Here is a 72,089-nt window from a genome sequence, read left to right on the forward strand (position 1 = left end):
ATATATAAACCAAGAACAATTGCAGACAAGAGGGGTTTTTTTTCTGGTCTCCAAATTCTGAACCGAGTCCATGAATGTTCAAGAAAAAAAATCAAATTCGTTTCCAAGGCTATAGATCAATTCAGACAATTTGAAGCATCCAAATACATTCTCTGGTGTTCACTGGACCTTTGTGGATAATCATCAAGTCGCTACACATTCAGAACCGTCGCACATACCCCACGGTTTGTCAAGGAAAAACTTAATTCGATTACGCCAAGTTACACGTTTTAAATGATTTTTGATTGCGCTTTTGAGTTTGTATAATTGTATGGAATGTTTCTGGATTGGAAATTTTGAGTTTCTTCGCAGATTGAGGAATCCACCATTGTTAGGGTTCCAAGCTTTGAATTGGAGTTTTCTATATTAAATGGAATTAGACCAAACTAGAGATGATGTCATGTTCGGGATTGGATTTCGAATTGATCCGTACCATTATATCTCGTTTATCTATCGTATTTCATGAGACAGATTTCTACAGGGAGGAGGGAGAACCGGACGTGCACGAGGAAGAAGAAGCAAGCTGGGCGCGCAAAGCTTCATTTAAAATGTTAAAACTAATATATTTTTCTTTGCGTTCCTATTATTGTCATCACGTGAAAGCTGGCCTAGTGGAGAGAGGCTTCTTCACGTTTGTGTCTGCAGAATCGTGGGTTCGAGCCCCACCGCTAGTAATATTTTATCAAATTTTCTTAATGAATGTTGGCCATAGATCCCATGCGCCTCACTCATGGAGTCTGCCATGCGCCTTCGATCCAACACCATCCGATCAAGCTATCGTAAGATCCAATGACCCAGGAGTTGCAAGCCCATGGTGGACACTCAGAGGCCAGTAACACAGGATTAAAACCAGGTTTCATCATATTTTTTATTATTGTTTAATGATTTAGATTAGATATAAATTATTTATGTTTAATTTGATTAAGTTATTTTAAGTAGGGTTAGGTTATGTAATTAGGATTAGGTTTATAATTATTTAGGGTTTTCCCGATTATTTTCCTGAGTCATTCGATTTAATTAATTTTAATCAACTTTAATTATAAATCACAAAAAACCTAGAACGGTTATCTAAAATATTAGGAGTTAATTTATTATTCGTTTCGACTAAATCTATTGGTCGCGATGGGTAATAATTAATTATTTAATTCTTTAATCAAATATAGTTCAAATAACATTTATTTGGCTAAAGGGTTTCAACCATCTTATTGGTTGCGAGGATTAGCCTATTTTTCTCTAAAAAATCATTATTATTTGTAATCGAATCTATCGATTACGAGGGATAATGATAAAATTTTAAATAATTAATTCTATAAAACATATTCATTTGTTATTAGTGATAATTGAACCTATCAATTAGAACTGGTAACAATACCCTTCAATCTATTAATTATGGTGATCAAATCTATCGATCATCGCGATTAATAGTACAAATTAAATCAGGGTTGTACGCCCAAACACCTAAAACACACTAAACCACGACACTACGGATTTTCATCCTTTCCAATCAGGCAACTCAAAATGCCTTTCAAATTACAACTCAAAACTACGATAGGCCATTCAAAAAGCCTTCAAACCATTCAAACCTAATTCTAAGGCGTACAATCCTGTGCCCGAACTACGTTGACTCTGATTCTCCCTAAGGAGATACGTAGGCACTTGGATAACCAAGGCGAGTCCCCCACCCTAAAACCTCAAATCACTTTCAAATCTCAATTTTAGCCCTATTCAATTCCTTAGCTATTGAATCTAATTTTTAGCCATAAAACCTTTGCCTTAACATAAAACCTTAGGAAAGGGTTGAGGGTGCCTAACACCTTCCCTCAACCTGATTGTAATAACTTACCCCGATCTCTAAACTGCGTAGGGTTTCCTATTCTCCCTTCAGAATAGGTGGCGGCTCTAAGTCTTAATTTTTAGGGCAGGTTGCTACAGATCCCTCTAGACTATTGACTCTGAGGGGGGACTTCTGGACTACTTAGACATTGTCTAATTGCCTTTCCTGTATTTTACAAACATACAGATATTTTGCGAATGAAAAGATAAATGTCAATCATGTTCATATGCATATGTTCATTCAAGATTATCATTGGACGTTTGCACATTCGAAAATAAGAAAAACTAGGGAGAGTAGAAAAGGAAAATGACTTGTATTAAGAAAGAGCCATGAATAGGAAAAATAATAGGAGCACATTTGTGTATTTTTTTTTAAAAGATACAAAGAAAAACAAAAGAAAAATAGCTATGTGGAAACAATCCTATTGAGTTTCAACTCTGCTATTGCCATTATGTCTTCGAGCATTTCATCCCTCGCTTGTTGGAGAAAGATGATTGAACCGGTCTGTGCCCTTTGACCTCGACATTGCTAATATAACTAAGTGATCTGAACGAGACATAGTCGTACGCTTTAATCCTTAACTTTTGCCTAGGCCGCCTTTTCAGGTTTTCAGCCTACCAGGATACCCTTTTTTTCCCAAGTCGCCCTTTCGGGTTTTCAACTTGCCGGGTGTACATTTATATATATATATATATATATATATCCCTAATTTTTGCCCGAACCCTTTTGGTTCGCCGGGATGCCCTTACTTTTGCCTAGGTACGTCGACCTAGCGGGTCTTATTTATGCGTAGTATTTTTTGACTATGTCTGCATTCACAGGGCGTGGAAAGTATTCCCCGTCCATAGTAGTGAGTATCATAGCTCCTCCAGAGAATATTTTCTTGATTACAAACGGTCCCTCATATGTGGGAGTCCACTTGCCCCTAGGATCACCTTGTGGTAGGATGATTCGCTTTATTACCAAGTCACCAGTCTGGTACGCTTGTTGCTTGACCCTTTTGTTGAATGCCTTGATCATACGCTTCTGATACAACTACTCATGGCAAACGGCCTCAAGCCTTTTCTCATCAATTAGGTTTATCTGGTCTAGTCGAGTCTGGATCCATTCATCTTCCTCTAACTCTGCATCCTTCATGATTCTTAGAGATGGAATCTGAACTTCAATCGGTAACACTGCTTCCATGCCATAGACTAGTGAAAATGGGGTTGCCCCAGTTGAGGTACGTGCTGAAGTGCGGTAACCATGAAGAGCAAACAGTAACATCTCATGCCAATCCTTATAAGTCACCGTCATCTTTTGTATAATCTTCTTTATGTTCTTGTTGGCGGCCTCCGCTACGACATTCATCTTTGGTCTATAGGGAGAAAAGTTATGGTGTTTGATATTGAATTGCGTGCAAAGTTCAATAATCATTTTGTTGTTCAGGTTGGTACCATTGTCTGTGATAATCCTTTCGGGGATGCCATACCGTCAGATGAGGTTATGCTTAATGAATCGGGCCACCACGTTCTTGGTAATGGAAGCAAATGAAGCAGCTTCTACCCATTTGGTGAGGTAATTAATGGCCACAAGGATGAATCGATGTCAACTGGAAGCATTAGGTTTGATTTCCCCGATCATATCGATGCCCCACATTGCAAAAGGCCAAGGAGCAGTCAGAACATTCAGTGGAACTGGAGGTACGTGTACTTTGTCAGCATATATCTGACACTTGTGACAAGTTCTAGAATGCTGTTGGCAGTCAGTCACCATAGTGGACCAGTAGTAACACGCTCTCAGGATCTTTTTAGCCATAGTGTGCCCACTAGAATGATTTCCAAAGATACCGTCGTGCATGTCTTCCATAATCTCTTCTGCTTCCTTCTTATTCACACAACGAAGCAGCGTTGAATCATGATTGCGCTTGTATAAGGTTCCTTTGCTTAGAAAGAACTTGGAAGCAAATCTTCTTAAGAACTTCTTGTCATTGATAGATGCCCCTTCAGGGTATTCCTGAGCTTTGAGATATCTTTTTACTTCATAAAACCATGGTTTTTTTCAACGTCGTTAGTAGCTATCTCGTAACAGTATGCCGGTTCATCATGTCTTTCAATAATAACTATGGGAGCCTCATTGTCCCATCTGACTTTGAACATGGATGACATAGTAGCTAATGCGTCTGCAAATTGATTTTCCTCTCGGGGAATGTGTTCAAAAAAACCTCTTTGAAATAAGGAGTCAGAGATAACACCAAATCCTTGTAAGGCATGAGATTAGGATGCTTCGTGTCCGATTCTCCTTTAATCTGGCTAGTCACTAGGGCAGAATCACCATATACTTCCAAGAACTTGATTCTTAAGTCAATAGCAGCTCTGAGGCCTAAGATACATGCTTCATACTCAGCCATATTGTTGGTACAATTGAAACACAGTCTTGCTGTAAACGGAGTGTGTCCGCCCTCTGGAGAGATAATCACCGCGCCAATACCATTGCCAAGTGCATTCGAAGCTCCGTCAAAAACCATGGTCCATCGGGATCCTGGTTCAGGTCCTTCATCCGGACCAGGTTGTTCGTAATCAGTAACAAGCATGACATCCTCATTTGGGACTTCAAAACTCATAGATTGATAATCGTCTACAGCTTGTTGGGCCAATTGGTCTGCCAACACACTTCCCTTGATTGCTTTCTGTGTCGTGTACTGAATGTCATATTCTGTTAGTATCATTTGCCATCTTGCTATTCGTCCGGAGAGAGCGGGTTTCTCGAACACATACTTGATAGGATCCATTCTAGAGATCAATAAAGTGGTATGGTTTAACGTATACTATCTCAGTCGGCGAGCAGCCCATGCCAAAACACATCAAGTTTTCTCGAGCAGTGAGTATCTTGTTTCACAGTCGGTAAACTTTTTGCTAAGGTAGTATATTGCATGCTCTTTTCGACCAGACTCGTCATGTTGTCCCAGTACACACCCCATTGAGTTCTCTAACACTGTTAAGTACATAATTAGAGGTCTTCCTTCAACGGGTGATATCATTTTTGGAGGTTCTTGAAGATACTTCTTGATCTTGTCAAAAGCTTCTTGGAATTGGTTATTCCATTTCACTTCTTGATCTTTCCTCAGTAACTTGAAGATCGGCTCACAAGTAGCGGTCAGATGGGAAATAAACCTGGCAATGTAATTCAAACGTCCCAAGAATCCTCTAACTTCTTTCTCATTCCGTGGAATCGGCATTTCTTGTATGGCTTTTACTTTCGCAGGGTCGACTTCAATACCTTTACTGCTAACAACAAACCCTAGTGGCTTACCAGACCTTACCCCGAAAGTACATTTGTTTGGATTCAGTCTCAACTTGTATTTCTTCAACCTATCAAACAATTTTTGCAGGTGGACCAAATGTTCTTCTTCAGTGTTGGACTTTGCAATCATATCATCGACATATACCTCTATCTCTTTGTGAATCATATCATGGAACAGAGCTACCATTACGCGCTGATACGTTGCCCCTGCGTTCTTCAACCCAAACGGCATGACTTTGTAACAGAAGGTGCCCCAAGGAGTAGTGAAAGTTGTTTTTTCCATATCTTCGGGTGCCATCTTAATCTGGTTATAAACTGAGAAACCATCCATGAAGGAAAACACTTTACATTGTGCAGTACTATAAACTAGGATGTCAATGTGTGGTAGGGGAAAATCGTCCTTGGGACTTGCTCGATTCAAATCTCTATAGTCTACACACATTCTGACATTTCCGTCCTTCTTAGGTACCGGGACTATATTAGCGGTCCATGGTGGATACCTCACAACCTTCAGGAAACTGGCATTGAACTGTTTCTCAACCTCTTCTTTAATCTTCTGAGCCATGTCAGGCCTGCTTCTTCGTAACTTCTGCTTAACCGGAGGTCTGTTTTCTTTGATAGGTAGACGGTGCACCACAATATCAGTATCGAGCCCAGGCATGTCTTCGTAAGAACAAGCGAATATCTTAACATTGTCTCGTAGCATCTGGATCAATCTCTGTTTGACACCATCCTCTAGCTCAGCCCCTATCTTGATTTCTTTCTTTTCTTCGTCAGTACCTATGTTCACAATCTCGATTGGCTCTTCATGCGGCTGTATAGTCTTTTCTTCTTGCCCTAGCAATCTGGCAAGTTCTCTAGGCACTTCACAATCTTCCTCACCTTCATCCTTAGCTTGGTAGATCGGATTTTCAAAGTCATATTTAGCAATAGCAGAGTCGTTATCAATGGGATCCAGAGTGGATATGGATCTGCAGTGCATTATGTGGGTGTGTGTAAGAACGCATAGCTACAAAAGAGTAAAGAAGAATAAAAGCGAACACACAATTTGAATACGAAACGTCCAATGCTTTTATTTAATGAAAATATGCTTATGAAATGACAAGCCCTAACAAATGGACCGTTGTGCCCCCGGCAAGACACACGGCTTTAAAGTTTATTGTTTATTGAAGTACAAAAAATAAAACTGGGAAACATAAAAGCAAAACAAAACTAGAAATGGCAATTACTCCTGACTATAGGAGATAGAGACAATGTCTTCAGTCTTCCAGTTGTCCATCCCTTTGTCAGGTGTAGGAAAGATCCACTTGTCCAGGTTGGAATCATCTTCATCTTCTCCTATGGCGTTGACCCCTTTGCTAATGAAACGATACTTCAAACCTTCTGGGCGAGAGTGTTGTTCTCCATTCTGATCTTTAGCAGTACAGCCTAAACCCCATTTGTTGGACTTGTAAGGAATATTAAGGAGTTGCCCCCAGATAGTACAACCACCTTCTTCAACCACATCCCTAGCGTCTTTCAGAGAAGCCATTTTAGGAGGAATTCTGGTGACTTTAGGAGCAGTGTAGGCATGCTTAGCCTCAGGAGCCACTTGAGGGACCAATTCGAACGCCTGTCGGGGAGATTCGAAGGCTTCCCTAGTAAACTCAACATGCTTGGTCTCATCTATAAAGCTTACCACGTATTTTTCTTCACCATACACAGTGACAATCTTGCCTTTTGTCATGTATTTCAGTTTTTGATGCAGAGTCGAAGTCACAGCATTTGCCCCATGTATCCAAGGGCATCCCAGTAGACAGGAATAAGCGGGATGAATGTCCATCACATAGAACACAGTGTTGAAAGTCTGAGAACCTACTCTGATTGGGAGCTCCACTTCACCATATACCGTACTCATTGAGCCGTCGAAAGCTTTCACTATCACATAACTGGATTTCAGCACGATTCCTTCAGGGTTGAGTTTGTCCAATACCATCTTGGGTAGCACATTCAGAGATGAACCATTGTCAACTAATACGTGGGCCAAGGTGGTGCCCCCACATTCAATGGAGATGTGCAGCGCCTTGTTGTGATTCTTTCCACTGGGACTCAGATCAGCATCAGAAAACCCAAGGTAATTGTCTGTCGTCAGATTTGCGATACAATTCTCGAGTTGGGTGACAGAAATCTCTTGTGGCACATGGGAAGCCTCTAGAAACTTCATCATAGCTTTAACGTGTGTCTTTGAACAACTTAGGAGTGACAGCATAGAGATCTTGGAAGGAGTATGCCCCATGTGTTCAACAATGTCATAATCACTCTTGCGGATGATCTTCAAGAACTCATTGGCTTCTTCAGGAGATGGATTTTCAGTCACAGTCTCAACTGGTGTCTGGATGGGTTCATGCAACGGTCCTTTACCTCGGGTATCAACATTCTGATTAGGAATAGGGGTACCAGCAGGTGCAGCAGTGTTTGGAGATATTTCTGGAGAAAACACTCTTTCGCTTCTCGTTACTTTACTAGTTCCAGTAATGTTACCCACATCAGGATTAACGTCTTCAACAGCCTTGTCGGCTACAAGTTCTTGTTTAACTCCTTGGATATAGACCTCGGCACCATAGTTCCAAGGGATAGCCTTATCTGAAGAATATGGAATTGGACCAGGCTTAGTGATGATCATAGGAGCCACACGGGGTTCAACAGAAATCTTGAATGGAGCCTTAGTTGGGATCTTCAGTGGAACTTTGGAAATTACCGATACGTCTTCAATCTTCAAGCCACGGGAGAAACCTTCGCACAAATTCTCTATAGAAGGAATCTTTTCAAACCAGATAGTGCGAAGATCCATTCAGCCTTGAATACCTCTTTTCAGGTTCTCACAACCATTGGGTTGGGATGCACAATAATAACAACCTGGGTCGCACCCCGGAAATAAACCGGCTTGCAAAAGCTTTCTCTTGATATCCGGGAGAGGAGTTGACAGATCTCTTACATCATAGACATGGACCGTGTCCATGATAGCATTAACGGTTTTGTCATGTTTTGGCATAGGGGCAGTAATAACATTCGGAGTTTCCGGAGGTTCAAACTCGATTTCACCAACATCTATCATGTTTTGAATCTTATTTTTCAGTGCCCAGCAGTTATCAACATGGTGTTCAAGACTATTGGAGTGGTACACACATTTTTCATTAGGATCATAGTTTGGAGATGTAGGAGTGACATTATTCGGAGGATCTCTTAAAGTGATCAAGTTGGCCTTTAACAGATGTTGTAGAGCTTGAGATAAAGGCATGTTGATCTTAGTGAATTGCCTTCTAGGTGCATCTGACCTACGCCGATACCCTTGTCTGGGGGTTTGCTGAGGTGTTGGTGTAGATATTAGAAAGGCCCCAACAGACTGGTTCTGATCATTCTTATTACAACTTCTCTGACTATGAACAACATTAGACTCATTCCTTCCATGGTATGGCTTCTTTGTAGTACCAGAGGTGGCGCCTACTTGAATCTTCCCACTGCGAATACCACTCTCAACACGTTCTCCGGTCAATATGAGGTCAGTGAACCCAAATGAAGAACTACCCAACAGGTGACTATAGAATGGCCCAGTTAGCGTACCCATGAACATGTCCACCAATTCTCTATCAGTGAAAGAAGTTTGAACTCTTCCAGCTAGATCTCTCCACTTTTGAGCATACTCCTTGAAACTTTCCTTAGGTCCCATAGACATGCTTTGCAATTGCATGCGAGTTGGTGCAAGGTCAACATTATATTGATATTGCTTGTAGAAAGCAGCAGCCATGTCCTCCCAGGTGCGAATGCTGGCATTCTCCAGCTGATAATACCATTCTAGTTGAGTCCCAGACAGACTCTCTTGGAAGAAATGAATCCACAATCTCTTGTCTTCAGTGTGAGGTTGGATCTTCCTCACATACGATCTCAAATGCATCTTGGGGAAAGATACTCCATCATATTTAGCAAAGGTTGGAGTCTTGAACTTTGGAGGAACGATGACTCCAGGAATGAGCCCCAGCTCCTCAAAATCCAGCCTAGGTACCTTCTGAATTTCCATATTTCTCAAACGTTCCTCTAGTAGTCTGTACTTCTCATCAGGATAGTCTTCTTCATGGTAATAGTATTTTTCATTATCATCTTGATTACCAGAGCCTACGTTACTTCCGGCGTTGGTCTTGACACTAGCATCATCATCTTCTTCTTCGTCGTCCTTGGGAATTTCAGCTTCTTCAGCCTTTTTGGGAGGGCCTCTGAGTCTTCTTCCTAGGTTGAGTACACCTACCAATTTCTTGGTCTTCTTCTTCTTCTTCTTCTCCTTCTTCTTAGTTAGAAGAGTTTTCAGTTCATCTTGTCCCTTGGACAAATTCAGGATCAAAGCTTGGAACTCGACATTCTGAGCATGGAGATTCTTGACAGATTGTTCAAGATCCATTTCTTTACTGAAATAAACAGCGGAAAGATGAGAGACCTGCTTATAAAATCCTGTGATGTAATGTTTATGAATGATATGCGTATGAGTATGCAATGTTTTCGAGGGCCTTGGAATTCAAATTTAGTTAAACCAAACAAGAAAGAAATTTTATTAATAATACTTAAAGAATAAACTGTAAATTGTTTTATTATTCTCTTTTACAAAAGTGAAAGCATAAAAATAGGAATAAAAATAAAATGATAAAGATAAAAACAAGGTCTTCAGGTCTCCCATGGACGCTTCCTCTTTGAACCAATGTAAGCGTTGACCTTCTGTTCGTCTTGAAGTTGCCTTGTAAGCTCCAACACTTTCTTCTCTTTAGCGCGGAATTGAGCTTCAAAAGTATCTCTTTCTTCTTTTAGTTGGATCCAAGATCTCTTTAATTCCTCGATACCAGTTGGCATATCTGGATGAGAAATAACTTGAGGAACCTTTTCTTCGCACTCGGGTTCCACAATCACAGGTCGAACATATGGATAAGGCATGGTGAAGCTTTGAGCAAGAGTGCGCACCCATCTGAGGTAAGGCCCTAAAGGAATGGAGTTCCTTTGCCCCAAGCACTTGCTATCAATTCTGTTTACCATATCCCATGCTCGTATAAAGTTTCGACGGTGACCTTGAGCATCATCTTCATAATCAAACACAACCCCTTGTATAAGCATCTGATGAGGACCATCTCTTCGAGCGTAACAAAATTGACGTAGGGCCAAGCAAGGATTATAAGTAATACCCCCTCTTATGCCAAGTAAAGGCACATTAGGATATTGTCCACAGCGGTCGATGACAGTAACATTTTCCTTGGATAAGTAAAGCCAACGGATATCAGAATGAAAAAGTGACATTACCCTCTTATGCCATTTCAGCCCTTGGTCATTCCTCATTACTGAGCGAGGAAAGTGCGAAATAAACCACTTAGATTGCAAAGGTATGCAACACATAAGAGTCCCTCGTTTCTTCATAGTACGAGTGTGAAGAGAGTGTAGGATGTCTCCAAGTAAAGTAGACACTAGGTTACGTGTCAGAAATATCTTTATGGCATGCACATCTATAAACTGATCAGGATTAGGAAATAGCACTAAACCATAAATGAGTAAAGCTAATATGTCTTCGAAAGCTTGATAGCTCATGGTCTTCAAAAACATACGAGCTTTTCCGAATAAGAACTTAGCGAGGAAACCCTTGACTCCACTTCCCGTTTCCCAATGACCTTCAATTTCAGATTTCTTAAGATGTAGAGCAGCGGCAATGACTTCCATTTTCGGGGTTTCTTCCAAGCCAGTGAACAGAATTTGATCTCGAATAGGGAGGCCAAGCATGTCAGAAAACAATGGTGCTCTGGGTGAAAGAATTGGAACAGTACACTCATCATCTCTTCTTCGAAACCTGATGTAACCAAACTGGGCAAGAGACCATGTCTTTCAGTGAAGCGGGAACCTCTAGGAATCTCTAATACCAACTCTTTCAGCTCGGAAGGTATCTTCACAAAGTTAACTCGAATAGTGTTTCTAGTCTCCATGACCTACAAAGTAGAACAACGATGAATTCCTTGGTCCTCGAAATGGTTAGTAGAATGATATGTCATGATGTCATGATGCTTATGATGTTATGATGTTAGGTATATAACAAACTCAAACAAGTCACACAATTGCCTTAGGGTTAGGCTTGCATGTAGTCCAGAGGTGCATACCCTCCCACTGAAGTTTAGTTGGTTCAACGTGTCCTATATAAAGATCGGGTTCTAGGGAGCTCATATCATCGACCTTTCTCGAAGGCACTTATCTCAGTTTGGTAATCGAATCACCGATCGAAAATGTCCTGAAAGTCCAGTCCATTTGAGTGTAGCTTCGAGTATCAACCAACTTCAGTCGGAACCAAAGCCAGCCATCTCGCTACTTTCTAATAGGCCAAAGTCAAGTTCAACTAAGGTTCTAAGGGCAAATTAGTGCTTAATGACACCACGCGATAGCCAAGCATTTCCTCAAGTCGGATCCCAAGGAACACCAGGACAAACCAATGTGTCACACTAACGATGGCCATCATATCAACCACATCAGTATACGCTGTGCAGTCTCCTTGATCTCATGCCATTTACCTAAGGTACTCAGATCCGGGTTTGGATCTTTCACACAAGTAAACCCAAACGGACCCACAAATATAAAGTAAACAATACAAACAATTGAAAACATTTAAAGTGAATCCTAAACTTTAAGGTAACCCCTCTTTTATTCGAAATTCCCCAGCAGAGTCGCCAGTTCTGTAATACGGTGAACTGACTTTAAAGAAAATGTCGCGGTAAGCAAGAGTCGCCCCCGACTTTTATTTTATCCAATTTAAAGAAAGGCTAAAAGAACAGAAAAAACCTTTAAAAGAAATTTTGAGTTCGGGTGGTAATTTATACAAAGGGAAGGTGTAAGGAACCCTTTGCATCCATGGTTTTCTATGGGCTCTTAATTGCTTAGCACACTTTGAAATGTTTGAAAATGTTTGCAGTGAATAAAGAAAAAGATTTGAATAAGGACTTTAGCTTGTAAATAAGCGTAGCCTTTTTGATGGTTTTCTGAAAAAGGGTAAAAAATAAATTTAAACCAGAGCAAGCAATTAGGAGATAATTACCCCTATTAAAAAGGTTCTTTTAGCCTTTCAGTGCTATCCATACCATAAGAGGGTAGGAAGTCCTTTTATTGGAGGTTGAAGGGTCATCGAAGTTATCGTTCGCCATAAGGCTGTCCCTGCCATAAAGAGGTCAGGTAGTCTAAGGGAAGGATATAATAGTCATTTGATTTTCTTAGGCATCATGCGAGAATACCTTAGCAATGGGGATAAATCATCACTTACCGAGGCAACATCGAGGGATAAACTTGATGATGAATGAACTGAGGCAACATTTGCTTTAGGTATCCTCGGAATCGAGGGACATGACTATTTTCACAAATGAAGGCAACAGTTTTAAGGCAACAAGGCAACAATATAAGGCAACAGGAAACAAGGGGGGTTACCCAAAAGTGTGTGTGTGTGGCACAATCAGGTGGTTCAATTCAGATAATTTATCTTATAATTAGTGAGCTACGTTAATTCAAGGCTTGCACTCCCTAAGATTACTAACCACGCAGTTATAATGTAAAGCATAACAGTTTAAGTGCCTTCAAGGCCAAACAATACAAACCAGAAGCAGTTACAAAAATTAACCATGGGGAGGGGGAAATAACAGTGATAAAAAAATGGGTTAGCCACAAGTAATAATATTGGGTTAGAAAGAACAATAATTAAATGAGAATGAGTTTAGGGTTACCACAAGGTTTGAGCTTTACTTGGTTGGTTAACCCTGAAAATTAACGAAAGAAAAATAATAAGGGTTAGTGTATTACAGATTCATCGACTATTGGTACAAACCCTATTTAAATCCAAAAGGCAAAATAAAAAATTAAAATGATGTTAAATTAGAAAAACTTAGCTTTTCGATCTAGTATGGCGCGTGGTTGAAGGATTTTGGTTAACTCTGAAAATTGGGCACAAAGAAGAGAAACGTTAGTGCATTAACTGATCTACAACCCTGATTTACCGGGGTAAATTAGGGTTAGAAACCATTAAATAAAAAAAATTATTTAAATAATACCAAAAATTAAAGAAGAGTCGAAAGTTCGATTTAATATATCAATTAAATAATTATTGGATCAAATCCTAATTATTTAATTGACAAAAAATTTATTTGAAAATAAAATTGAAATTTAAATAAAAAAGCAACAATTATTAATATAATTGAAAAAAATCGAACATTCCATAAAAAATGAACAATTTTAAAACTATTAAAAAACTAAATTATTGAATAAATAAAAATAAACAAATAACTAAAATAATAAAAAAGGGTAAGAAAGAAAATAGATAAAAAAACCATATATGTAATTAAAATAAAATAAAAATTAAAGAAAACTTAACGTTTGATCCTGTGTGGCATGCTGGTGAAGGTCTTTGGTACACCTGCGCTCCCTGGTGCGTTTGATTTGATCTGGGGATGATCCAACGAATGCGCGCTGAGGGACCACAGTACCTCCATGCGTCTTAATGTACCGGATCCATGAGTTCCCCCCATCCTTGCACGCCTATTCTTGGTTTGAATGGGCCAATGGCGTGGTGACACGCCTTCATCTTATTCCTCTATCTGTTGCCAAAAGTCCCCACTTTTACCTACGGACGTTCCTTCCGTCGCCATAGACCTGTAAAATAACGAACACGTCCAAACACAACAAAAAATGCTTCGCGACCACACCATTGTGATCGTCTCAGCCTCACGAACCTATTGGTACCTGCAATTGGGTCTGATTTTTCCTAAAACGAAAAAGCCCTAATGGAAACCCTAACAAATCATCCATGGTGAACCATGGCTACCACGCCCAGAAATCCAATTAAAGCTCCAGAAACATTCGTGACAATACCACAATCAAGAATATGCAAAAAAAATTCATAAAAAATGCGTGAATCATGAGATGCGATTTATAGTTTGAAAGCTACTTACCGTGACTTAGAGGAGAGTATTCTAGGAGTGTTGATGTCGTGAAATTGTCCAAACACCTTCAGTGATCCACAGGGAGTGTGTAGCAATACTCAGAACTGGTTGAATTGCTCTCAATCCTCAAAATCGAAATTGCTTATTCTTGAAGCTTCTTTGAATGGCACTAGGGTTCTTGAGGTAGAGAATTTGTATCCTTTGCATCTGAATAGGTTATGTACTTATAGTGAAAGGTTTTAGGTCAACAATTGTGGAATGAATCTCTTTGAATCCTTGATTGGAAATTTGGCAAAAATTTAATTTGAAATTCTTACTAAATTTGTCCAATATTTGGTTCAATCACTTTTAATTCTGATTTGTACGAATTTAAAGTGATTATGAGGTATAATATTTGATTGGGATTAGATTAAAAACAATTTCTTTCATAAATCTTTGATTTTTCTTAATTTTATTGATTTTTAAATGAATAAAAATTCTCATAAAATTAGTTAAATCAAATATTTTCGTGGCCAAGGGATTTTGGACTCTCAATACCATGAGGAAGGAGATTGGATCTTAAAAACATGGGCCTATTTGCAAAGAAACTTATTTTGAGGCCTTTTATTTCACATTTTTCCCTTTGAAATTGTCCGATTTTGACAAGGCATATCTCCCTCAATTTTTAAGATATGGAGGAGTTCTAGGACTTTTTGGAAACCTCAAGATGACCTATACAAGCCATTTTGGAAGCTTTTTTCCATTTGAAGAATTTATCTCGATGATATGGGCTTTGACAAAAAACTGCTTTTGGTTGACTTTCAAAAAGGATCTATAGTGTTTTGATCCATATCTCTCAAATGAAGCATTCTTAGACTTGGCATGTGAGCGACAAAGTTGTAGAGAATTCAATTTCCTTCAAATTGAGCTTTGGATGGAAAATTTCTGATGTTCCAAGTGAAAGTTATGTCTGGTCAAAGTTCAGTTGACTTTTAGTCCAAAACCCTAATTTAGAAACTACAGGTTTTGTTGATTTCTGAACTTTCCTTGATGAATCATCATCAATCCTTAATCCAATAATGAATGATACTTAAAAATAAGGATGTTGACAAAATATCAGGAGTTTTGACTGTACTTTGACCACAATTGACTTTTAGGTCAAACTAGTCGACTGTTGACTTTCTGATCATTTGATTGAGCAATCCTTAGAATTGAAGCTTGTACTTTTCCATAGAGATAGTTTGAAGCATCATAGGACATATGAATTCCATTGGAGACTTTGGTTCATTGATTTTATTCAGAGAAATCAAAACCCTAGTTCATTGAGCCATTGTTTAGGAGAATGTGTCTTTGAGTCTTGAGCTTTAGTATGAGCTTGAAAGGTGAAATGGGATGGGCAAATTTTGGGGTATGACACACTCATAATGGCATGGTTTATTAGAGTTGTTGAATATCAACTGATCAATGATATTCATAATCATCTGCAAGTGTGAACCTTGAATAATTTCAAGGCTGAAGTGTTCCTAGAAGGAGGAACAGATGTCCTACCGGATGTTAGGAAATTAAGTACTGGTATGCAGCTACCAGCTGAAGAACAGATGTTCTGGTGCTAAACTAATGTAGTGTGAGAACATTGGTTTAGAACCTACCCCTGGTCTTGAAGAGGAGACGTCTGTCATACCCCAAATTTGTCCTACCCTTTACTTCTAACTGGCTTAGGTTTTGCATTCATGTACATACATCATCTAGGTCATAATCCACATGCATGCATCCATACCATGGGTACTATTCAAAGGCTAGCAAGAAAAAGCTCTAGTGCAGAGAAGTTTGATCAAGAGAATAAGGAAACTAAGATAATCATGTGGCTCTATGTTCATTGAAGTCCTCCTGGATTGGGGTGTCTCTCTGCTTCAAATCAGGGCATTGGTTAGAGGGTACAAGCTTGCAAATCATCTGGTTCTTTAAATCAGAGTTTCTTTGACCAAAGTCAACCAGTTGACTTTCTGGTTAACGTTTAATCAGAAGTGGCTTCTATGTGTGGAAAACTTCTCATACTGACTGTGTGGACGTGTTTGTTTGACTAGATGTGAGTGGAAGAGATTTAATCGGGAATTTCATCAATAGCCGGAAAAATCGGGACGGTTGACTTTTGGGTCAAAATCGGAAAATTATTCAAATATCGACTTTTGGTGGAGAATTAATCAAGAAAAATCGAAGAAGGGATAAAATCGGGAGTTCGACAAAAAGTTGCCAAAAATAGCAAAAGAGACAAAAAAGGAAAGTTTTCATACTTAGAAATTTTTTTGAGGTTTTAAATCTTGATGGACAGTCCACTTCAGCCCTGATTTACACGTGGCAAATGACATTTTTTGGAGAAATTTCCAACATCAAAGTTGTTCCTCTCATGGAGGAGAACAACTTTGTAGTTGGACACTTTTTCATTTGAAGCTCGGTTAGAGAGTTATTGAGGTTTGGAGTTGCTGAAGATCCATTCAATCTAAGTCACAATCCAAGTCACAAGCCAGGTCATGGCCAGACATTTCATCAAGCACGTGGCATGCCAAATCTCAAGCCAATTTTAGAGCTCTACAAAAATGCCATGGAAGCAAACTTGGTATCATTCTAATCTTTTCCATGTGCTCTATCCAACAAAACAAGAATCATGGCAATTGAACAAGTATTGAATGAATGGCAAGCCCTCGAAGTCATGCCCTCACCCTGACCAAGTCAAGCATCTGGCCAAGGCAGCAACCCAGGTCACGCGCATGCATATCATCAAACACATGGTGGGCTAGATTCAGATCCAAATTTCTTCCTCCACAAGTCTCCATGTTGGGCAAGCTTGGTCTCAAACTACTCTCCTCCATGCCCTCTATCCATTAGTCAAATTATCATGAAAGTTGGACGTGGGATGAACAAGTTACAAGACCCCAAAGTAGTGCTCTGGCCAAGTCACATTTTTGCCAAAGATAGGAGCCATGGTCAGGGTCACGCGCATAGGCCATATGCAGCAACAACATACCATGTTCCAGCTCATTTTTCTACATGTCCAAGCATCATTTCAAGAAATCTTCAACACCAAATTTACTCTATGCCATGAGCCCTTGAAGTTGGCTCCAAGTTCGAGTAAGATAGTGAGCCATGGCCATAGTTTTACATGAGCAAAGATGGTGTCTTAGAATAATGTTGTATGATCATATTACTAGCAATCCAGCATCATTCATTACCACAAGAGCCCATGCAAGAAAGCTGATACGTAAAAGCCAAAGAAAGACTTTCTCTATTTACAACAACTTGTTCATTAAGATTGGAAAAGATAAGCTACTACACAACACACCTTAACCTCCATGTACCCTACACTATATAAATGGAAATCCTTCACAAACCACCACACACACTCATTTTTTTCACGCTCTCACACTCACACTCTTTCTCATTTCGCAAACAACAAACCTCTCGCTCTCTCTTCTTCCCTCACTCTCTCTTCTTCCCTCACTCTCTCTTCTTCTCACAAAAGTTTGTTACACTTTGTAACAAACTCACCAAAACCCCAACCACCCTCAAACACCGCAACAACCACCTTCTTCCGCCATCTCTAACCACTCTCCTCCACCATCACCGTCAACAAAAAACCTTCAAACTCCAACAAACTCTGAGCAACCATCATAACCTCCACTCTTCCTCCTACCGATCTTCATCGTGACCTTCAACAACCATCCACGGATTCAAAGCAAGCCTCGCACTCTCCCCACCGATTCAACCCCTATTATGAAGCATCATCACCTCCTCAATCAAGTCTGAACAAGTGCTGGAATTAACGTCATCTTCACTATCAAGATACGGATTCGCCAAGCTAAAGGTTAAAATCTTCCAAAGATTCGCTCAAGGTTCACTCTAGGTACGTTTCCTTTTGCGTAATACACAGAAGCATACGCTAGATTCGACGTTTTCATGACTGCAAGAAATATGATGCGCTTGTGTGGCAGCCTTTGAATTCTTGATGTGTGTTTGTTTCCATGGAGTAACGACCGCCTCATTGTTTGAATCACGTTCTTGAGATCTATGGTTGATTGAGGTTAGATTGATATGGTAGTTGTAGTGCTGTTGAGATCTTGTTCAAGTTTTGGTTCAGTGTTAGGCCGTCGGTTAGTATAATGAAGGTCCCTAATGAAGGAACAAACACCATAATCGGGCTCAGCATGACATTCCGAGTAGGGGCGCACGATTTCGTGGATTTCTGGGCGTTTTTCTTTCCGGCGAAGTCACGCTATCGGAGAAGGCGATCGGAGCTTAGCTCCGGCGTCTGTAGTATGCCTCATGCATTTTATCCGACGTGGCAAGCGCTTATTGGCTTGTTTTTATGACCGTTATCCTTTGCCATCATTGGTTTGTGAGGTGGCGTTGTGTGATTGGCCTGAGATATTTGTTTTTGTCTTATTACACTTAAGTTCATACTTGACCAATTGATATCCTTTATCATGTCACACTAGTAACCACATGCTGATATAATAATAAAATGAAACAAATAAAATGCAATAATATGTGACATGGGTTAGGCCTGCGAATTTGTTGCTTTCTGCACACCCCTAGCTTGGGCCCAAACGCCTTTATAACTGGTTTTAGTTCTCCAATGTTTTTACTACTACACCCCTCCTGTTAGGCAGATTTTAGCTTTTGTTTTCAATTTGTTTCTCATCTAACTTTTAACTCATAATTCAGTTTTAATTGAAATAAAAAATGAATAAAAATATTTTTTAGGTAGCTTAATGTGTGTACATAATTGTGATATTTTTTGTAGATTTTTAGAAGCTAGTTTGCTATTTTAAATAAGTCATTTACTTTGGTATGTTCATGTTCCTTTCGGTTTTGATAGATTTCGCAAAGTGATTTCGTTTAACACCTTAGGATAAGAATTTAATCGCCAATCTTTGTATAGTTGCTGTAGACTAACCCATGATGGTGTGTAAGAAAAAATGAACTCCTAATTCTTTGTTTTGATTGGTATTTGCTTAGCTTTGTTTAACTCGATTAACATGCGTTTCCATTAGACAATTGTGACGTTTGTGCTCTCAAATTGAAATGCATTTATGCAATAATGTTGGTTCCTTTTTGTACATATAATTAGGGATGTGTAGAGGTCCTAAAACCTGGAATTGAAAATTTTAGATCATGATTTCCCATTTTACTCGATTTTTCTTTATCACATGTAAATAACGTGCTTTTGGTTGACGATTGCACCGTAACTTGTACAAATGACCCGTAATTTTGTGTGAAACTCCTTGGCATGATTTTGTGATTGTTTAGGCATCTAGTAGAGGCTATTTGCTACTGACTTGTACCGTTTGATTGCATGTTTCTAACTTCATTCACAATTTGAAACCGTTTAGCTAGTATTAACCTAGTGTTGTCTAGTTTTGGTTAGAGTTTTGTATTGCTTCATGCTAATTGACTAATATAGATTAACATAGGATATTGGAACTAAATGAATGAGTTTGCTACTGACTTCAAGCTTAGACCATGTGTTCACTTGCTTTTGTTATGATTAATTGATGTTTGCCCGCTAATTGGTAAGTAACGATGCATGCGATGCTTTGACGACTTCTTGTGGATGTTTTTGTAGGGTACCGTGATGCTTTTGCATTTGATTTGGGACATTCAATCCCTTGTTTTGCTACTGACTTGGAGCTTCTTTCTATTGTTTCCATGCTTAGCCTCTCATTTCTTACTTTGATTTTGATTACATCTTGTTACTGCTTGCCATGTTCCCTTAGACTCTTCCTCCTTTGTTAAGAGGAATCGAGATAGGTTAGTTATCCTCGACCTTAGGACCATTTGTAGATTAGAATAACATAGATTAGAATGTTAGATCTAGTTCCCTATTGCATTCTTTTTCTTTTCAACTCTTTAAAACATTAATAAACGGAAGATGCGAATCACATTAAGCAAGTGATAGAGAAATGAGTGGGATTCATTCCCTAATCTATTTCTCAATCACTTAGTGGCATAGAAACGAGTGGGATTCATTCCCTAATCTGTTTCTCGATCACTACTTAATGGGAGAGAAACGAGTGGGATTCATTCCCTATTCTGTTTCTCAAACATTAATTAATGGGAGAGAAATGAGTGAGATTCATTCTCTAATCTGTTTCTCAAACATTACATAATGGGATGGAAGTGAGTGGGATTCATTCCCTAATCTGCTTCTCGATCATTATACATTTATGTGATTCGAATCGTGAAGTAAATTCCCTTAAAAAATACACAATCAAAAACACTTTAAAACACCTAACAATGGTTCAGACTAAAGCAAAGTAGAGAAAGTGGTGAGTGGCCCGGTATTGGGAACTGTTCACCACTCATCTATCCTAAGAAGACACAAACCAATCATTTCTTTTTCTTTTGCCTCGTTGGCACCTAAGGGGACCGTTATCTCCGCTCCATTGCATCCTAGGCTGTCCCCTTATGCAAGAGCGCGAGCGTTAACGCCGCCCAATTAAAAAACACAAAAACAAATGGAAAATCTTTAGCCGAGCTACGGTAACTCTAATTCCTGAAAAGGATACGTAGGCAGCGGGGTAGGGCCCGTGCGAGTACAATTCTTTATTTTCCCTACATTTTGCATTCATTTCGCATTTAGACATGGCATAGTACACACCCTTTAGATAGAAACAAACATAGGTGGATACCATCGAGTACGATGGGCGTGAGGGGTGCTAATACCTTCCCCTCGCGTAACCGACTCCCGTACCTTGATTCTCTGGTCGCAAGACCCTGTTCCTTCCTTTGTTAGGTTTTCTGATATTCCTTTCCCTTATGGGATAAATATATTGGTGGCGACTCTGTTCATTTTTCGCGAGCGTGCGACAGCTGGCGACTCTGCTGGGGATGTTGCTAGACCTGTTGCTGGTCCATCCTTAGTGAGTCGATCCTAGCCTGCGTTTGTTTGTTTATTTACTGGGTGTTTATTTGTTTTTATGTCTATACCTTGTATATATGTTTGCATGTTTACTTTCCTGCTTGCATATCATGTTTATTTCTGTTTGCACATCATGCATATGGATTATATTCTGTGTTCCTTGGGGTCTTCTGTTCTGTTTTGCAGGTTGGGTGGGATGTTTTATGAGGTAAAAGGCCCAATACCCAGGCCAGAGTGACACATAGGATACCTAGGATAGAGTGGATAGTCATGACGCCAACAGAATGTCAGGTTCTGTTGATTGCGATCATGAGACCCACGACCAGTCGAGGTTCAAATGAGATACCGTTGTTGGCATGTATTTGCGACAATGATGGTGTTTCAGGAGAACTGATAACGCTGGAAGCCATTGACCTACCCTGACCTAGACTACACCTGTGAGTGGGGTGGGATATACATGACAGGTACCGTTGGTGACCGTTCTGTTGGTGACTTGTGTTCTTATGGTTTCACTGTGCCTATGTCGGACCTTTGATCCTGCAACATCCGATCTCATCCAGAGGCCACACACACTTCTCCTATGTGGGGAAACCTCCATTGCATCATTTACATCATGGCATGTTTACCTTTCAAAAAAAAAAAAAAGGAAAAGAAAAGAAAAAAGAAAAGAAAAGATATGTAAAAAAAAAAAAGAAAGAAAAAAAAGAAGTATTATTATTTCTCATGTGCATGCCATTTTTTTCAGGGTATCCAAGGTTATTATCTTCTTCACTTGAAATGGCTAACAACGTGACAGTTACCAAAGAGGTTACTAGGCGCACCTTCACCTGCAGTTTCTTCCGTGAGGATATAACGCCTCTGATTCGTTTGAGCACTTCAGTTACTGGGCAAAACTTGGATGAGTTCAGGAAAACATATGGTCATATCCTACACATGTTAACTTCTCGGGTTGATGAATGGGCTCTATACACACTTCTCCAGTTCTACGATCCTGAGTTACGGTGTTTCACCTTTCCTGATTACCAACTGGCACCAACCCTTGAAGAATATGCTGATATCCTCAAGATTAAGGTTCAACACAGGATTCCTTTTGTATGTGTACCTGAGAAACCGAAAATGGACCGAATTGCTGGTGCTCTTTATTTGAGCATGAAAGATGTTACAGATAACTGGAAGCCTAATGGTGGAACCCACGGATTCTATGTTAAATTTCTGATGAGAAAAGCTGATGCCCTGGCTATTGAGAAGAAATGGAAAGAATTCAATGCTCTCTTAGCTTTTATGATCTACGGTTTGGTGTTGTTCCCGAATATCCCGAATTTCGTCGACCTCACTGCCATTTGCCTCTTTATGGATCAAAACCCCGTGCCTACTCTCTTGGCAGATACTTATTATGCTGTTCATTCCAGGTATGGGACGAAGGGAGCCGTTGGAGGCTGTTTGCCGTTGTTATACGAGTGGTTCACTTCACACTTGCCTAAAAGTGGACCGTTTGTCACAACAAGAGACTCACAGAAATGGCCTCAAAGGATCATGGGGCTTACGGCGAATGACATCGTTTGGTATCACCTTGGGAAAGGGATAGAGGAAGTTATTACTAGATGTGGTAGTTTTGACAACGTCCCCCTCATAGGAACGAAGGGAGTTATCAATTACAATTCGAGGCTAGCGCTGCGTCAGTTGGGTTTTGCACTAAAGGACAAGCCGTTAGACAAGGAAATATTTGAATCTGTTTGCTTTAAGAAAGGGGCTGATCCAGAGGGTCTAGAAAAAGTGAGGAGCGCCTGGAATAGTATTCATACAGATGACCGAACTTCCTTGGGAGGGAAGAATGCCATTGCTAAACAAGCCTACACTGATTGGGTAAAAGATAGAGTCAAGGAGCGCCTATTGCCTTTCCCGAAGGTTAAACCATTGTATGAACAACCACCTGAAGTTTTGACTGCCACTGTGCCAGCTGAAGACTATACCCAGGTACATGTGGAAAACATCAGGTTGCGTGAGAAGGGGGAAGATGCTAAGATAGAGTACTTCTTGGTGAATCAGAAAAGGGCTGAATTAGCACATGAGGTTAAAATGTTGAAAGGAGTATCTTCCAGAGTTCAAAAGAGGACTAGAACTGAAAGGGGTGACAAAGCTACCACTATCATTGTCGAGGATAACGAGAAGATCATAAAAAAGGCCATAAAAGAGGCAGAAGAGAAGCTCAAGCAAAAGTACAGAGAAGACTTGAAGGCCTGCAAGCTCCAGTTAGAAAAAGAGAATAAATATCAGCTGAGGACTATGAAAAAGAAACTGGAAGATGAGATTACTCAGAGAATAGCAGTCGAGACACAGCTGAAGGGAAGTCACCTCCGCTCCGCTCGACTAACAGAAGAGAATGTCAAGCTCAGAGATCAAATGGCAAGTATGGAGAATGCACCTGAGAAAGATTATCTCCCAGAATGTAAAGGATGTGACGAACTTAGGGAGTGCTGCAAGAAGTTGGATGGGCATTTGTTTCGCAAAGATGAGGTGATTCAAAGCCTTCTTAAAGGAAGAGATCGAGAAGCAACCAAGAAACTGTTTGATGAAACTAAGAAGTGGAGTGACGAGCACTTCAGACAAGGAGGACCTCTGTTCTATGTTCAGATGGATTGATGTTTGAGTTTGTATGTCTCGACCACCACCAGACTTGTTGGATGGGGTCTTTTATTTCCTTTGTTGAACTATCTTGTTGATGTATGGCTTGCCCAAGTTTAAATTTCTGTTATGAATGAAAAAGAACTAGTTTCTCTTGATACTTACCTTTTGTCACGTCGTTAGCTATTCTGGACCAATATTAAATCTTGGATACTCTGAAAATGGCACATCACGTCATATGCACACATGCACTCATACATTCACATTATCACATTGCATTTTTCAGGTTATTGTACAAGAAACTAATTGGGGTCCTTTTCAGCAACAGATTTCTTTCCCGACGACGAAGCTGACTTTCTTACATCCTTACCGCACCAGGAGTAACGAGAGAATCATGGAACAATTTGAACAGAATCAAGCTGCCCTCCGTAGGGATATGGATGTTATGGGGGAAAGAATGGCCCAACTTATGGAGACTCTCCATGCCGTCGTTCAAGGACAGGATGAACTCAGAAAGAGCGTCGCTAGTTTGGTCAAAGATACTCCCACCAATTCTGCTGACGGAGGGGTGAAAACTAAAGAGACTCCTATTAATGAGACACTGAAAGTAGTGGACGACCACCATGAGGTTATTGATCTGGAACATGATCTTACTGCTGAGTTGACTGAGACTGCTAAGATGTACCAAGCTCTCGAAGAACGCCTTAAGGCTGTTGAGGTTGCTAAAACTTCGAGTTTCGACACTGCTGCTATGTGCTTGGTACCTGGGATTGTTATTCCCCCGAAGTTCAAAGTGCCAGATTTTGATAAATACAAGGGAGTCACCTGCCCAGAGACTCACATTCGTTCCTACTGCCATAAGATGGCTGCTCATGCTGAGAACGAGCCTCTGCTGATGCATTTCTTTCAGGATAGTCTCACTGGAGCCCCGTTGGAATGGTACATGAAACTTGAGAGGTCTAATGTCAGTACTTGGGGACAACTTGTCGACGCCTTCTTGAAACAATACCACTACAATACTGCTATGGCTCCCAGCCGTGCCCAGCTACAAAATATGTCACAGAAATCTGAGGAGTCTTTTAAAGAATACGCCCAGAGGTGGCGTGAACTTGCGTCCCGTGTCCAACCTCCTCTTTTGGACCGCGAGTTGATTGATCTGTTTATGGGGACTCTGAAAGGGCCGTATCTTCAGCACATGGTTAGTAATACTTCTCCTTCCTTTTCGGATGTGGTCATCATTGGTGAGAGGGTTGAGAACTGTGTCAAAGCTGGTACCATTCAAGGTGTTACTAATCCTAGCAACTCAAGTGGTAATGGTAAGAAGCCGTATTCTGGGTTTGTGAAGAAGAAGGAAGGTGAGACTAGCACTGCCTCTGTTGACCAAGGTCGAGCTCCTGCATATTCTGCTGTTCCACCTCCTTATTATCCGATGCCTTATGCTGTTCCAGGTCCGTATGTCCCTCAAGCATATGCTGCTGCTCTTCCACAACCATGGATGGCACCCCAACAGCCTTTCGTACCACAACAACAAGCTGCTGTTTCTCAGAATCGCCAACAGAATCCTAGGCCTCAAGGTCAAAGAGGTCCACAGAGGCAAAGATACCCTGACAGGCGTATAGATCCGGTTCCAATGCCGTATGCTCAGCTTCTTCCCCAATTACTTGCTGGTCAATTAGTGCAACTCCGCGAAATGGGTCCTCCACCTGACCCTCTTCCTCCTGGGTATGATGCGAATGCTCATTGTGAATTTCATTCTGGGGCTCCCGGCCACACAATTGAGAAATGCAGGGCATTCAAGTGGAAAGTCCAGGATCTTCTCGATGACAAGCTCATCTCGTTCACTCCTACTGGTCCTAATGTGCAGAATAATCCTATGCCTCCTCATGCCGGTGCGACCCATGCTATTGAGTTATGTGATGATCAGATCCTAGTGAGTGATGTTAATGAGGTAAGGATGCCGCTAGCAGTTGTTAGAGAATATCTTATGCAACAAAAGGTTTTGTGTGAACTACATGATTACTGCTTGCAATGTTCTTCTAACCCTGAGGAATGCACTAGGTTGAAAGAAGAAATTCAGAAACTAATGGATGAAGGTGTTCTTAGAGTGGAAAGGGTCGTTCCTGTCAAAGATGTGGCTACTCTAGAGATACCTTACCATCCTGCTGAGGTGTCAAAGAATCAGAGTACTCCTTTGGTCATTCGTGCTCTGAGTACTCCCTTGGTCATTCAGGCTCCGAGGACTCCTTTGGTTATTCAGGTTCCAAATGCTCCTTCGACCCCTCCAACCTCGTCTCTCGTTCCTTCTCCTGTGAACGATTCTAAGGCTGTCCCTTGGAGTTATAATGCCGTGTATATTCGAGGGAAGAAATATGATTGTCCTCCAGTGGGTAATTCAAGCATCACCAATATTACTGGCACTAGTGGCATTACCCGTAGTGGTCGGATCTTTGCTGCCCCTCCCCCACTTCCTAAAGAGACCAATAAAGAGGCTAGTACACAAGCAAAAGGAAAGCAAGTTGTTGTTGACCCTCCTGTGACACGTAATGCACAAGATGCCGAGCAACTCTTGAAAATCATTAAGAAAAGTGATTACAAAGTGATTGACCAACTTGATCAGACCCAAGCCAAGATCTCCATCTTGTCTCTCTTGGTGCATTCTGAAGCTCATCGTGATGCTCTGATGAAAGTTCTGGCTTCCGCTCACGTAACTCAAGACATTACCGTGCCTCAGTTTGAAGGGGTTGTGACCAACATTGCTGCTGGTAATTGTTTGGGTTTTTCTGATGATGAACTTCCACCTGAGGGTAGAGCACACAACAAAGCGTTGCATATCTCCGTCAAGTGTCTGGATGCTGTGTTGTCTCGAGTTCTGATTGATACCGGTTCTTCTCTTAATGTGATGCCCAAGACTACTTTGTTTAAGCTGAGTATGGATGGGATTATGATGAGACCATGCACTATGAGTGTCAGAGCGTTTGATGGCTCCAGAAGGTCCGTAGAAGGGGAAATTGATTTGCCTGTTTTGATTGGCCCTCACATGTTCTATATTGCCTTCTATGTCATGGATATAAGTCCTTCATACACTTGCCTCTTGGGTCGTCCTTGGATCCATGCTGCTGGGGCTGTGACATCTACCCTCCATCAGTGTTTGAAATTTGTTGTGAATGACAAGATTGTTGTGATCACTGGTGAAGAGGATTTGATCGTCAATAATCTGGCGTCATACCGTTATGTTGAAGTGGAGGGAGAGATACAAGAGACACCTTTTCAGGCCTTAGAGATTGTGTCGGTTGATAAACTCCCCGTGGTTGAAAATAAGAAAGAACTCGGAGCACCCCTCTCGTCTCTGAATGATGATAAGGCCTTCTTAGAAGCTGGTACTCCCCATAGTGCCTGGGGCAAGCTGATTGATGTTCATGAGAAGCGAGACAAGTATGGCCTTGGGTATCAACCATCTTCCTCTACTCAGCTCAGCATAATTCCTGGAAAGAAGGTGATTCCCCCCATTTCTCAAGTGTTCGTCAGTGCAAGCACCAGTTCTGGAAGTCAGGTTCTCGCCGTGGATGATGATGATGAAGAAGATCTCTCCAGATTCATTTGCCATGCTGCGCCTGGACAGGAGCTCAACAATTGGACTATCTTGGACGTCCCCAGAGTCGCTTTTATGGAGATGTAATTTTCTTGTTTCGATAAGTCATATGCTTCGCCCTAAGCATTTTGATCGCTTGTATAAAGAAGGGCCCCCATGTTGTTTCAATTTGTTTAATATTGAATGAAAATCATATCTTCGCATGCAATTACTGTTCCATTTCTTTCATTTTTGTTTTTTTACTTTAAAAACTTTTTCAAAAATGGCAAAGCTTTTCTTTTCCCTTTTCTTTTTATGTGTTGCATTCTAAGGCATAAATCATCCATCGTGCAGATCTGGTTCGAATTCCATCAAAAATGATAATGTTACAGTTCCACGTCTTAATATCCTTGAGAATCCAATTGACCAAGCTGATGAGGATAGTGGGGAAGACTGTGAAGTCCCCGAGGAATTGGCAAGACTTTTGAGACAAGAAGAGAAATCTATTCAGCCACATCAGGAAGCCATAGAAATCATCAACCTCGGTACAGAAGAAGCGAAGAGAGAAGTCAAGATAGGTGCCGCTTTGGAAAGTGATGTAAAAAGAAGGTTGATTGAGTTGCTTCGAGAATATGTTGATATCTTCGCCTGGTCATATGAAGACATGCCTGGCTTAGACACGGATATAGTTATGCACAGGCTACCTCTCAAACCAGAATGTCCGCCGGTAAAACAAAAACCACGAAGAACTCGACCTGATATGGCTTTGAAAATCAAGGAAGAAGTTGAAAAACAGTTGAAGGCTGGTTTCTTATCTGTGTGTGAGTATCCTCCTTGGATTGCAAACATAGTACCCGTTCCTAAGAAGGACGGAAAGGTACGCATGTGTGTCGACTACCGAGATTTGAATAGGGCAAGTCCGAAAGATGATTTCCCTCTGCCTCATATTGATGTGCTAGTCGACAACACTGCTCAGTATTCGGTATTCTCCTTCATGGATGGTTTTTCTGGCTATAATCAAATAAAAATGGCTCCTGAAGATATGACCAAGACTACTTTTACCACTCCGTGGGGTACGTATTGTTATAAGGTGATGCCTTTTGGTCTTAAGAATGCTGGTGCAACATTTCAACGAGCTATGGTGACCCTTTTCCATGATATGATCCATAAGGAGATTGAGGTGTACGTCGATGATATGATTGCAAAATCCCAAACTGAGGAGGAACATTTGATATATCTTGAGAAACTGTTTGCTCGTTTGCGTAAATTCAAGTTGAGGCTTAATCCAAACAAGTGCACTTTTGGAGTGCGATCTGGAAAATTACTTGGATTCATTGTGAGCCAACGAGGGATTGAGGTCGACCCTGACAAAGTAAGAGCAATACAGAATATGCCGGCACCAAAGAATGAAAAAGAGGTCCGGGGGTTCCTTGGGAGATTGAATTACATAGCCAGGTTCATTTCTCATCTCACTGACACCTGTGAACCCATCTTCAAACTGCTGCGCAAGAATCAAGATATCCGTTGGGATGATCATTGTCAAGAAGCTTTTGAGAAGATTAAACAGTATCTCCAAGACCCACCAATCCTTATGCCTCCGGTTCCTGGGAGGCCGCTTCTTATGTACTTAACTGTGTTTGAAGGATCTATGGGGTGTGTGCTGGGCCAACATGACGAGTCTGGTCGAAAAGAGTGCGCCATTTATTACCTGAGCAAAAAGTTTACCGATTGTGAATCCCGCTACTCACTACTCGAGAAAACTTGCTGTGCTTTGGTATGGGCTGCTCGCCGACTGAGACAGTATATGTTGACTCACACTACTCTATTGATCTCCAAAATGGACCCGATAAAGTACATCTTTGAAAAACCGGCTCTTACAGGAAGGCTAGCTCGATGGCAAATGCTTTTATCAGAATACGACATCCAGTATGTCACACAGAAGGCCATCAAAGGAAGTGTCGTTGCGGATCATCTTGCCCATCAGCCGTTAGAAGAGTATCAGTCAATGAAGTTTGACTTTCCTGATGAATATATCATGAAACTGGATGATAATGAAGGACCCGAACCAGGAGAGCGATGGACTCTCACATTCGACGGTGCATCAAATGCCATGGGCCATGGTATTGGGGCAGTTTTGACTTCTCCTCGTCAAACTCACATCCCTTTCACAGCTAGAATATGCTTTGATTGCACGAACAATGTGGCAGAATACGAAGCTTGCATAATGGGTCTCGAAGCAGCCATCGATATGAGAATCAAGATCCTTGAGGTTTATGGGGATTCCGCCTTGGTTATACATCAAGTGAGAGGTGATTGGGAGACACGACACCCCAATTTAGTCCCCTATAAGGACTATATCTTGGAGTTGCTGCCTGCTTTCGAGGAGATCACTTTCAATCACATCCCCCGAGAGGAAAATCAATTGGCAGATGCTTTGGCTACTTTGGCGGCTATGTTCAGAGTTAGCTCCCCTAAAGAAGTACCAGACATAACGATCCTCCGTTACAAGGAACCTGCCCATGTATTCCCTGCTCATTGTCTCACTACTGAAGATGTGTATGATGAAAAGCCATGGTATTACGACATCAAGAGGTATGTTGAGAAGCAAGAGTATCCCGAAGATGCTACGATTGGTGATAAGCGAACGCTTCGAAGGTTAGCATCCAAATTCTTCTTGTCAGGAGACGTCCTGTACAAAAGAAACTATGATTCAGTTTTGCTCAGATGCGTGGATAGACACGAAGCAGAATTGATCATGCGGGAAATTCATGAAGGATCTTTTGGAACTCATTCCAGTGGGCATTCTATGGCCAAAAAGATCTTGCGAGCAGGATATTACTGGATGACGATTGAAAGTGATTGTTATGTGTACGTGAAGAAATGTCACAAATGTCAAGTGTATGCTGACAGAATTCATGTTCCTCCGACTCCTCTGAATGTCCTGACATCGCCTTGGCCCTTTGCTATGTGGGGCATAGACATGATCGGACGGATAGAGCCACAAGCCTCAAATGGACACAGATTTATTCTTGTTGCTATCGACTACTTCACCAAATGGGTTGAAGCTGCTTCTTACAAGAACGTGACCAAGCAAGTCGTTACTCGCTTCGTCAAGAAAGAGATCATATGCCGATATGGGATTCCAAACAAGATCATCACTGATAATGGGTCCAATCTTAATAACAAAATGATGGCAGAGTTGTGTGAAGAATTCAAGATTGAACATCACAATTCATCACCCTATCGGCCAAAGATGAATGGCGCCGTCGAAGCTGCTAACAAGAATATAAAGAAGATTGTCCAGAAGATGGTTAGAACGTATAAAGATTGGCATGAGATGTTGCCATTTGCTTTGCATGGCTATAGAACTTCTGTTCGTACTTCAACTGGGGCAACTCCCTTCTCTCTTGTCTACGGCATGGAGGCCGTACTACCTGTCGAAGTGGAAATTCCTTCGTTGAGAGTCTTGATGGACGCCAAACTCGATGAAACAGAATGGGTTCAAACGAGGCTTGATCATCTCAATCTAATTGAGGAAAAACGCTTATCTGCTATCTGCCATGGCCAGTTGTACCAAAAGAGGATCAAGAAAGCGTATGACAAGAAGATTCGGCCTCGAGAATTCCACACGGGTGACCTAGTCGTAAGGAAGATCTTGCCAATTCACACCGATCCAAGGGGCAAATGGACTCCCAACTATGAGGGACCATACATTGTGAAGAAAGCATTTTCAGGTGGTGCTTTAATCCTGACAAAGATGGATGGGGAAGACGTTCCGCTTCCAGTCAATTCAGACTCAGTCAAAAAATACTACGCATAAAAGACCCGCTAGGTCGACGTACCTAGGCAAAAATAAGGGCATCCCGGCAAACCAAAAGGGTTTGGGCAAAAATTAGGGATAAAACAAAAAAGAATAACCCGCTAAGTTGAAAACCCGAAAGGGCGACTTAGGCAAAAAGGGGTATCCCGCTGGATTGAAAACCCGAAAGGGCGATCCAGGCAAAAGTTAGGGATCAAAAGCGAGAGGCTGCAGTCTGAATATCCTTCACAAAGACCACTATACGCCCTTGGCAGAACGGACAGATCAATCCAACCACTACCCTTCTGAAGCAAAGCATTGAGAGGATCGAGGATATGGGAACTGTAGCAATATCAGTTTTAGTGGAAATCCGAGCATTTCTCTTTGCCATTTCGCTCTTTGCGTTTGTATTTTCTTTTTCGCAACTACCTCATTTAGGAGTTGCTTCCTTGTACAGAAGCCTGTTCACAGGCATTCCATCAATGAAATAATCTTTTTGATGCAAAAGCTTTCTTTCTTTCTTTTCATTTTACGCATGCGAGGTGTGATTTAATTCGTTATTAAACATTGCATTGAGAACATGGGGGGCAATAATCACAAAATCAAAACGAAACATGATGTTACGTAAACATAAAAGTGCTCGAAGGGGCACCATTTGCATCCAAACGTTGTTTTCTGTGCAGGTTGCAGGTTCTAGCCATCATCTTGACTCATGACGTGTCACAAAGGTCATCATCATCCCGCATGAAAGTTCCAGAATATAATTCATCAGTACTGGTAAGCATGGAGCACATGAAAAGGTCCATATCCCCCTTCCATATGGCAGACGAAGAATGGTCTCTCAAAAACTCGTGATTCCCCGAGCAGTATAGGATGTAAAGAAAGTCGAGCAAAGTCACTTCCTCCCCAATAGAGTTATGTTCTAATCCTCCACACAGTTGCCAATAATCTTTGGCACTATGAAGCTTCCAACGCCCACCCACAATGGCGTCTCAAGATCACAGGCAACGGACCCCAATGATCCTACTCTTCTGTTCCACCAGTGCCTTCATTTGGCACTCTTTGCATATAGAATCCATTGCATATAGCATTTGCATCCTCAAAAGCGTAACATATCCGTCAAAAGCGGAACATTATGCCATAGAAAAAGTCAAACATGCATACAAAGCATAAGCCAGATAATACAAATCAGTGCTAAATCAAGCCAATGGCGCCTCTCCACATAAAGTGTTGTCCATATAAATTCCAATTGATATCTGCTACTACATCGCAAATCTCCTCCGCCCACAGTGCCGATACTTGGTTTTCACCAATCCCCAATCCCCAGTAAGCCCATCTACCAAGCTTCTCAAACGCTCGTCTGTGTCATTCCTCCGATGCTCGTCTGTATCTCTCTTTGTGCTCGTCTGTATCCCTTTTGATGCTCGTCTGTATCTCCCTTTGATGCTCGTCTGCATCTCTTTTGATGCTCGTCTGTGTCTCTTTTGTACTCGTCTGTATCTCCTTTGATGCTCGTCTGTATCTCTCTTTGTGCTCGTCTGTATCCCTTTTGATGCTCGTCTGTATCTCCCTTTGATGCTCGTCTGCATCTCTTTTGATGCTCGTCTGTGTCTCTTTTGTACTCGTCTATATCTCCTTTGATGCTCGTCTGTATCTCCTTTGATGCTCGTCTGTATCTCTTTTGATGCTCGTCTGTATCTCCTTCGATGCTCGTCTGTATCTCTTTTGATGCTCGTTTGTATCTCTTTTGATGCTCGCATGTGTCATTCTTTTGTACTCGTCTGTACCTTCTTTTGATGCTCGTATGTGTCATCCTTTCAATACTCGTCTGTACCTCCTTTTGATGCTCGTCTGTATCTCCCTCAAAACAATTGTCTATGTCACCTTATCTTTCTGTCAAACCTGCTTCTCTCCCAATCATTCCATGTAAATACCACCTTTTTCGAGAACCTTGTATCGGCACCATTACCACATCACCGGATACCACCATTCGAACCCATTACCCATTGTAAATTCTTCCACCAGAAAAACAAAAAAAACAAAAATCCTCTTTCCCCAGCAGACATCAAAACAAAAATAGAATAACGACTCCCACCGTTCCAGGACAAATTTTTGATACTTTGGTATTTAATCATCTTTTACCTCGAATGTTCGAAAGGCTAGCGCCAATCTGACCTTCAGGTCTAAGACGATTAAATAGGGGCAGCTGTCATACCCCAAATTTGTCCTACCCTTTACTTCTAACTGGCTTAGGTTTTGCATTCATGTACATACATCATCTAGGTCATAATCCACATGCATGCATCCATACCATGGGTACTATTCAAAGGCTAGCAAGAAAAAGCTCTAGTGCAGAGAAGTTTGATCAAGAGAATAAGGAAACTAAGATAATCATGTGGCTCTATGTTCATTGAAGTCCTCCTGGATTGGGGTGTCTCTCTGCTTCAAATCAGGGCATTGGTTAGAGGGTACAAGCTTGCAAATCATCTGGTTCTTTAAATCAGAGTTTCTTTGACCAAAGTCAACCAGTTGACTTTCTGGTTAACGTTTAATCAGAAGTGGCTTCTATGTGTGGAAAACTTCTCATACTGACTGTGTGGACGTGTTTGTTTGACTAGATGTGAGTGGAAGAGATTTAATCGGGAATTTCATCAATAGCCGGAAAAATCGGGACGGTTGACTTTTGGGTCAAAATCGGAAAATTATTCAAATATCGACTTTTGGTGGAGAATTAATCAAGAAAAATCGAAGAAGGGATAAAATCGGGAGTTCGACAAAAAGTTGCCAAAAATAGCAAAAGAGACAAAAAAGGAAAGTTTTCATACTTAGAAATTTTTTTGAGGTTTTAAATCTTGATGGACAGTCCACTTCAGCCCTGATTTACACGTGGCAAATGACATTTTTTGGAGAAATTTCCAACATCAAAGTTGTTCCTCTCATGGAGGAGAACAACTTTGTAGTTGGACACTTTTTCATTTGAAGCTCGGTTAGAGAGTTATTGAGGTTTGGAGTTGCTGAAGATCCATTCAATCTAAGTCACAATCCAAGTCACAAGCCAGGTCATGGCCAGACATTTCATCAAGCACGTGGCATGCCAAATCTCAAGCCAATTTTAGAGCTCTACAAAAATGCCATGGAAGCAAACTTGGTATCATTCTAATCTTTTCCATGTGCTCTATCCAACAAAACAAGAATCATGGCAATTGAACAAGTATTGAATGAATGGCAAGCCCTCGAAGTCATGCCCTCACACTGACCAAGTCAAGCATCTGGCCAAGGCAGCAACCCAGGTCACGCGCATGCATATCATCAAACACATGGTGGGCTAGATTCAGATCCAAATTTCTTCCTCCACAAGTCTCCATGTTGGGCAAGCATGGTCTCAAACTACTCTCCTCCATGCCCTCTATCCATTAGTCAAATTATCATGAAAGTTGGACGTGGGATGAACAAGTTACAAGACCCCAAAGTAGTGCTCTGGCCAAGTCACATTTTTGCCAAAGATAGGAGCCATGGTCAGGGTCACGCGCATAGGCCATATGCAGCAACAACATACCATGTTCCAGCTCATTTTTCTACATGTCCAAGCATCATTTCAAGAAATCTTCAACACCAAATTTACTCTATGCCATGAGCCCTTGAAGTTGGCTCCAAGTTCGAGTAAGATAGTGAGCCATGGCCATAGTTTTACATGAGCAAAGATGGTGTCTTAGAATAATGTTGTATGATCATATTACTAGCAATCCAGCATCATTCATTACCACAAGAGCCCATGCAAGAAAGCTGATACGTAAAAGCCAAAGAAAGACTTTCTCTATTTACAACAACTTGTTCATTAAGATTGGAAAAGATAAGCTACTACACAACACACCATAACCTCCATGTACCCTACACTATATAAATGGAAATCCTTCACAAACCACCACACACACTCATTTTTTTCACGCTCTCACACTCACACTCTTTCTCATTTCGCAAACAACAAACCTCTCGCTCTCTCTTCTTCCCTCACTCTCTCTTCTTCCCTCACTCTCTCTTCTTCTCACAAAAGTTTGTTACACTTTGTAACAAACTCACCAAAACCCCAACCACCCTCAAACACCGCAACAACCACCTTCTTCCGCCATCTCTAACCACTCTCCTCCACCATCACCGTCAACAAAAAACCTTCAAACTCCAACAAACTCTGAGCAACCATCATAACCTCCACTCTTCCTCCTACCGATCTTCATCGTGACCTTCAACAACCATCCACGGATTCAAAGCAAGCCTCGCACTCTCCCCACCGATTCAACCCCTATTATGAAGCATCATCACCTCCTCAATCAAGTCTGAACAAGTGCTGGAATTAACGTCATCTTCACTATCAAGATACGGATTCGCCAAGCTAAAGGTTAAAATCTTCCAAAGATTCGCTCAAGGTTCACTCTAGGTACGTTTCCTTTTGCGTAATACACAGAAGCATACGCTAGATTCGACGTTTTCATGACTGCAAGAAATATGATGCGCTTGTGTGGCAGCCTTTGAATTCTTGATGTGTGTTTGTTTCCATGGAGTAACGACCGCCTCATTGTTTGAATCACGTTCTTGAGATCTATGGTTGATTGAGGTTAGATTGATATGGTAGTTGTAGTGCTGTTGAGATCTTGTTCAAGTTTTGGTTCAGTGTTAGGCCGTCGGTTAGTATAATGAAGGTCCCTAATGAAGGAACAAACACCATAATCGGGCTCAGCATGACATTCCGAGTAGGGGCGCACGATTTCGTGGATTTCTGGGCGTTTTTCTTTCCGGCGAAGTCACGCTATCGGAGAAGGCGATCGGAGCTTAGCTCCGGCGTCTGTAGTATGCCTCATGCATTTTATCCGACGTGGCAAGCGCTTATTGGCTTGTTTTTATGACCGTTATCCTTTGCCATCATTGGTTTGTGAGGTGGCGTTGTGTGATTGGCTTGAGATATTTGTTTTTGTCTTATTACACTTAAGTTCATACTTGACCAATTGATATCCTTTATCATGTCACACTAGTAACCACATGCTGATATAATAATAAAATGAAACAAATAAAATGCAATAATATGTGACATGGGTTAGGCCTGCGAATTTGTTGCTTTCTGCACACCCCTAGCTTGGGCCCAAACGCCTTTATAACTGGTTTTAGTTCTCCAATGTTTTTACTACTACACCCCTCCTGTTAGGCAGATTTTAGCTTTTGTTTTCAATTTGTTTCTCATCTAACTTTTAACTCATAATTCAGTTTTAATTGAAATAAAAAATGAATAAAAGTATGTTTTAGATAGCTTAATGTGTGTACATAATTGTGATATTTTTTGTAGATTTTTAGAAGCTAGTTTGCTATTTTAAATAAGTCATTTACTTTGGTATGTTCATGTTCCTTTCGGTTTTGATAGATTTCGCAAAGTGATTTCGTTTAACACCTTAGGATAAGAATTTAATCGCCAATCTTTGTATGGTTGCTGTAGACTAACCCATGATGGTGTGTAAGAAAAAATGAACTCCTAATTCTTTGTTTTGATTGGTATTTGCTTAGCTTTGTTTAACTCGATTAACATGCGTTTCCATTAGACAATTGTGACGTTTGTGCTCTCAAATTGAAATGCATTTATGCAATAATGTTGGTTCCTTTTTGTACATATAATTAGGGATGTGTAGAGGTCCTAAAACCTGGAATTGAAAATTTTAGATCATGATTTCCCATTTTACTCGATTTTTCTTTATCACATGTAAATAACGTGCTTTTGGTTGACGATTGCACCGTAACTTGTACAAATGACCCGTAATTTTGTGTGAAACTCCTTGGCATGATTTTGTGATTGTTTAGGCATCTAGTAGAGGCTATTTGCTACTGACTTGTACCGTTTGATTGCATGTTTCTAACTTCATTCACAATTTGAAACCGTTTAGCTAGTATTAACCTAGTGTTGTCTAGTTTTGGTTAGAGTTTTGTATTGCTTCATGCTAATTGACTAATATAGATTAACATAGGATATTGGAACTAAATGAATGAGTTTGCTACTGACTTCAAGCTTAGACCATGTGTTCACTTGCTTTTGTTATGATTAATTGATGTTTGCCCGCTAATTGGTAAGTAACGATGCATGCGATGCTTTGACGACTTCTTGTGGATGTTTTTGTAGGGTACCGTGATGCTTTTGCATTTGATTTGGGACATTCAATCCCTTGTTTTGCTACTGACTTGGAGCTTCTTTCTATTGTTTCCATGCTTAGCCTCTCATTTCTTACTTTGATTTTGATTACATCTTGTTACTGCTTGCCATGTTCCCTTAGACTCTTCCTCCTTTGTTAAGAGGAATCGAGATAGGTTAGTTATCCTCGACCTTAGGACCATTTGTAGATTAGAATAACATAGATTAGAATGTTAGATCTAGTTCCCTATTGCATTCTTTTTCTTTTCAACTCTTTAAAACATTAATAAACGGAAGATGCGAATCACATTAAGCAAGTGATAGAGAAATGAGTGGGATTCATTCCCTAATCTATTTCTCAATCACTTAGTGGCATAGAAACGAGTGGGATTCATTCCCTAATCTGTTTCTCGGTCACTACTTAATGGGAGAGAAACGAGTGGGATTCATTCCCTAATCTGTTTCTCAAACCTTAATTAATGGGAGAGAAATGAGTGAGATTCATTCTCTAATCTGTTTCTCAAACATTACATAATGGGATGGAAGTGAGTGGGATTCATTCCCTAATCTGCTTCTCGATCATTATACATTTATGTGATTCGAATCGTGAAGTAAATTCCCTTAAAAAATACACAATCAAAAACACTTTAAAACACCTAACAATGGTTCAGACTAAAGCAAAGTAGAGAAAGTGGTGAGTGGCCCGGTATTGGGAACTGTTCACCACTCATCTATCCTAAGAAGACACAAACCAATCATTTCTTTTTCTTTTGCCTCGTTGGCACCTAAGGGCACCGTTATCTCCGCTCCATTGCATCCTAGGCTGTCCCCTTATGCAAGAGCGCGAGCGTTAACGCCGCCCAATTAAAAAACACAAAAACAAATGGAAAATCTTTAGCCGAGCTACGGTAACTCTGATTCCTGAAAAGGATACGTAGGCAGCGGGGTAGGGCCCGTGCGAGTACAATTCTTTATTTTCCCTACATTTTGCATTCATTTCGCATTTAGACATGGCATAGTACACACCCTTTAGATAGAAACAAACATAGGTGGATACCATCGAGTACGATGGGCGTGAGGGGTGCTAATACCTTCCCCTCGCGTAACCGACTCCCGTACCTTGATTCTCTGGTCGCAAGACCCTGTTCCTTCCTTTGTTAGGTTTTCTGATATTCCTTTCCCTTATGGGATAAATATATTGGTGGCGACTCTGTTCATTTTTCGCGAGCGTGCGACAACGTATGATTATAAGTTTATCAGGACATGGTCAATGTGTTCTTCTACTCCAAATCCTAGTTTATGGGAGTTATAAGTAAAAGCTCAGTGCCAAAGAAAACTCATGAAGGTATTCCTTTCTGATCCTTTATGTTTAAATCAAGATGAGCTTACATCTGGTATTTTCTTCTGATCAATGGAACCAAATATGTGTATTTTCATTCATAACCATAGAGTAGTTGTTGGCGCTGATTACTGTGTCTCAACCACAGTAAAATATGGTCAAGAATATTTGATGCCCTAGTTGTCATCCAAAAAGGGTAGTGTTGTTTGGAATCAAGGAAGTCAGATGGCTTAGAAGAATCTGATTAATTCAGTGTTATGCTATAACTAAGTCTGTTCCAGAAACCTAAATGAGGGAATCTTCTCTATAGGTACAGACTATGGCATCCATCATCTCGAAATCAGAATGAAAGTCTGAAGAAGGGAGCTTCAAGGACGAATCTTCTCTATAGGTACAGACTATGGCATCCATCATCTCGAAATCTTGTGTAGCAAGTAAACTGAGGTTTCTAAACTTGGAAACTATGGCAAATTCCAAATGAAGGGAGCTTCAAGGACGAACTTCAAAGATGTCCTAAATTTATATATCTCAGGGGGAGTAAGAAAGTACAAAGATCAGCAAATACAATGTTATTTTGCTTCTAATCAAATGGAAAGTCTTTCAAAGCTTAATCTTTAAGCCAGAAAAACAGTGTCACACAAGATGTCATAACATAACTCAAGTCATGCGTATTCTTAAAAGACCAACAAGGATTATTCTTTGTATTATCTAAAAACATGTATTGATGGTGTGTATCACTTGTTCTGACTTAGAGCATGTTCCAACCTATGCACAAGTCCACCTGATGCAGTTCTTTTTCAAATAACATCTCTTGATCAAGAATTTTGTAAAAGTCCAGGTATGCTGTTTAATTTGTTCAGGTTTCTAGAGTCTTTTCCGTTTTGTTTGAGTCTTGTTTGAGTCTCTCATGTTCTTCTTTCGGGTATGAGGTAAGTATAGTGTCTAGGTTATGGTTGTCAAACTGTGACAATCATAGGGTTTAAGCGTAGTGTTCAGACATTGTTAAGTTTGAGGTCATTCTTTACAGTTGTTTTGTAAAGAGTAGAGTCTTGTTTAGTGTCGTGAACAGAAATTGTTTATTGTGTTCCAAGTCATTCTATAGAGACGTGTTATCTCTATGGATAATTAGAGTTTGTTTGAGTTTGGGTGTCGGACAAACTTATGTCTTGGGTGATGTCAACATCATAATGTGCTATTTTTCTAGAAGAATGTCTAGGTATATGCATGCGAACTTTGAAAAAGCGACATTATTGTCTAAAGTGGCAGTTCAGACATAATGTGGATTAGAATGGGCAGGTTCTTATCTTGATGTTAGTAATGTGTTCTGGAAATACATAATTACTTTCATAATGAATACTTCACTTCGTGAATATGACTATGAAGACAAAAGTTCTATGATCTGATCAACACAGCTGAAGATAAGGAGGATCCTTCCGGTTCAAGATAAAGAGCATGTTAATCATTGTGTGATATTGAGAAAAATTATATCAAGAAGGATTTCAAATTTTTGTAAGCAGACCATGATCTCATACAAACATGGTAAGGTTATGCTCAACAAAGTGCAAGAAGTTCCAGTTCTTTGTGTTGAGATTGTGGCAGCCTCTCTGTGTGTGCATCTTGTGTCTAGAGGTCATCAGTTGATCATTTCTGGTGGAGATAACTTGGTAGACAAGGGTTTGTTGTAGAAAGAGATATGAACCTTGTGGAATATACTGGGAGTACTAATGTCAGACACAATGTTATAACATCTGATTTCTGGTGTGAGTATTTAATGTAAAGGAGCAACATTGCCATAGTGAGTGTGTTCACCATGATAGTTGAACAGAGGCTGCTCTCTTGAAGATATAAAGATGCGTCTTATATTTTTCATTCATCATTACAAGTTTTTCCTTGAAGAAGCATAGACTGTCTCAGATAGGGGGTGACTTCTTATGTCAAGAAAAGTGTCTTGGTCAAAAATACTTTTACATTATAAAGAAAATGTGACATTATTGTCAGTTATATGTAAATGGTTGAATCAAACCATGTGCAACTGGAATTCATAGTTCTTTCTCTGATCTAATGAGATGACTGTGTGTCAACAAGTGTTAGGAGATTCTTCACGGTTGCATTAAACAGTCTCAACGTGTTCAGAACAGCAGAAGTCTATGTCTATGACTAGTAAGTCAGAAGAGTGAGTGAGAGGTCTATTACTTGGTCCATAAGATGCCTTGTCTTAATCTTCTGAAGAATCTTGAGCTTTGTGCTTAAGAGGTGGAAAAGTAACAATGTCTGACAGGATGTCATGACATGTTTAAAGACATTGAATCTTCTAAGTCAAACAAGGAAGTCTGGCTTGAGTTTATCTGTTCATCAGTGGTCGGTGTAAAGTTCATTCAGTGACTATGCATGTGCTGGCCTTAAAGATAACTCCTATCAGAAGAAAACAGTCAAAAAATGCTTTGGAAATAGTAATTGCTTTTGGAACTGATTCCTAATTAACCGTTTGAACATTGAAAAAGACCAAAGACCATCGTTATTTCCTATAATCTCAAATGGCTATATAATGGCGTCTCCACATATTACATAATCAAACTCTCTCAAAATGTCATTCGTGTTTTTCCTTATAAGTCGTGTCTAGGTTGAAGGATAGAAAAACACTTAGAAAAGGGGGGTTTTGAATAAGTGTAGCTTTAAAACTTGTAAGATAAAAACAATTTGCACAATGGTTTTTATCCAGGTTCGTTGTTAACTAAACTACTCCAGTCCACCCCTTGGAGTGATTTAACTCACCTGAGGATTTAATCCACTAATCACACAAGATTACAATGGTTTTCCACTTAGATTACCTCTAAGTCTTCTAGAGTATTCTGATCACAACCTGATCACTCTAGGAACACACTGCTTAGATACCCTCTAAGACTTTCTAGAGAATCCGATCACAACTTGATCTCCTCTAGTTCTTACAAATTAATGTAAAACAAATTCTTATAAGAGTTACAATGCTTCTTAATAAGCTATTATCACAACTGTGATTTTTCTCTTAAGTTTAAGCTTAATCTCACTAAGATATTACAACAACAATGTAGTGAGGTTGAAGATGAAGTTTGAGAGCTTTTGAATTTGACAACGTTTCTGTAAGTTTGCGCAAAAGTGTTGTATTCAGCTTCTCCTCAGAACTTCTATTTATAGACGTTTGAGAAGATGACCGTTGGGAGCATTTAATGCGTTGCGTGATCCGTACAGCATTGCATTTAGTGTTTCACTCCTTTGTCAACTACCTCGAGCCTTGCTTTCGCTATGTCTAGTGACGTTGCCTTTAATAGCTTCTAACGTTCCTTTTGTCAGGCAGCGTAGCCTGCCATCTTGTACTTGCTTCTAATCTGATGTTTGTGTAAACAACGTTTGAATATCATCAGAGTCAAACAGCTTGGTGCAGAGCATCTTCTTGTCTTCTGACTTTGAAGTGCCTCTTAGCGTGATACCATAAGAACTTCAGTGCTTCTGCTTCTGATCTCAAGTTCTTCTGATGCTTCCATAGACCATGTTCTGATTCTGCTAGACCATCTTCTGATGTCTTGCCAGAGCATGTTCTGATGTTGCATGTTGAACCTTCTGAGTCAGTGCTTCTTGCGCTGATTTTGTGCATACTCTTTATGTGATTCGTGAAATGGAAATTGCATAGTATTAGAGTACCACATTATCTCATACAAAATTCATATACATTGTTATCATCAAAACTAAGAATATTGATCAGAGCAAATCTTATTCTAACATGGGTTTGGTATTGTAATGGGTTACTTTGCCAAAACCTGTCCAGAAAAATAAAAACACGGGCTAGGGATGTTGTTTGTCTCTACCATGGGTTTTTCTACAATAACAACAAAGATGTTCCAACATATACAACCTTCAGTATATGAACTATTTTTGTTGTGATTTGTGATCTGAGTTATGAACCCAATTGTGATTTGTGTTCTGAGTTACTAGGACTGGTGGACAGTTTTCACTCAAGTTCTCTCTTAGGCTCTAAGCTAGGATTTGGTTTCTAGTTAAAGACTGAGAAAGGTTTCTCTTATTCCACCATTTTGTCCTCCAAGACAAAGGCTTTCTCCCATCTTCTTCCTCATGTACATCAGTGTTGCATGAAGGTGTCCCACGACATATTATGACATCGGTCCAATCTTTGTCATATTATGGCTAAAAAGGGGGAGAGAAATATCATCTTCTAATTTTTCTACTGTAAAAAGAAAATGTAAAGACAATCCAGACTGAAGATGTTATGATGTGGTCCAAGACCTGAAAAACAGAAGATATTGAAGCCCAATTCTGAGAATGTAAAAATCTGTTCTTCCTTGTTGTCTTGAAAGTTGAAGCTTTTATGTTTTGCTTCATTTTAAATGTATGTGTCATACCCCAAAATTTTCCCACTATATTTCAAGCTTTGATTCACAAAACAACTCAAGTGCTCAACAGTTGACTAATTTGACCTAAAAGTCAAATGTGGTCAAAGTACAGTCAAAATTCATGATTTTTGGTCAACATCCTCATTTTGAAGTATTATTCATCTTTTGATCAAGGATTGATCACAATTCATCAAGGAAAGTTCAAGAATAAACAAAACTCAAAGTTTCTAAATTATGTTTTTTTTACCTAAAATCAACTGAACTTTGACCAGCCATAACTTGCACATGGAACATCAGAAATTTTCCATCCAAAGCTCAATTTGAAGGAAATTGGATTCTCTATAACTTTGTCTCTCACATGCCAAGGATAGAAATGCTTCATTTGAGAGATATGGACTAAAACATTACAAGTCCTTTTTGAAAGTCAACCAAAAGCAATTTTTTGTCAAAGCCTATATTATCAAGATAAAATCTTCAAATTAAAAAAACCTTCCAAAGTGGCTTGTAGATGACATCTTGAGGTTTCCAAAAAGTGCTAGAACTCCTCCATATCTTAAAAATTGAGGGAGATATGCCTTGGCAAAGTTGGACAATTTTAAATGGGAAAATGTGAAAGAAAAGGCCTCAAAATGAATTTCTTTGCAAATAGGCCCATATTCTTAGGATCCAATATCCATCCTCATGATATTTAGAGCCCAAAGTCTAATTGCCACGAATTTATTTGATTTATTATGGATTTTTATTCATTTAAAAAGTGATTAAATTCAAATAAATCAAGGGAAAAATCAAAGATTTAATTTGGCTCATAATTCTAATCAAATCCAATCAACATTAACTACAAAAATCAATCAAATTCCGTGCACCAATTCATTGGAAGAATATTAGATCAAATTGGCCAAATTTAGAAGCTTTTAAAATCATATTTTCAATCAAAATTTTCAAATTGGCAATCATGGATTCAACGGGATTTGCTTGACTTTTATTGACCTAAATCCTTCACCTATAAGAGGGCAATCATTCCAGACCCCTAATTCACGTTGCTGCAGCCTCAAGAACCCTAAATCAATTCTTAAAAATCCAAAGGAAAAATCAAATTCTATCTTCACGTTGCAGCTTGATTAAAGCCATTAAAGTATTCCAACACATTCTCTGAAGGTTCCTGAAGCTCTACTAATCCATACATCCAATCAACAAGCCAAGAATCACGCCGTAGAACTCACAGTTTGCATACTCAAACTCAAACTTATTTTTCCTTTGATTCATGATCCACAAACATGTTTTAAATGCATACATGTGTTTGTTATAATGCTCTGAATCTTTCTGGTTGATTAATTTAAGGTTTACGTGTTCATGATGTGATACGCCATACGACGGCCAGAGGTTAGGGATGATGGTGTGTCGTCCTGCCAGTGGTCAATTCAAACCGCGCGCATTTTTCTTTTCCAGTTATTATTGTAATTTTATATAAAACTTATTTGAAGTGTATGGTAAACAAAGGCGTTGTGTGGTTGGAATGGTAAGAGCAAAGGTTGAGTTGGGGGGGCGCAGGTTCGATCCCCCACTCCATAATTTTTTTAATAAGAAGCAAAGCTTCTTGATCCAGTACGTGGTGCCCATGGAACCTCACGATGCAACCGCAAGTCAGCGCTATAGGATATCATCCTTCCCGGATCCAACGCACAAGGAAGCGCAGGTCTACCATAGATCTCTCAAATGCGCCACACCTAATCACAGAGCTAAGTTCCTTTAATTTTTTTTAGTTTCAATTACATAAATCTTTTTATTTATTTCTTTTGCTTATTTTTATTTAACTTATTTCATTTAAACCTTTTTTGATTATTATAATAATTCCATTTAATCGAAGATTTGATTTCTTCTCACAACATTAAAAGTAATTGTTTTTATAACAAAGAAGGATTTTTTTTTTATGTGTGTGTTTTGTAAATTGAGTAATTAGTTAGAATTAATACAATAACTATTTAAAACCATGTAAATATCATATTTAATCACATATTCGATTTCCTTAATTTCTAAACAATTATGAAAAATGTTAAATTAATTGTTTTGCCTATTTTGGTTTAAATTAGGGTTTGTCAAATAACCAATAGATCTTTAATGCACTAACCTTTCTTTTCTTCCTTCTTGATTTTTTAGGGTTTATCAAGGATCGATGAAGGCTCCAGCCGTTTACCCTAAACTAATTATTTTCCTTTTTCCTTTTTATTTCCCCTTTCCTCGCAAGTGTTTATTGTAATAGCGTAGGATTTTATTTTTTCTGCCTTTTATTTCGCCTTATATTAATTGATGTGGTTAGTAACCCTAGGGAGTGCAATCCTGAATTGAACATAGAATCACTAATTTTACAAGATAATATAACTAAATCTAACCACCTGATTGTGACACACACACACACACACTTTTGGGTGACCCCTCTTGTTGCCTGTTGCCTTATTACTGTTGCTTTGTTGCCTTACTAATTATGCCTTTAAAATAGTCAAGTCCCTCGATTCCGAGGATACCTAAAGCAAATGTTGCCCTCAGTTCATTCATCATCAGTTTTTTGTCCCTCGATGTTGCCTCGGTAAATGATGATTTGTCCCCATTGCTAAGGTATCCTCGCCTGTTGCCTAAAGATAAAATGACTATTTTATCCTTCCCTTAGACTACTTGTCCTCTTTATGGCAAGGACAGTCTTGTGGCGAACAATAACTTCGATGACCCTTTTTAAATCCAATGAAAGGACTACCTGCCCTCTTTACGGTATAGATAGCCCTTTCCCATTAAAGTCTTAAAGAACAGAAACTTATAATTTTAGTGTAATTGCTTCTAATTGCTTGCTCTGGTTTAAATTTAAATTTTACCTTTTTGCAAAAACCTTCAAAAAGGCTACGCTTATTTTACAAGCTAAAGTCCTTATTCAATTTCTTTTTCTATTCGCTTCAACATTTTGAAAACAAAAAGTGAGCTAAGGAATTAAGAGCCCATGGATAACCATGGATACAAAGGGTGCTTTAAACCTTCCCTTTGTATAACTTACCCCCCGAACTCAAAATCTTTTTAAAGGTCTTTTTCTGTTCTTTTAGCCTTTCTATAAATTGGATAAAATAAAAGTCGGTGGCGACTCTTGCTATCCGCACATTTCAAAAAGTCAGTTCTCGCACCGTATTACAGTATGTATAGTTTTAGCCAAAATATGCCAAAGGGGGAGATTGTTGATGTTTTTATTGGCTGATTGGCGTCTATGTTTGGCTAAAACATAATAGCAGCAAAATATAATATAGTGTATAAATCTTGCAAATATAAAAGAACAAAAGGGTACAAAAGCAAGATGTTATATGGAATGTCATGACATCAACTCATGACATCGCGGTTGCAAAACTGGAATGAAGATTCAGTTTGATTCTCAAACAGATACAAAATATTCTATGAATATTATGTAATCCAATGTGGCACGGATTTAAAGGTCAATAGAATCAAGTCAGAATATTAAAGAATCAAATCAGAATATTGAAGATTCAGCAGTTTCTAATTTAGGAGATAAATTAGGAAACTTGTGATTGAAGACCTTTCTTTTAGCAGAAGATATCTGAATATTTGTAACAGCCAGGAGTGCTGCGATTTGTAAGCCCAAGTCCAATTGGTAATAGGTTATAAATAGTAACCTAATTTGATAGAAAAATATAGAAAACCGTGTTTAGAAAAGATGTAGTCATTAGGGTTTCTATAGGTAGACCACCCAGGCTGTGGCATGGCTGCCATGTCCTTCTCGAAACCTGTAGGTAAGAGAAGTTAGTGTTCTCACTCGAAACCTGTAGGTAAGAGTTGAGTAATGTGTTCTTGATTGAAGCTGTGAAGCAAGGTCAAGTTATTGTTCATTGTTAATTGTTTAAATAGCTGTTGCAGGATTGTAACAGTTAGGTATCACTAGGGAGTGAGCAAAGGTTCTCTTGTCTTAGATGGAGTTCTAAGATAAAGGTTGCATTGGGTTGTGACTATGTAAACCAGAGGTTGTTTATCTGTATATCAGAGGTTATTTATTTGTAAACCAGAGGTTGTTTATCTGTAAACCAGAGGTTGTTTACATAAAATAGTACTACTGATAGTGAAATCTTCTTCCTGGCTTGGTAGCCCCAAGAGTAGGTAGTTAAACCGAACTGGGTTAACAATTCACAGTGTTATTTATCTTCTACATTGTATTACCTGTTCAGTTTTGGATGTAACATCGCATATAACATCAGGTTCAGGTTTGATAGTTGTTCCTTTTACATAACCAATAAATATTACAATCTGGTTATATTGACTGAACATACATGATCCTAGTACTCATGGACTCCTTATTAGGAGTAATTAAAATCGGGGATCTTTCTGTTATGCCTTTGCTATGCCAATACCATATCAGATGTCTTGACATCGTGAGTGACATCCTGAGTCTGTCATACCAGAATTTCACTTAATGTCTAGTTTCAAAAGTGTTGGTATTGTGTTTATTAGTAGGACTGGAAATGGAGACGCCCACCAGCTTGTTGGTGTTGGTAGATCCTTTGGATCAAGAACATGGACGGGACATATTTCGATTTTAAGTCATGTAATATGTAGTTTTCCTGCTGTTTCAGTTTAATGAAATCTGTCTTAACATAAAAAAAAGTAATAAACTAACATGAGTTGAGACAAAATAAACATATGTACTAGAAATGCTAAGGAAATCATCCAAAATATTAAAAGTGTCTCCGCAACTGGTGAATGGAAAAAAATCTATCTTTCCTTCAAAATAAATCTTTCTTAGAGCTTCAGTTACATAGAATGCAGAGGGACTATCAAGTGAGTTCAATGTTATAGGTTCATCAACCAAAACAATTTTTTTATGGGTTTCTCTTTTTTAAAACGAAAACTTTTAAAGTTGCAACATTACTAATGATATTTTTACCAAAATACTTACAATTATTTTTTATTTTATGTTTTAGTAAAAAAATACCACAATGGAAAGATAAACAAAGGTTAATTTTGAAAAATGACTAACAATTGTTAACAAATTAAATCGTATTATAATTAGTCTCCTTAGTGTTATATTTAGAAAGTAAAAGTGTAATGATAAAGTCAAAGACAAGTATAGTAACTTGTTATCCACATGAGATGAAAAATGATTGTTATTAATAAACACAAAAAAGAACCAAACAAATAAAAAAGGAATGAGACATATTTAGAAATAGTTTGTTTGCCTTGTTCATGATAAATTCAAGTATAAATAGTGTTCCACCTTACTCTGAAGTAACACAATCATTCAAGAGAAGTAAAAGTATATAAAAATAATAATAATCAAAGAGGATATGATGAAGAACTTCAAAATTTCCATAATTATTTCATTCCTATATTTTCTAGCGGACCTTGTTGCAGCTCAATCCGGGGTCTTTGACATAACAAAATTTGGTGGAGCACCAGATGCAGATATCACCAAGGTAATAATTATTCCTGTTGAGTCGACAATGAGAAAGCAATTAGTTTATAATAATAATTTATGTTGAATTTAAAATGAGAAAACAATTAGTTTCTAATAATTATTCTTGTTGAATTAAGAATGAGAAAATAATTAGTTTTTAATCGACTGTAATTTTTCCCTTCATAAGGCTTTCACCACTGCTTGGAACGAAGCATGTGCATCAACAACTGCCGCCAAAATTGTGATTCCGGTTGGTACATACAAGATGGGTTTATTAGAAGTTAAAGGTCCTTGTAAGGCTCCTGTTGAAGTTCAAGTCGATGGCACAATTCAAGCACCTCCGAACAATGCTGACCTTAAAGGAGCTGAACAATGGATCAGGTTTGATGGTATAGACTCCCTTACCGTATCTGGGAAAGGAGTTTTTGATGGTCAAGGTGCAACTGCATGGAAAGATGCCTCAATTGCTTGGAAAGATAAAGATCATGGAAAAGGTTCCAAACTACGCGCAATTGTAAGTATTAATCACCCAAAAAACTATATTCAATAATGAAAAGTCGTACTCATAATTAAGTATTTTGGTTGAATTCCAACAAAATCATAATAATTAAGGTTTTTGGTTGAATTCCCACAAAAAAGCATTATAATTAAGTTTTTTGGTTGAATTCCAACAGAATGTGTATTTTGCAAACTGCAAAAACTGCTTGGTCACTGGTGTTACATCTAAGGACAGCAAATATTTTCATTTTATGGTTCTGGGGTGTACCAATATCAAATTTGATGCCGTCAAAATTATAGCTCCTGATGAAAGTCCTAACACTGATGGAATCCACTTGGGAAGATCAAATGGTGTTACAATTATTAATACCGACATTGGCACTGGAGATGATTGCGTATCATTGGGTGATGGTAGCAAAAATGTAACTGTCGAAAATGTGAAATGTGGACCTGGACATGGTATTAGTGTTGGAAGCCTTGGAAAGTATCCAAATGAAGAGGATGTAGCAGGTTTTATAGTTAAGAATTGTACTCTTACAAAAACTGAAAATGGTGTGAGGATTAAGACTTGGCCTGATACACCAGGAAAAATTACTGTTAGTGATATGCATTTTGAAGATATTACCATGAATGATGTCATGAACCCTGTCATCGTTGATCAAGAGTATTGTCCATGGAATCAATGTTCCAAAAAGGTAATAATCACTCGCATCTTTATATGTTAATTTTTAAATTTGAATTTATATGACTAACATTTTGTATGGTTTAGAATCCATCACAAATAAAGCTAAGCAAGGTTACATTCAAGAACATTAAGGGTACATCTGGAACATCAGAAGGAGTGATTATTATTTGTAGCAGTGGTGTACCATGCGATGGTGTGGAGTTAAATAATGTTGATCTCACATTCAATGGAGCACCAGCAGTAGCTAAATGTTCTCATGTAAAACCAGTAGTTACAGGAAAAGCTCCTGTTTGCGGAGGTTCAACTTCGGCATCACCTTCAGCTTCACCAACTTCTCCTTCAGCATCACCTTCAGCTTCACCAGCTTCAACTTCAGCATCACCTTCAGCTTCACCAACTTCGGATTCTACATCACCTTCAGCTTCACCAGCTTCAGCTTCAGCATCACCTTCAACTTCACCAGCTTCAAGTTCAGCATCACCTTCAACTTCACCAGCTTCAGCTCCTGCTTAATAATTTTTTTCTTTTATAAAAATTAATTTAAAAAAGTAGACAAACCATCCCCATAATGCGAGGATGTAGTAATATTGTCCTATAGGAATACAAAACTTTATATGTCTATTAAAACTATTTGTATGTATATTTTTTCCTTCTCAATAAAAATTAAATTTCACTTAGTTTGTATAATCAGCGAGTTAAAATACATTGTTCAAATACTTGAGACTGATACTTAAGAATGTTTTATGAAAATATGTGAAATGTACTAAGATGTCAACAAAAGAAAATGAGTAAATGTTCAAATGCATAGAAATGGTTAGTGGAACTCTAAAATGTAAACATTATACACACCCAACGAAATATATTAAGTACTACTACTCAAATAGGACTCAAAGATCAAGCTATTCTTCAAACTACAAGTATTTGAAAATTCAAGACTACACTAAAAGTTCCATATGGGTTAATTAAATTCAAAATTCCATATTCTTTATCCTTAACGACCATTTAACAGCTACTAAAAGCTTATCAGTTTGATCCAGCCCATGATAAGATTAGTACATGTTTTTTGGTTATGCTTACTCCTTTTTATCATTTCCTTGATCACATATTCACATTATACCCTCATTTCCATGTTAAAAGTGTAGAAATTGAGTTGAAGTCCATGTTAATTCAACTTTCTGAGCATATCCACAATTTTCTTCAATCCATCTTTGTTCTCCATTGATATTGATCATAGTATTGTACGAGTAGAGACATCCGACGCACAATTTAATTCCGTCATATCTATAATATATAAAATTTTATGTTCTGCCAAATACTATTTTGCCCTTCTGGTCCCTTATTCCACCACGTGGATGGCTTCTTCTTCCTTCTTTAATTTTTTTCAGTTGTTGTAGTTTCTTATACTCAACGTTGCTTTTTCAATTTGCTTTTTTTTTTCAAATGCTTTCCATTTCATTAGAACCAATGCATGACTACAATCTAATAAAACATTTTTTTATCTTTTGTTGGGAAGGCAAAATATCTTTTATCCCCATATTTTACTCAATTAACATCATTACTCTTTTCTTATTTCTATTCCAATCAAATCATTTAGTTCTCTCTTAATATTCAAAACACTCCTTCTATTTTTTCCAACAACTTCTCTTTCTCTCTTCTCTCTCTCTCTCTCTCTTCCATTGTAGCTTCTCTCTAATTATTCTTTCTTCTTCAACTTCAATATTTTTTATTCATTCATATATCATATTTTTATCTTTACTAATTTTTTACACTTTTATGATTTCTTTTTCCTTTTTTCCAGGTTGTTAATTTATTGATACCCACATGGAAAATCATAATAAAACAACATTGAATATGTAAGTTTGAACATAATTTTTTTTCTCTTTTTCATGTCTTTACATCTTTTAGTTCTTGTATTTTTTTCAAGTTATAGATCTATCAATAAGAATGCAAAAATGGATAGTAAAAATACAGCAACAATGTTTGTGAAAACATGATTTGTGGTTAGCAATTTTACATCAGATCTGTTGTTTTCATTTAAGTTATTAATCTTGTCACCACCTTCTTTTTAACATCATTCTCCCCTTCTTTTGTTTTGTTAGGTTACACATAGATCTGGAGATGGAGATACGAAGAAGAAAATATGTATTAAAACAAGAGGCTAAATTGAATCTTATTTTTATGGGTCATGCTAACGAGTGCCTCAGGGGCACTGGTTAAGCATACCAAATAAAAAAGATATTCTAGATTCAACACATTGAATATATCTAATCTTCTTTTAAAAAGTTGACTATTTATGTTTTCAATGCATTTAATACATATATTTTGGGTAAAAACATATCTTATTACTTTATTAAACAATGCTCAACTTACCATTTTAATCTCTTAACCAGTGTCCCTGGGGCACTCGTTAACATTACCTATTTTTATTTATGTAGATTTATTTTGAGGTTGAAAATTTAATTAAATTTATTTTTTAAAAAACTTTGTACAAGATATATATTGTTGAGTTTTTTCAATTTCTTAATCGTTACAATTTTGTGGATGCAATTTACCATTGATAAAAAAAAAATATTGAGATTTGCTTTTATTATAAAATTAATTTTATATTTACTACTATTAATGCTGATATTTTTTCTTACCATTCAACATTGTTACAGGGTGCATATATTATTACTATAATTTATTACCTATGGTTATCATATGTTTGAAGTTTGAAAATCAGTATTGTTGTTATTATAATTGTATTTTAAATTATACACATATTTGTAGTTTTTATTTAATGGAAATCTTGAATATATGAGATTTACTTTCAATGTATAATATTACATCTAATATTTACCATATCTATACTCTAATATATAGGGTTTGATGTGAAATCTTACTATTTATAAAAGTCAGATATTGTGGGATATTAGACAAAAAAAACTTTTCTAAAAACCAGATCCACAATGTTTTTTTACAAAATATTATAAAAAATCGTATTTTTATTTGATAAGGATTAATTTTATAATTCCTTTTAATTGTTACAATGAATAATTTATTTAATATATACAAAGTTTAATATTTTTTGTTTTTTCTATTTTTTTTAATTTTTTACTATACAATATAATTTTTTCTTCTTTCTATGATGTGTAGTGCTTATTGATGATGGAAGTGTTAGGTGGAGAAGTGAAATTAGATTTGACAATTCTCTAACAATAATTGTATTTTATTTTCCTCAATTTCCATTATAATACTAATAATAATAGTAATAAATATCATTATAATATTATTCTAAGGTTTTAATTTAAAATTAATCAATTAAGAATAAGTTCTCACACCTACCCTTACCAAATACCCTTAATCATGCTAATATAATTTCACAATCAAACACACAATGACTAAATATTATTTCGACTGCTCTGATACATTTGTAACGCCTCAAATTGCTTTCACGATTATCGACTGACCCCACAAACCAACACGGGTCTTTTCAACAAGATTCGTCCTTACTCACACACTTTTCGAGAAACTTTCCAGAAGGTCACCCATCCAAAAATTGCTCAAAATCAAGCACGCTTAAATATGGAGTTCTTATAATTTTACACCACACTATCCTTATTTTTTTTCTTACTTTACAAGAAGCTGGATTCAAAATCATCACCTATTGCTATTTCTCTACTTATGCTTAAAGTGAAATAATAGTTTTAATACAAAAGTCATATCTAAGTAGTAACACTCCCAATAGGTATAACACTCTTATACTTATTAGTTGTTGCAAGAAAACGTGTATACATGCATGTGACACCTTTGAGAATTACGAACAAGTTTTTGGTTTCGTTGTCGTGGAGTTATTTTTACTACATTTTATTTTTTGTATTTGAGTCTATTAGATTTCATTTTAAGCATTTATGTTTCTGACATTCTGTTGTGGTTTGGTGTCACAACAGGTGTAAGCCATTGCTCGCACAGATTGTTGCACCCTATTCACAACGAATTTTTTGAACCTAAAAGAACCTTCAGGGTGCTAAGAAGGCATATATGTGCTAGACTATCCCAAAAGTTCATGCAGAAGTTAATCTGCCTGACATTGATCAACCAGAATGACCTTCACCTTTACCAGAGGATTCAGACGAAGAAGAGTATATCCCAGTTATGGCAGACAATGACATTTTTTGTAATGTCAATGACAGGGCACAGTACATCAGAGAATATGATGTCTTTGATCCTACTTCCATGAATACTGGCATTGTCTTACCAGAACTCACTGCAGGTTAATTTGAATTCAAACCGATGATGTTCCAAATGCTACAAACTACTGGTCAATATTCTGGATCTCTCAATGAAGACCCTCATCTACATTTGAGGCAATTTCTGGATGTAGCTAGCAACTTCAAAATTCAAGGCGTGACTGATGATGCCTTCCGGTTAAGGTAGTTTCCTTAGTCTCTAAGGGATAGAGCCAAAAGTTGGTTAAATTCCTTAGATTCTAATTCCATTGCCACATGGAATGACTTGGATGAGAATTCTTAGCTATGTATTTTCCTCCTTCGATGAATGCAAAGATGAGAAACGAAATATCATCATTTAGGCAAGGAGATGAAGAATCCCTATTTGAAGCTTGGGAACGGTTCAAGGAGCTACTTAGGCAATGCCCTCACCATGACATCCCTATTTGCATCCAGCTCGATATATTCTATAATGGGCTAGTTCCTTCTTTAAGGAACAGCTTGATACATCTAGTGGATGAGTGCTTTTATCTAAATCCTATGAAGAAGGATATCGGTTGATAGAGAGCATCACGACCAACACTTACTAATGGCCTTTTACTATAGCTAATGTGAGCAATACTCATAAGAGACCTGCTGGAGTTTATGAATTCACTTAAACTTTAACCCTTGCTGCTCAAGTGACCCAAATTCATCAAATGATGAAGAATCTGATGACTCCATAAGCGACTAAGCCTGAACCACTAAAGGTGGTTACTGACGCATCAGAAGTTTCATGTGTCTACTTTGGAGGGGCACATTTGTTTGAAGAATGCATTGCAAACCTATTTTCTGCCAACTATATGGGCAACAACAACCCTTACAACCCTGAATGGCGCAAGCTCTGAGTTCAAGACCAATGGGGACACTTCCTAGCTCAATTGAGACACCTACTACATTAGGGGTGAAGAATGTGGAAACTTGCAAAGTTATCAAGTTAAGAAGTGGTAAGGAATGTGAAACACTCTCACACAAGGACGCTGAGACTAGTGGTGTCCTGCCTGTTGAGGACAACACTGAAGACAAAGACATGTCGGCCGAGGAACCGACTTCAATAGAGAATGATGGAGACAAAATTGATGCAACTGAACATGGCAAGACTTCTGAGTCAGCTAAACATCCTGAAGTCAGGCCAAAACTAGCCAAAGAGAAAAAGTTTGTTTAAGAGAGACCACCACCTCCTTTACCTCAAAGGATTAGGAAGGAAAAAGAGGAGCAATAATTTGGCAAGTTTATGGAGATACTCAAGCAGCTTCATGCCAGCATACCTTTGATAGAAGTGATTGAACAAATGCCAAATTACTCCAAGTTAATGAAGGATATGATTACCAAAAGGAAGAGAGTGGGAGAGTTTACCATTATTGCACTTACTCAAGAATGTAGCCAATTGGTGCAAGGAAAGCTCCCTCCTAAGATGAAGGATCCTGAAAGTTTCACTATCTCTTGCAGCATTGGTGACTCATTTTATGGAAAAGCACTATGCAATTTGGGGGAAAGCATTAATCTTAAGCCTTTGTTCGTATTCAAGAAGCTAGGGATAGGCGCAACTAGGCCTACAACCATCACTCTGCAAATGGCAGATAGAAGTATTTGCTATCATCAAGGGAAGATTGATGATGTTTTGGTCAGGGTTGACAAATTTTTATTCCCTACTGACTTCATCATATGGACTTTGATGATGATGAAGACATCCCTATTCTGTTGGGAAGACCTTTCCTTGCTACGGGTAGGACATTGATTGATGTGGAGAAAGGTGAAATAATTATGAGGATAAACGGTCAAAAAGTAGTATTTAATGTGTTGAATGCATTACAATACCCATAAGAAGAGGTTGGTGATTGTTCAATGATTTCTAGTTGGGACAAAATTGTTCATAATAGTTTGCTAAAGTCCACTGATGTCTTAACTCAAGAGCTGGGGAAAGTAAGGGAGATTTTACAAGAAGGAATAATATATGGTCCTATGAACCAATCCGTTGTGATAAGAGAACCAATGGAGGTATTTGATTTAGAGGTTGACCAAAAACAACATTCACCAACCATAGAGGTTCCTCCCGAGTTAGAACTTAAGCAACTTCCTGCTCATCTTCAATATGCATTTCTGGAGGCAGGACAAAAGTTGTCTCTGATTGTGGCAACAGACTTAGCTGATGAATAAAGGGTATCATTCCTACTGTACATAATTCTTTTGGAAGAAAATGCCAAGAATAGTATTGAGAGTCAAAGAAGATTGAACCTCATCATAAAGGAAGTGGTTAAAAAGGAAATTGTCATACCTCAAAATTTTCCCTCATATATTTGCGAACGTCAATCCAGTTGGTAAGGATTCGAGGGTAAAAAGTATAAGAGCGCAAGGGGCTTTGGCTAATATGCATAAGGATTTTCCTTATGCACCATGCATAAGCCTACATAAGTCATTGGATCATGTTTTTTTAATCCAGTATTGAGTATTGAGTATTGAGTGGTGAGTATCGAGTATTGAGTAATAACAATTGATGTCTAGAATTTGATCCAAGGATGCATAATAATATATGCATGGTGCATAGATTTTTATCTATGCACGGTAACTGCACCCAGTGCAAGGACCCGAGTTCGAATCACACTTCTAACATTTTCTCCTTTTATTTGTTTATAACCATAGTTTTAATTTTATTTTCATTTAATTAAAAAATCACAAAAAAAATCATTTTTTTAATCATTTATTTTTTAATTTTCGTAATTAATTAAATATTTATTTTTTAATAGTCAATTTTTCATTTTTGTGCATTTTTAGTCAAAATATTCTAAAATATTCAAAAGTTCCAAAAAAGAAAGTTTTAAAGTCAAATTTGTTATTTCGAACATATAATATTATATTAATAATTCTCAATCAATTTCCATCAAAGTTTTTATTATATTTACCTTTTTTTTAATTTTAAGTCTAAAATTGCACACTATAAAACTAACACTCACGTACACTAACAGGGGGAACCCTATTTCTAACCAACACTTTCACATAAAAGCTTACACCTTTTCTAACCTAATTCTTTCTAACCCCTCTCACAAACAAGTTCACTCACATTAGAAAACCCATAACACCATTTTAAATCCTAACAATTTTCACCTTTAAAATTTCTTCAAAATTCTAACCATAAACCATGACCATATTCCACAATTTTCAAACAATTCTTATTCATCAGTAACAATCCCTTTTAACAATTCATCATCTTCATCCAAACAATACCACCAACCTCTAACTTTCAATCTAAACATTCAACATCCAAATCTTTTTATCAATATAATACAATTTGTTCAAGTGTTTTGTTTGCAGGAAAAAAAAGAATCAAAAGAAGAAATTACTGCATATACGAAAACAACACAGCAATTCTGAAACCACCGACGCAGCTCCTTTCAGATCGACGTTGAAACTCACGCGGAATCCTCCTTGCAGCTCCAGATCGGACGAGCTTCACCGACGAGCAATCACCGGCCGGATACCGTCACGCCGTCGATAGCCCCCTGGCCCCTGCGCCTCTGCTTCCTTCTGATCTAAGCCGGCACCGCCGTCGTAGTTGACGCTCATCAATCATCGAGATCCAGCCACCCCTCCATGCGATCCCGATTCACAACTACAGCACCACTATGCCGTAGCTCCTTCAAATCGCAACAACAGCAGCACCACACAGAGGACCTCCCGATCGTGCTGCCAACGTTTGATTCCGAACAGCCACCGCGCGCCTTCATTCACAGTCCGCCCCCAGCCGCTGATACGTCGAGCTCAACTCCTCGAACCGCATCCGACACCCACCGTGAACTCCACAACATCCGGTGACCTCCTTGTTCCCATTTGAAGCGGTGAGTCTGCTTGGCTCTCTCGATTTTCTTCAATTCATATGTTTATGAGTAGTACTTTTTATTAGATGGGTACGTTCATGTTTTACTATGAGAAAATTGAGTATGGTTTAGAGAATTCTTTAGAGAAGAAAGAAAGTATAGTGGAGAGGTTGAAAGATGAAGAAGAAGAAGTGCTGCTTTTGCGCCGATGGTTTGTCCGTTTCATGTTTGTGGTATATCTTTTGTTTATTTTATTTTTTATTTAAGTGACACGTGTCACTATGATAATGGTCAAAATATCATGAGGGAGGCGCATCCTCTATGCTGGTACGTGCATGTTCTTATTTCTTCATTTTACTCTATATTTTGATTATTATTATTATATCTTTAATTTAACAATAATGCTATTTGTACACCAAAGTGTACACCTACCTACACCGTATGTACGGACGGTACTGTTCATGTACGGACAGTACTATTCACCGTCCGTACATGAACAGTGCAATATTATATTAATTTTTTTTTCTACATTTTTTTTAAATATTATTTTTTTAAAAAATATTTGACAATACCTACGGATTTATTTCCGGATTTACCTACGGATTTGATAATACTTGCGGATTTTACTTGCGGATTTACCTACGGATTTGACAATACCTGCGGATTTACTTGCGGATTTACCTACGAATTTAACAATACCTGCGAATTTACTTGCGAATTTACCTACAAATTTCAATACCTGCAGATTTACTTGCGAATTTACCTACAAATTTAAGTAAATCCGCAGGTAATTTCAAATGCAGATAAATCCGGAAGTAAATCTGCAGGTATTGTCAAATATTTTTTTAAAAAATATAAAAAAATATTTTTTTAAAAAATAATATTTTAAAAAATAAATAAAAAAACGTAAAAAAAAAATATTAATATAATATTGCACTGTTCATGTACGGACGGTGAATAGTACCGTCCGTACATGAACAGTGCCGTCCGTACATACACCAATACGGTGTAGGTGTACACTTTAGTGTACACATAGCATTGCTGTTAATTTAATTTGTTATATGAGTTGCAATAAATTTGGTTTTTGATAGTATGAATTTTGGTCCATTAATCCCATCCAACTTTACTCACACCTCTTGATTTCTCTCACACATTTTAGATTTTAACTTATTCAAGGTTTAACAATTTAGCTTTATTATGTAATTAGTTTTAGTTTATTAACTAAGTTTTCTCATTATTTAACTAACTATCAAATAAAAATTATTTTAATTATTTTTGACGTGTACATAGATCACTAATGTAAGATTATTTAATTAAAAAAATAATAATTAAAAAAATGTTTTCTCTAAGTATATATTTAGGACTTTATTCAATATATTAAAAAATGATCAAAAAGATTTCTTTTCTCTAGTCATTAATTTCTTAGAAATAATTTTACCATGATTGATGAATATTTTGCTCCATTTCTCACACATGCATCCTTACTAATATTTTTGTTTTGTTTTGCGAGGTACCGCACTTGAGAATCTTGACTATTGTGGACATTCGCGAATTCCATCTTTTTTTTTTTATTTTTAAATTATGTATTTTCTCATGGTTTGTAATAGATTTAAGTTAGGTTTTATTTTCCGCCTTTCCTTATCATGTAATCCCCCATTCCAAAGCCCTGTAATGGCGTAGGACTTTTTGCTTTTACTTTCTGCACCTATAAACTGCTTAAGTGTATGCTAATAGGATTGCATGGAAAAACTAAAAGAACTGTTAGCTCACTAACTTCAAAAGATTAAATATCTGAACATAATACACTCCTTTTTACTGCTCACACACTCACCTCTAGGGTTTTCTCTCTTATGCTGCCTTTTCGAATAATAGTCAAGTCCCTCGAGCGTAGGGATACCTTAGCCTGTCGCCTTCGATTAAAAAATCATCACAGTCCCTTTGGAATAAAGATCATAGTCCCTTCGAGTTGTCCACGATAAAATGATCTCGTCCCTCGATGTTGCCTTCGATTGCATGATGATAGTCTATTCGATTGCTAAGGTATCCTTACTTGTTGCCTTTATGACTATTCTCATCAATTCATAGGAATTCCTACCCACTTATGGTATGGATAGCTACTATGATCATGCGATGACTCTTCGATGTCCCTTTACATCCAATGTATAAGACTACCTGCCCCTATATGGTATGGATAGTACTATCGCTCAAGGAAAGTGATGTAGGAGGATTGTGCGTATCAAAAAAGAAATTGCACGTCGGAAAGCATTTTAATATTTAAGCGTTTTAGTTTTAATATTTAAGCAATTTCTATTTTATTTGTTTTATTTAATTTTGTTTTGGATTAAAGGCCCATAAGGCCCAATAGGGTTTATTTGTTTTCTGTATTTAAAGACCTTTCGCATGGCAATAAGGATTATCTCTTTTGTTATAATAAAATCCAAAGTTTTCTTTATTCCTGGTGGACTCCAGAGTTTATCTATAGGGTTTGCGCTTGCAACCCTGTTTCATTCAAGGTTTAGTGCTTGCTATTCCTTTGGGCGGCTTCCGACTGCGTCAGTTGGCATCAGAGCAGGTTTTCTCCTGTTCTTTTCATAGCTTGACAACTATGGCGGATCAACCGGTGACCAAAGCAGATCTATAGGGATTTACCACGATTTTTATCGCGGCTCTAATTGTTTGACTGAACAGATGGCGAATTTAGCAAATCAGGCGAACAACGCCAGAAATGGGAATCAGCGAAGAGACAGGAGAGGGGAACCGATTAGGGTTCTAGGGGGTGGAAACTGTGTCGAAGATTCGAGTTCTAATGAAGAAGAACCTTGCGATGAAGAGGATAATCGTGGGAATCTACAAAACAACCATGACTATCGAGTGAAGGCTGATATTTCATTGTTCTACGGAACTAGGGATGGCAACGGGTGCCCGCGGGTGCGAGTTTTATACTACCCAAACCCGCACCCGAAATTACCACCCGAACCCAAACCCAAAAGTTATTCAGATGACAAAATAACACCCACGCCCACACCCGTTGGGTTCGGGTTTTTTTTACCCAAACCCAAACCCACAACAAAATACATAAAATATATTTTTCCTACAATTTTCTTACAACTTTCCATAAAATATATATATATATATATATATATATATATATTACATATATTATATATTATATATATATATATAATATATATATATATATTACATATATATATATTACATATATATATATATATATATATATATAATATATAATATATGTAATATATATATATATATATATATATATATATATATATATATATATATATATATATATATATATATATATATATATTCGGGTGTGATTTCGGGTTTCGGGTGCGGGTTTCACACTACCCAAACCCAAACCCGAAATATCGGGTGACACCCGAACCCGAACCCAAACCCAGTCAACTCGGGTTTTCACCCATTGACTCAGGTTCGGGTGCGGGTGGGCCCCGCGGGTTTGGGTCTATTTGCCATCCCTATACGGAACTATGTGTTAGACGATAGGAATGGTCTAGAAGGGGGTGAATAGACCACCTTTTTCCGACTTAAGAAAATTTTAGCTTTTGAAACGTGACTTCCCTGAACCACGTAATCGTCTAAGAGCGATTATGTTATCGGGGACCGGATATGTGCACTAAACCGAACGGATGAAAATGTCAAGTAATGAATTACGTTTTAACGAATATATCAATTGTATCAATTGCACACTATATGGTATATTACTCACAATGAACGTTTTCACTAAAATTTGAACAAAAATTTGATTGAGTAATTTTATCGAACACTTGGTGATTGATATTTACCTAACCTTAGTTTTTGTTCAACAATTGAAATAAACGAAAACAAATGGAAACAAGATAAAGTAAAAATGATAAGGAACACGATATTTGTTTAGGCAGTTCCTCTATCGTCCTCGCAGGAGTACGTCTGCCCCTAATTTCAAATGAAATTAGGAAAGTTTTATTATATTGCAAAATGTTTAACAAGGATAGAAAGTACCAATCACCAACTACACACATGCAGTAAAATTGAATACAATTCGATCCTCCCCTTGATTCAAGTTGAATCAAGTCAATGTCTATGATCTTCACCAATCAAGACCCCGATCGTTCCCTTCTCAATCCTCCGGTTGTAGCAAGTTTTTTGAGCGGATTTTCAATCCCTCAATCCCTTATGCACGGCTAAATTGATTACCAAAGCGAATCGATCGTCAAAAACCTTCGAACAAAATCTTTGATGAAGAAGGAAAAACCCTAAGGTTTTATACAAGAAACACCCTCAACAATCTTCACTCGAACAAGATAAATGTCTATCGTCGAATCTCGAACAAGACAAATATCTACCGTCGAACCTTATCAACACACGTTCCTTACTTCGATCGAGAAAGATGATTATGTGTGATTCTCGATCAATAAGCGAAAGGTTGAAGATGAAAAGAAGCTGAGTCAATCTTTCACGTTTCTTGTTAAAAATGCTTGAGAATGATCACTTGAGTATTTATACCACATACAATGCATATGCCAACTTGAAAACAGCAGAAAACCAGATTTATTAGCGACAAGTCGACCTGCTCTCTGCATAGGTCGACCTATTGAGTGTATTGCACCTGAAAATGAGCAATGTGTGACACTTGCGTCGACCTGAAGGGTCGGCGTACGTATTCCCGTGAGTTCCCCAAAATGATATGGGTCGACCTATTCCATCAATGCGTCGACATATTTTGCTCTTTCATCTAAATTTCAAAAAGTGGATGCGTCGACTTGAAGAGTCAGTGTGCGCATACCCGAGATAACATCAAAGCTCCATGCGTCGACCTATTTATGTGATGCGTCGACGCATTCAGCCCTTACATAGAATTTTTCACAAGCATCTTGCAATAGGTCGACCTATTGTATCTATGAGTCGACCTATTAGTGTCTTGTAGCCAAAAATACTTTTCTTGGTTGCATTTTCTCGGTTTCTATGTTTCCACTTAAGTTGTAGTTGATTCACAATGTTTTGACATCATGAAAACTACACCTTGCCCTCACATACTCACCCTTTTTGATGATGGCAAAAATTGTGAATTTTTGTCGAGGCGTTGCTTAACCGAAGTTCTTGCTCCCCCTTTCTGTATGCTCCCCCTATCTTGGTGCGTGTGGTTTCCATTGCTTGTTGATTCACTCAGTTTTCTCCCCCTTTGACAACATCAAAAAGAGACAGGTGATATTATACATATATGGCGGAATAACATAATTCAATTTTGATCATTACTAAGCTCCTTTTTGCAATCATAATCATAAAGCAATCATTCACATAAAAACATCTCTTAATGATAAAATGAATAATAGGGCAACATAACATAAATAGCCAAACGCGTAATGAGCACATAGCTCAATTAATATCCTTACACAACCACAAAGTACGGTAGAATGTTGTTCAACATAAAATAAAATAAAGTCACAAAATACGATAAAAATGTTCATGAAAGTGTGTAAATGGTGAATGCATGAAAAAGAAAACAAAAGAAAACACTAGGCTTCAGTATCATCATCTCCTTCTTGGGCCGGTGGTGGTGGTTGAGCTGTATGAACTGGAGGGAATGGGTAGTGTTGCATGAAGGCGTTTGTGAAGGAAGAGAGTTGGTTGCTCTGAGCATCCATCATACCATAATGCGTGTTGTACCGTTGCTCTTGAAGTGTGAAGTAAGCTGTAAATTGAGGACCTTGCTCATTGACACGAGTGGTCAAAGTAGTAAGACGCTCATTTATCAGATTCTGATTCTCAATTTGTTGGAGACACATAGCCTCCATCAAATTTGCAATATTGGAGCCGGCATTTTCAGTACCCATGTCTTCATCTTCATCCTCACCTTCATTGTCTTCCCCTTCATCGATATTCATTTCATCCTCATCTTCTCGGTTGAGGTCTGGATTGTTACCTCGTAGAACAGCTCCATAGATACCCGTGGCTCGATTGTAGAAGAAACCCATCATGTTCAGTGTATTCTTGGTCAATTGAGATGGACTTCTTGGGAAGCCGCTAAGACGGAATATTGACTTTATTAAGCACCCATTGGATGAAGGAGGCATATCCAATAGCAGTGCCTCTACCCGACTCCTTCAATTTAAACATACACTTCACTATAAAATGAGGCCAGTTTACCGGAATTATGCTCTTGATCAACCAAACCAAGTACACTTCTTGTTGGTCAACACGTGAGTATCCACCTTGTTTAGGTCGGATGATTCGTGCCACAATCTATTAACAATATTTAGGACACCTGTAGTAGCCAACCTCGGGAACAAATTGCTTTGAACTATATGGTCAGCATGAGGGCGCCTTGTCATACCCCAAATTTGTCCTACCCTTATTTATCTGGCTTGCAACTCATAAACATACATCCATTTAGGTCATATCATTGCATGCATCTGTATCATTGGTCCTTGGTCAGAAGGAGAGACTTGAAGCCTAATGTGGGGTGTCATCATCTTGCCCGAGACCTCTTGAAATCAGGGTTTTCATCCAGTTCATAGCATTGGCAAGAATGTACAAGCTTAGAAGTCATCTGATCCTCTTAATTAGGGCTTCCTTGACCAAAGTCAACCAGTTGACTTTCTGGTCGACATTTTATCAGGAATGGATTTTATGAGTGAGAAGCTTTCATATTAACTATGTGGATGTTTTCATTTGACTGGATTTGACTGGAGGAGATTTAATCAAGAATTCCACCAATAATCAGAAAAATCAGAACAGTTGACTTTCGGGTCAAAATCAGAAGATTTATTCAAATATTGACTTTTGGTGGGAATTCAACCAAGAAAAGTCGAAGAATGGATAAAATCAGGAGTTTGGCAAAAGTTGCCAAAAATAGAAAAAATAACAAAAAAGGAAGGTTTTCATACTTAGAAATTTTTTTGAGGTTTTAAATCTTAATGGACAGTCCACTTCAGCCCTGATTTACACGTGTCAAAAGGCCTTGTTTCAGAAAATTTCCAACATAAAAAGTGTTCAGATCATGGCATTCTACAATTCTCTAGTTGGGAGTTTTTTTCATTTGAAGCTTGGTTGAGAAGATAAGTTGGTTTGAAGTTAGAGGAAATACACTTGTTCAAGTCATTCAGCTGGGCACATTTCTGGTCATACGTGACACGTTTCATCGAGCACGTGGTGTGCCAACTTTGAATCCAATGCTAGGGCAATCCAGGAACCCCACAAATGCAAACTTGCTATGCAACTGCTCCTTGCCATACCCTATACACAATGAAACAAAAAATCAAACAATTTGAGTGTGTATTGAATCATTTATGAAGCCCTAAAGTCAAGTGCTCATCAAGTCGCCACTTCAATGGCAGGCTGGGCAGAAATCCAGGTCACGCGCATGCATTTTGTCAAACATCTGGCGCACCATTTTGGACATCAATTTTAGGACTCTACAAATATCCATTTGGGTCCAGCTTGATATCAAATTGGTCATTGCCATGTGCTCTTTCCAATGGGCTATGGATGGTAAATTTTGAGCATGTAATGAGCAAGGAACAAGGTCTCAAAGTCACGCCTCGACCAAATTACACTTTCACCAAAGATAGGAGCCTTACCCAGTCAAGCCATGCAGTCATTGCACACGTGAAAAGCATTCCAGGCAGATTCACTACAAGTTCCACTCCCACTTGCCATACTCAGCCATGCAATACTACTGCACACGTGAAAGGCAGTAGAAGGAGATACTACAAATATCTCAAACTTGCTCATTAAGCTTGCAAAGAAGAAAGATCCAATACATCATCCACACTATAATCACCATGTACCTCATATTCCCTATATAAGAACAAAAGCCTTCACAAAATCAGGACGGTTTTCATTTTGCATATTCTCTCAAATTCACTCTCTTTTTCTTCTCCCTCGTTCTCTCTCTACTTTCTCACCAAAAGAGAGTTTGTTACAGTGTAACAAACTTCAAATCTACACCATAACTGAACTGGCTTCACCTCAATCTTCATCATCACGATCATTGCACCACCATTGTTCTTATCTCCAACTCTGCTATAGCATCTTCATCACCATCACCATGGTTGCGGTGGCGTTTTGCTAAGGAAGATCTCATTTCTCTCGAGCTACAAGGATCCTGAGTTTATTTCTCAAGATCCAGAGTCAAGGATCCAGGCTTATCGTCTTCATCTCCAAGATTCATTCGGCAAGAGGATCATCAAGTTCTCTCCAACTCTGATTCAAAGAACTTTCCAGGTATGTAACTCTGCTACTCATCATATTAGATCCTATAGCTTTGCGCATATGTGATTCATTTGATGTCGTATTAGAGTGCTTTGAAACTATAGCATGATTCTTGACGTAATAGTATTAGGTGAATGATTACATGATGAATTTGCGTGGTTCCGATTTGGATAAAATAGCTTGTGCTTGTATGTTTAGAACGCCTAATTAGAGTGTGCATGTCCTAAGGATTGTTCTGGTGCCATTGCCATGAGTTTTGGTGAAGATGCATAGATCTAAGGTTTTGTTCGTAGCTTTGGTCGTGAAGATAGGGGAAAAATCAATGGAAACTAAGGGAATATTCGTGTTCTACGTGAAAAACCGAGGCGGACGGTGGTGTTTGTTTTTGTTTCTGGAAAATTTGGTTGAGCTCTGCCGTTGGATTGGCCGGAGAAGACGACCGGAGCTTTGCTCCGGCGTCTGTTGTGCTTTGTTGCCTTCTCATGCCGTTTTGCTTACGTGGCGCGTGCGTATTGGTTGGTTTTCCCAGTGTTTTCTGATTCTTTGTTTTATTCAAATGATTGGTACGTTACGTGTGAGGCCCTGATTGGTTCGTGCTAGATTTTGTCATTTTGTGACTTAAATGATATGTGACCTATTGATATGTGTTAGATGTCACGTTCTTTTTTAATTCACACCATATAATAAATACCATATGCTATATAATAATAAAACTGAATAAAAATGAAACAGAAAATAAAAACAAGTGAAATAAAATAGAAATAGAGAACAAAGCATTGGGCCTTGGCGCGTCTGGGCTTGGAACTGTTTTCTGGATTTCACCCCCGTTCTGCTAACACACCCTGCTACTGGATTGGGCCCTTGGCGTAGCCTGCTATCTCCACCCCCTATCTTTTCTGGCCCAGTTTGCTTTATGACTGTTTTTGGTTCATATATTGATTACTTTTGCACCCCTGCTGTTTAAAAAAAACAATAATAAAAATTGATTTTTCTTTTAATTCTTTTTGCATAGTAATTCTTTTTCTTAAATAAAAATTGACAAAAAAACATTTTCACTCAATTAGACTTCTTAGAATTTTATTTTCTTTTAATCGATTTTTTTAATTGTTTTTTCCTTTGATTTTTGATTGGTTGATAAACCATAAATAAATAGTTTTTGTTAATTCTTGAAAATAGTCTCTAACATAAATAAAAATGCTTATTGCTTGTGAATATATTTTCATGAATAGTTTAGATTTTAATTCTTTTCTTTTTGTGAATATTTTCTTATATTGTGAAATACTTAAATAACTTCTTCCTCATTTCTATTAGAAGTAATCAACAATTAGGCTTAGAGATTAGGCTAGTCCCCCACTTTTTCATTCTTTTTCTTTCACAACATAAAACATCTAACAAATATTCAAATAAAATCCCCTTTAAAACATACAAAGAAAATACTAAAAAACATTAATAAAAAAGTGAAAATCATTAAAAAGGGAATGGAAGCTTGAATCTCCCTTGCTTTAGGGAATCATTCGAGTGTTTGGATCTCCCTTGCTTTAGGGAACCATTCGGGCGTAAGTTCCCAAATTCTAAAAGACACAAACCAAAGAGTAACTCGAGTTTCCCTTGCCTTAGGGATCTCCTCGAAACACTCAAACTCTCTCTCTTTCTCTCCTTTCTTAAGGGCATTGTTATCTCCGCTCTATTGCATCCTAGGCTGTCCCCTTATGCAAGAGCGCAAGCGTTAACTCCGCCCAACTAAAAAACACAAAAACAAACAGAAAATCTTGAGCCGAACTACGGCGCTCTGATTCCTGAAAAGGATACGTAGGCATCAAGTCGCGGGGCTTGAACGAGCACATTTGTAAATATTCCTTCTTTTCCCCGTATTTCTTTTGCATTCATTCGCATGTAGACATAGACATAGTACACACCCTTTAGATAGAAACAAACATAGGTGGATACCATCGAATACGATGGGCCCGATGGGTGCTAATACCTTCCCCCTTTGTAACCGACTCCCGTACCTTGATTCTTTGGTCGCAAGACCCTGTTCCTTCCTTTGTTAGGTTTTCTGATATTCCTTTCCCTTATGTGATAAATATATTGGTGGCGACTCTGTTCATTTTTCGCGAGCGTGCGACAGCTGGCGACTCTGCTGGGGATATCTTAGCAAGTCGATCCTAGCCTTTGTTTGTTTCTTTTATTGGGCGTTTCTTTGTTTGTTTGTTTATATCTGTATATATGTTTGCATATCATGTTTATTTCCGCTTGCACATCATGCGTCTGGACTATATTATGGGTCCCCTTGGGGGCCACATATTTTTTTCTGCTCTGTTTAGCAGGTGGGGGGTTTGTGTGAGGTAAAAGGCCCACTACCCAGGCCAGTGACACATAGGATTAGCATGGATGCTCATGTTGACTCCCGTGGCTCTTGCTACGATCGAGCTTGACATGGGGTACCACAACTGGGCGAGGTTCTTTCATGGAACATTGTGTCTGGCACGCTTGTTGCCTCAAACACTTTGTACCCCATGGGAACTGTAGACCCTAGTGACCATTAGGGACCACTTGTCCGTGTCTAGACTTCATACCCGTGAGATTGGGGTGGGGCAGGAAACCTTGGCTCCTACATACCTTTGGCTCTTCATATTTGAGGTCGGACCTTTATTTGGTCTGTTCTCATGGTGCTTGATATTCTGGTATTCAAAAAAGGCGTCGAACCTTTGATCCTGTGACATTTGGCCTGTACAGAGGTTTCACATCAGTTATTCAGAGGATTGTGCGGTGGTTACTAAGATTATATGGACCTTGATCCCATGCTTTTGCATTGCATAACATCATTGCTTTATCCACTTCATTTGTGGGGGATCGTAAAGTCTATTTCCAAAAAAAAAAGAGAAAAAGAAAAAAGGAAATAGAAAATCAGAAAAAAGAAAAGAAAAGATATTCTATACAAAAAGAAAGCTTTGATTCCAAAAGAGAACAAAAAGTGTGAAAGGACTTTAGGATCCCTTGGAAATGAAACATGCATTCATACCATCATGCATTTCATGGCTCTTTCAAAGACTTATGAGACCCTTTCTATACAGATTTCAAAATCAACAACAGATTTGACTTCTCACCACCACGAGCTCCGAGATCAACTATGGAACAACTCCGTGAGGAAATGGATGAGATGAGGGAACAAATGGGTCATCTTATGTTGGATATGCAAGACTTGATCCATAATCAGGGTGCACTAAAAGAGGAAAACAATCAGTTGAAGACTCAGTTGAGCCTGGTCATGGAAGTTCTGAAGACGATACTAAGAAAAGAAGGTGCTGTCCCTGCTGCTGCAACAGAAATTGTTGACTCCTTCTCTTCAATAGGATCTCTTTCCATTCATGGGATGCCTCAGGGAGCTTTCCCTCAATTTTAAGTGCCGTTACCTCCACGTCAATCTGTTCATGTCCCTAGAATGAATCAAGGAGGCCAAATGTGTGGGAAAAAACCTAAGATGCCTCAGAGAGTTCTCGATCTGATCCCGATGCCTTATGCTCAGTTACTTCCCCGTTTGCTGGAACTTTGGTTGGTTGAGCTACGTGATTTGTCCATGCCTGAAAAGCTTCCCCCCAATTTTGATGACAATGCTCGATGCGAGTTCCATTCTGGGGCACCTGGTCATGATACTGAGAATTGTAGGGCGCTGAAACATCAAATTCAAGATCTCATTGACTCAAAAATGATTTTGTTCACCCCCGAGGGTATGAGTGTTCAAGGAAACAGGGTTCCATCTGTGGCAGAAGAAAAGGTTGATTCATACTTCTATGTCGGATCTACTTCAAGTCAGAAGCACAACACACTATCTTGGATTCCGAATTCTCCACTTTATCAGTCTTTGATTGTTTCTCAACCAAATCAAAAAAGGAAGACACCTGAACAGATAGGGATTTGAATCATCACCAGCAACAGGGTCCACAAAGGCCGAGGAGACCACCAAGAAGAATTGACCCAATTCCTATGACCTATAGTCAATTGCTTTCTCATTTACTCAAGGATTCTTTGGTCCAACTGAGGGAATCTAAGCCCCCACCAACACCGATTCCTCAAGGGTATGACTTAAATGCAAAGTGTGAGTACCATTCTGGGACATCCAGACATTCAACTGAGGATTGTAATATTTTGAAACACAAAGTCCAAGATCTCATTGACTCCAAAGCAATATCATTCACTCCAAATGGCTTGCACATAAATTGAGGAGTCATGAATGTCCGTATTCCATAAAGCATCTCCAAAGAAAAATAAGCCCAGACGGAGTCAAGCCTCCTCAACAATGGCAATCATCATTTCATTTCTGTATTCTCATTTCAGTATTTTCTGTTTTGTCAAAGGCTACTTCCTTGTTTGAACTGGTTGGTATGATAGTAATAAAAGCACCACAAATTCTCAAGCAACTTTGTCAGAATCTTTTTCCAAGAGGTAATCAAGAGTTTTTTGTAGAAGCATCTCTCATTCTCAAGGTTCTTGTGCTCAGTTGTATCCATGGAGGTTGGTGTTTAAGTCAGTGTTTGAGCTTTCCTTACAGCAGATAGCGTTTCTAAGTTTGATGACCACGCAAGGTTCCTCTATGTTTGATGGCGAATACTTCTCCAACATCTATGCTTGGGGCTCCTAATTGATGGATAAGCAAGACGTACTCTTATCTTGAGCATTGCATCACTCGCATTGCTCGAATCCCTAAAGCAAGGCAAAAGTTTACAACTCATGGGCGACCTCGTTGGAGTTTTCTTTTGAAGTAATCTGAAGTATTTGGAAGGAACTGCAGAAAGTATTCAAGCTCAATAAGTCCAGACGGAGACAAGTCTCCTCAACAATGACGCTCATTTAGTTTCTTTATGGCATTCTCATTTGTAATTTTCCCTTTGTTTGTTTAAGCATTGATAGCATGTAAAAACTTGTTAATTTCTGAATGAAAATAAAAATACATTGTTTATGTTCGTCTTGAAGCAATCCATTCGTTTTCACTCATAAAAATGTTTTTGGCATTACGATACCAACTTTACTAATCACTTGCTTAGGCAAAGAGCGGAGGGAGAATGATGAAAAATAAAAATGCAAAATCTCTAATCGTGTGTTTTTGAATAAAACCCTACTGAGGATGTACAGGCATTATTTCAAATCCCCAAACACCGGAGATATAAGGGAGATAGACCCTCGTCAACCCCTTTGAGCCTTGAAGTAGGAGTTCTTTTCTAAATCATTAAAACCCTTATTTTAACCTTGGGGCAGAGTAGTGTTCATTTAACTTGATCAAGTGTTCAAAACTCACCAAAAAGGTATGCATCTAAGGGTACAACAATGGTTATCCTTCAAAAGGTTGAGGAATGTCAAAACCGCAACGATTATCCTTATTCCTTCAAGAGATCAAGAGATGACGATACCACAATGGTAATCCTTCATCAAATTAAAGGAGCGAGGCAGTCGCAATCACCTCCAACGAATCAAAGATAATGCGAGGTCACACAACTTGTTAAGAAAAATAGCAAAAAATAAATGGCAAAAAAATAAATAAGAAGAAAAGGATGAAAAGAAAAATGGCAAAAGAAGCACGAAAAAAAAGACGATAAAATTGCCAAGCAAGAACAAAGTCGTGTGACAATGAATCAGAAGAATAAAAGGTGAGTGACCGCCATGTCCAAAGAACCTCATTGATTCCTCAACCGTCTCCAAATTTCTCGTGAGGGATGAACACTCGTGTCGAGTTAACTAAACATAGGAATGGAGAACATCATGAAGGGGGTGGGTACAAATAATTTTGAGCCTAAAAACCGTGAACCCGGCCAAATTACAACCCTTAAAAGTCCTAATTGAAGTGGGGTTTATTTTGAAAGCGCACTCCGATGAGATAGCGTTTAACTGACTCCCAATGAAGCGAGACATATATCCATGTTGGTATCGTATGTTTGCTTTATCTTTCACATGCAAAAATTGAGGTTGTGTCAACTAGTGATTCAGTCACAAGAGGTCGCAACCTCGTTTCATAAAATGTTTTACAACTTCAAGACTAACATAGGCTTTGCATTAGAATTACTATTCTTAGAATTAACATTCTTTTGCATGCGAAGTATGTGCTTAACATCAAGGAAATTTTCAAGGATGAGAATCAGTGAGTAACTTGATCATGTCAATGTACAAGAAACTTGAGAACTCCGAGGGGTAAAATCTAATCTTTCCAAATGTTGACCATCAAGGGGCAGGTTCTCTAAAGAAATCCGTTGGGCATGAACAGTTAATACTTTCTTTGATTACTCTAAGAGGA

General features: G+C 38.5%; 2 protein-coding genes and 1 non-coding gene across 3 annotated transcripts; 2 read left to right on the top strand and 1 right to left on the bottom strand.

The window, feature by feature from the left end:
• Positions 1-22,234: 22,234 nt before the first annotated feature.
• LOC131636269 (uncharacterized) lies at positions 22,235-47,510 on the top strand. The gene is made up of 3 exons (XM_058906900.1): positions 22,235-23,046; positions 23,119-23,465; positions 47,506-47,510. The coding sequence occupies exons 1-3, from the start codon at positions 22,235-22,237 to the stop codon at positions 47,508-47,510; spliced, it is 1,164 nt and encodes a 387-aa protein (XP_058762883.1).
• A 656-nt stretch (positions 47,511-48,166) lies between these two features.
• LOC131636264 (polygalacturonase-like) lies at positions 48,167-50,196 on the top strand. Its single transcript, XM_058906896.1, has 4 exons — positions 48,167-48,345; positions 48,514-48,840; positions 49,001-49,519; positions 49,594-50,196. Exons 1-4 carry the CDS (start codon positions 48,217-48,219, stop codon positions 50,020-50,022), a joined length of 1,404 nt encoding a protein of 467 aa, XP_058762879.1. The 5' UTR covers positions 48,167-48,216; the 3' UTR covers positions 50,023-50,196.
• A 3,854-nt stretch (positions 50,197-54,050) lies between these two features.
• Positions 54,051-54,157, bottom strand: LOC131636275 (small nucleolar RNA R71). The gene has a single exon (XR_009294009.1). It is a non-coding gene; the product is annotated as a small nucleolar RNA R71 (small nucleolar RNA).
• Positions 54,158-72,089: the final 17,932 nt, after the last annotated feature.

Source organism: Vicia villosa, unplaced genomic scaffold (genome assembly GCF_029867415.1).
Source record: "Vicia villosa cultivar HV-30 ecotype Madison, WI unplaced genomic scaffold, Vvil1.0 ctg.001682F_1_1, whole genome shotgun sequence".
Lineage (NCBI taxonomy): Eukaryota > Viridiplantae > Streptophyta > Magnoliopsida > Fabales > Fabaceae > Vicia > Vicia villosa.

Coding starts and splice junctions, on each gene's coding strand:
- LOC131636269 (XM_058906900.1), top strand. CDS start 22,235: ATGAGAAAAGCTGATGCCCTGGCTATTGAGAAGAAATGGAAAGAATTC. Junction 23,047..23,118: donor GGGGAAGATGCTAAGATAGA/GTACTTCTTGGT, acceptor AGTATCTTCCAG/AGTTCAAAAGAGGACTAGAA.
- LOC131636264 (XM_058906896.1), top strand. CDS start 48,217: ATGATGAAGAACTTCAAAATTTCCATAATTATTTCATTCCTATATTTT. Junction 48,346..48,513: donor CAGATGCAGATATCACCAAG/GTAATAATTATT, acceptor TCCCTTCATAAG/GCTTTCACCACTGCTTGGAA. Junction 49,520..49,593: donor GGAATCAATGTTCCAAAAAG/GTAATAATCACT, acceptor TGTATGGTTTAG/AATCCATCACAAATAAAGCT.